This window comes from Suncus etruscus, chromosome 12 (genome assembly GCF_024139225.1).
Source record: "Suncus etruscus isolate mSunEtr1 chromosome 12, mSunEtr1.pri.cur, whole genome shotgun sequence".
Lineage (NCBI taxonomy): Eukaryota > Metazoa > Chordata > Mammalia > Eulipotyphla > Soricidae > Suncus > Suncus etruscus.
The window spans coordinates 95,260,175-95,331,721 of record NC_064859.1 but is presented as its reverse complement, the minus strand read 5'-3'; the positions used below and the strand labels follow the sequence as shown (position 1 = coordinate 95,331,721).

Here is a 71,547-nt window from a genome sequence, read left to right as displayed (position 1 = left end):
TGAGCACTGCCGAGTGTGGCCCAAACACCAAAAAAAAGTAAAGACACAGAGGTGGCAGAAAAAGTGAAGCCAGCACACATCAGCGATGGAGCCCAGGCTGAGCCAAGACAGGACTGTCATTCTGTCCTTCTAACGGATTGAGGACACTTCTCTGGCTCCCACTAGTTTAGGACAGTTCTTTTTCTGTTTGTTTGTTTGTTTGTTTGTTCGTTTTGGAACCACACCCATTGGTGCTCAGGGGTTACTCCTGGCTCTGCACTCAGGAATCACTCCTGGCAATGCTCGGGGGGGGGGGGGGGGGCTAGGGCATGTTGGGGATGGAACCCCAGTTGAATGTGTAACAGGCAAGCGCCCTGTCCTCTGTGCTCTCACTCTGGCCCTCTGGCCCTCTGGCCCCGTTGAGATCAGCTCTGACCCAAGACTGCAGCTCAAGGGCCATCCTGCCACCTGCAGGCACCTGCCCCAGGGAGAGGCTAGGCTGCCCCTTGTCACCTGGCAGGTGGCAGAGATAAGGTTTCCCACCTGCACTCTGCTACCCAGGCCAAGGAAACCTGCGCTCCAACATCCCTGCCTGGCTGGAAAATGTGTCAGTCTATTTATTCCTCCCTCCCACCGGAAAAAGAAAGGGGTGGAGGGGCATGATGTCATTCTTTCCACGAGCTTCTCGCAGCATTGCATTTCACACCGACTTCCAGGCCCGCTCGCCTTGCTTTTCTGCAACAGGCCAGGCCAGAGAGCTCAGTTTCTCTTCCTTTTCCAGCCTTCTGGCCCCCACTTCTACCCCTTTTGAGGTTTTTTACTTCCTAAGGCTTTTGCAGGGTGTTCTGCAAAAGAACCTGGAAGCCAAGAGGTGGGGGAGATTGTTCCAGTTTCTCCTGGAGGTGACCCCAGGCCAGCAAGTGGGGTCTAGTTGCTGGGCAAAGGGGTATGGAAAGGGCAGCCAGGGGAGGCATGGAGCATTCAAGGGGTGCCTGGTAGGGTCTCTGTAGAGGCAAAGATTTTGCTTAAAGACTTCTTTTAAGGTTTTTTTTTTTTTTCCTCTGAGAGACCAGAGGTAACAGGAGGTTTTTAGGTTTTTTCTTTTATATATATCTTGGTAGGGTTGAAGGGGTCACACCTGTAGGCTGTCAGGGGTTACTCCTGGCTCTGCATTCAGAAATTACTCCTGACAGACTCAGATGACCATATGGGATGCCAGAGATCAAACTCGGATCAGTGATGTGCAAGGCAAATGCCCTACCCACTGTGCTATCGCTCCAGTCTCAATATTTAAGGTGTATTTTTGTTTGTTTGTTTGTTTTTTGGGTCACACCCGGAGCGTTCAGGGGTTACTCCTGGCTCTATGTTCGGAAATTGCTCCTGGCAGGCTCCGGGGACCATATGGGATGCCGGGATTTGAACAACCGACCTTCTGCATGCAAGGTAACCGCCTTACGTCCATGCTATCTACCTGGCCCCTAAAGTGTATTTTTTAATAACATATATAAATGTTTAAATTGAATTTTTTATGAGATATACATTTACAAAGTTGTTCTTGATTCGGTTTCATTCATACAATGTCCAAGACCCTTCATCAGGGCCCATAGCCCAATACCAATGTGCCCAGTTTTTCTGTCCTGCCCTTCCTTCTGTCTTCCCTCCTGTCTGTCTCTGGGGCAGGTTTTTCTTTTCTCCCTCAAAATTGAGGTTTTTAACAGCCACAGAAAGTGTCAGCTGCAATTAGGGAGAGAGACGCCTTTTGCCTTCTTTGCAACTCTTGCTTTTGTTTTTAGTTTTGTTTTGAAGCCACATCTGGCAGTGCTCAGGCTTACTCTGGGCTTTGTACTAGGGGTGGTTGTGGGATGTTCACTCCTGCTGTGGTTTAGGGAACTCTATCCAGGGACAGGGATTGAACTGGGTTCATTCAGCTGCATGCCAGGCCAGCACCTGAACCCCTGCACTGGCCTTCCAGCCATGGCAGCTCTCAGAGAAAAGAGATCAGGGTTTGTTCCAGGCTGCGGTTCCCAAGGCTGATGTGAGAGGTTCAAGCAGGGGAGGAACTGGGCTGGGCTGGGAGGTTCCTCTGAGACTTCAAGTCTGTCAATTGTGACAATAATGGACGGAGCTGTGATGATATGTCACAGCCTAAGACTTAGGACTGATTTTGTCCCTTGGTACAACTGGGTTGGTTTTGTTTTGGTTTTGGGGCCACACCCAAGATCACTCAGGGGTCACTCCTGGCTCTGCATTCAGAATTACTCTTGGCAGACTTGGCGGACCATATGGGATGCTGGGGATTGAACCTGGGTTAGCTACATGCAAGGCAAATAAATGCCCTACCCACTGTATCACTCCAGCCTTGGAACAACTGTTTTTAAACATCTGTCATAGTTCAACAGGCAGATCACATGAGAGGTGGGTCCAGGGAGGGCCTGCACCTGCCTCCCACCTCTCTCCATAACCATTCAGGGGGCCATCTGGCTAATAAATATCCCTAATATCTTCTCAAATATCTTCAGCTCCTGGAAGCCTCAGAAATCCATTTTCTGCTCTTCCACCTGTCCCCCCATTGGTGATCTGAATGTATCTCCCTGCTTAGGGAGACTCTAGCCCCCAATTGCTATGTGAGCCCCAACTTTGAAACACTGGTTTAGGAGATCAGAAATCTATATTACATCTATCAGGCAAAATAAAGGCCCAAATCTCATCTCCCACTTCCGAAGTGGATGGGAAACACAGTTCCTTAGAGAGGCCTGGAGGGCAGAAGGCCAGAAATGCAGCCGCTTTGACAGTGGGCTGTCAAAGTTTTAGCAAATATTAGCATATTGCCTTATTTGCTTCAGGCCTTTTTACTTCCAAGAAAGCCAATGTTAGAGGCAGTGCTGAGCTCCCCTTCTGCTCACCCAGTCTCCTCATTTCCTCAGCCAAGTAAGTGCTGCTTGGAATTCAACCTTAAGCTTCCCCTTCCCCTTGCATGTGGTTCTTCTTTCTTACTCTTTGGTTCCATTTTTTTTTTTTTTTTTTTTTTTTGGTTTTTGGGTCACATCCGGTGATTCTCAGGGGTTAGTCCTGGTTCTGCACTCAGAATCACTCCTGGTAGGCTCAGGGGAATCATATGGGATGCCAGGATTTGAACCACTGTCCGTCCTGGATCGGCTGCGTGCAAGACAAACGCCCTACTGCTGTGCTATCTCTCTGGCTCCTGGTTCCATTTTTAAACACCCACAAGCATTTTGTCTTGTTTTGTTTTGGGGCCACACCTAATGGCACTCAGGAATCACTCCTGTCAGGCTTGGGGAGAACCATATGGGATGTCGGAGATTGAACCTGGGTTGGCCACAAGCAAGGCAAATATCCTACCTGTTGTGTTATTGCTGTGGCCTCAACAACTACAGGCATGTTGTTTACTTGTTTGTTTTTGAAGTAACACAGGGCCAAGTTCCAGGTTTACTACTGGTTCTGAATTCAGAAATTACTCCTGATAGGCTCTGGGGGGCCATATGAAATGCCAGGAATTAAAACCAGGTCAGCAGTGTGCAAGGCAAATGCCTTTCCTGCTGTGCTATTGCTCTGGCCCCAACATGCACAAACATTTTAAAGGCCTTCCACGAGAGTCTTTGAAGACTTTCCATGTATCATGCTGCCTTCTGCAGTGCCTTTCTCCCTTAGCATGGCAGCCTTGAGGACCAGATGATGATGATGATGACATTGGCTATACTGTTTTTCTTTCTGGAACCCAAACACAATTCAGTATCTATGCTCTTGCTGGTGGAGACTGTTTCCGCACTGTTGCAAACGCCCAAAGACACTTGAGAACAAACACATGTATAATTTTCTTAAACTTTATTTATTTTATTGACTGATTGATTGGTTTCTGGGCCACACCTGGCAACACTCAAGGGCTACTCCTGGCTCTGCACTCAGAAATAGCCCCCAGCAGGCTGAGACACCATATGGGATGCTGGGAATCAAACTGGGTCCCTCCAAGGTCAGCTGCCTACAAGGCAAACACCCTACCGCTATGCTATCTCTCCGGCCCCACACGCATAGAATTTTTGAATTTTTGGACTGACCTTCCTGCAGCTCTTCTAGCTAATGCCAAATCACTCTTCAAAGAGTTTAGTAATTCTTTGCCAGTCTTGGGATTTAGCCAACATTGTTATTTTGGTTGTATTTCTTTGTGTCATAGGAAAAACAAGTTTTTTTTCTTGGGGGAGGGTGTTTTGGGTAACATTCAGTGATGTTTAAGGGTTATTCCTGGCTCTGTGCTCAGGAATTACTGCTGGCAGTGCTTTGGGTGACCATAGAGGGTGCCAGGGTTTGAACTGAATTGGCTGCATGCAAGGCAAAATGATCTTCCTACTGTGGTACCTCTCTGGTCCCAAGTCTTTTTAAAAATGTTTTTTAATTAGAATTGGGGAATTCTGGGGCTGGAGTGATACCACAGGAGTAGGGGGTTTGCCTTGCACGCAACTGACCTAAGACAGACCTGGGTTCAATTCCCGCCGTCCCATATTGTCCCCAGAGCCTGCCAGGAGTGATTTCTGACTGTCGAGCCAGGAGTGACCCCTGAGCACCACTGGGTGTGGTCCAAAAACCAAAAACAAAAGAAAATAATTGAGGAACACCTCTTCTATAAGCTGATTGGATTTATTGCCTATAGTTAGCCCTCAATGTGTGCTTAGCGATTTTTAATTCATTTCAGGGGCCCCTGATGCATTGCCTGCCATGAAAATACCTTCTCCCTGGCTCTGTCTTGTTTTTCCCTCTGTCTAGAGGCCCGTTTTTGTGTGAAGAAATTAATTTGAACAGTAGTCAAAACAATCCATTTGCACTGGCTTCCAATTCTTAATGTTTTTGTTTCTCTTTTAAAAATTCTTTACATTAAGATTATAATTGTGTTTCATCTTAAACTTAAATTTAAATCTTAAATTTAAAACCTTAAATTGGTGGCTTTGGAGGTTGGAAAGATAGTGTAGTGGGTAGGGTGCTTTTGTTTTTTTTTTCTTTTTTTTCTTTTTTTTTTTGGTTTTTGGGCCACACCCGGCAGTGCTCAGGGGTTACTCCTGGCTGTCTGCTCAGAAATAGCTCCTGGCAGGCACGGGGGACCATATGGGACACCGGGATTCGAACCAACCACCTTTGGTCCTGGATCGGCTGCTTGCAAGGCAAACACCGCTGTGCTATCTCTCCGGGCCCTAGGGTGCTTTTCTTACATGAGGCCGACCTAGATTCAATTCCTGGCGCCCATATGGTCCCCCCAAACCCCCTCCCACCAGGAATAAGCATAAGCCTTGAGCACAATGGAATGTGGCTCAAAAGCCAAAATAAGTAAATCAAGTAGAGGCTTTCATTTTTTATTTATTTAATCCAGCAGGTGTTGGCCCAAGAAATCTAATTGTTTTTTCACAGAAGTCACTTATGTATTCACTAGGTCCCATCATCTATCCTTTCTGCTTTGCCTGGTTTCCAGGTTTTCCCCATCCAGCCCCAGTGGCATATCTGCTTGCTGGCTCCAACTCAGTGCTTTTTATCAGTGCATGGGTTTTGTTTTTTAATTGTTGTTGTTGGTTTGTTTTGGATGTTTTTGGGGAGGGAACCACACCCAGTGGCACTCAGGGGTAACTCCTCACTCTGCAATCAAGAATCACTCCTGGCAACGTTCAGGGATGCAATGGATCAAACCAGAGTCAGTGTGTAGGGAAAGTTCTCCTCACTGTGCTATCACTCTGGCCTTAGTGCTGCATGGGGGACGAGGTGTTTGCACTCAAAGCAGCACTCAGGGTTGCTCTGGCTCTGTGCTCAGAAATTACTGCTGACAGTCTCAGGGGGTCACATAGAGTGCTGGGGATCAAACCCTACAAGGCAAATGCACAACCCACTGTGTTATTGCTCTAATCAGTGCATGTGTTGATAAAAAAATATTGGCATGTGGTAGGGCAAGTTCCTCCACCTCCAGGCTTTTCCAAAACAGTTCCTTAGTCCTTTTTGGCTCTTTCTTTTTTCCAAATCACTTCTGGAGTCAGACCGTCTCGTTGTCAAGCAAACCAAAAACCCAATTAATGATTCTATAGGATCAGCTCAAATCTTAGCCTCTCTCTGGGCCTCTACTACAAACCTTCTTACTTTGACTCAGACATGGGGCCTTCCCTGGACGATTTTTAGCTTCTGCTTTGCTTACTGTATTTAGCCCTTGCAAAAGCCCTTCCCATGCGTGCTGCTCTTTTGCAATTTAAGAAAATGCAACACATACTGACTGTGATGATGGTGACAGGTGGGAGTGTCCTGTCAATTTCTAGAGTGCCTGCAAAGCTCATGTGGAAAAGGAATCAGGAATTGTGTTAAGTGGGGTTTACAAAGAAGCCTGAATGCCCAGAATGAATCCCAGGTTCACCATTTGCCCTTATCTGGGGGGTAAATGTATTTTTCTTTGTTAGTTATATGGAGTGAAAATTCTGAACAACCTCAGAGCATCGTGGTAAGAATCAACTTTGGTTTGTGTACTTTGGAACTGTGTTGGGCAGAGTTCACTGTCCCTGCTGCTGGGACAGGCTTGCCCTGACACCTGGGAATGCGGCCAGTTCCAATGTTGGAACTAGACAATGTCAGAGAAAGTCACGCCTCAGTCAAGGGACTTCCAGTCAGCGTTGGGTCTTCTGAGGAAACAGAAGGGTGCCCGCCCCGAGTTCGTTGCTACTGTCACTCAGTGGTACTGGTTTTTACATTGGTCACATTTATCACCAACTTTACAGAATCGGTGATGAATTCAGGGCTGGATGGTGCCTGACATAAGCCCATAGTCTCTTATCTTCTGCTTGAAATCTCTTAATATGGAGTTATTTGAAAAAGAAAGGCTTTCATGAAAGATCAGAGAGACAAGACTACTGAAAGCATCAGGCCTACTTAAACGTAACAGCAAGGTGTGTGTGCGTTGGGGGAGACAAAAGCCACTAAGAATTTGAGGGTTGCCAAAGGGAGAGAAGCAGAAGTAGGGAAGGGAAGGGGTACAGGTGGGGCAAAACGAAGTTGGATTGAGCTGAGGTCCACATGAGCCTTAGCCGGGGAATTCCCTGTGTCTTTGAAACCTCACAAGATCTTCTCAAACTCTACATTTCTACTTAAGCGGGGTGCTTGAGGAGAGAGGGGGAGCGTTGAAACACATCTCTCCCCATTACATTGTTTTGGGGCCACACCTGGTAGTTCTTAGGGCTTCTTAAGCCTGGTTCTTTACTCAGAAATCACTCTTTGTAGGGCTTAGGGGATCATATAGGATGCCGGGGATCTAACCTGGGTCAGTAGCTTGCAAGGCCAGTGCCTTCCCTGCTGTGCTCTCTCTCATGTGGAGAGGAGGGTAAAGGGTTGGGAGGATGGGGGTTCATCTCAGAGAGCTCTGGTGTAAGGGGGGCAGCAGGCTGGTGCGTGGTCAGTCTCTGGCCGGATACTAGCTCCAGCTCTTAGAAGTGAAGTCTATATCCCAGGCTGTCATTCCGGTGATTGTGGGGGGTCACTACTACCGTCAGGACTCAGGTTCCAGGTTGAGGGCTTCATGGGGACTGGAGTGCTGACCAAGCAAAGGCCCTGAGAGAAGTGGTGCATACACAGAGCACTAGGGTCCCCCTCTGTGACTTCTTACACCTTTGGGTGGTGGGCTTTAATGTGGTCATTACTCCAAGTTCTGTGTGAAAAAGTTGGCGCCATGGGCCAAGAAGGGGCAAACTGGCCTCTTGCAGGGGCTCTGAGGGCCTGAAGGGCAGAGGGAGAGTAGACAGAACAAGGGTAGGGTGCAGGTCAGAGGTCAGGGGTCAGAGGGAGAGCATGAGAAGATGAGGTCAGCAGAGATCTGAGGGTCAGCAGGAAAACAGGAGAGATAAGGGTAGCAAGCCAAAAGTCAAAGGTCAGAGTAAGAATAAGAGTAATGAGAGTGACAAGTCAGATGTCAGAGGCAGTGGGTGTTCAACTCCTCTGGGAGGAAGCAAGAGGGGTGACACAGGGCACAGAGTGCATCTGGCTGTGGCACACCGGACTATGCTTCTTCGGGTGACTCTGTTCTCTGCTGCCGGAGAAGCAAGGCCTTGCCTTCACACTTTGACCTATGACTTCTGAAACTGGAGCCCCCCTCAGGCCACCCCAGAGCCTTCTCCTCTTTATCTGGGCTTGTCTCAACCAGCCCTTCCTGCACAGACTCCATGCAGGGGATGTTGACCTAAACAATGACCACTTTCTGCCCCCTGCTGGTGCCTCAGGGGCCTGGCCTGGCAGTGACCCCCCAAACCAAACCTCTCTGTGGGTTTTTCGGTCCCTGACAGGGTTGACCAGGCCACAGTCCATCATGCCATAAACCCAGGTTAGAAGTCAGAAAGTGGAGCCCGACCCATTTCCCCTGCATGGTATAAGGACAATTGGTCTAGCAAAGATCTTGTTGTACGGAATGAGACCTTCTGTCATTGCCTGACACAATGGCTCAGTCCCTTGGTTGAGCCCAAAGCAAATGCTCTTTGAGCTTCTCCATGAACCACCTGGCCAAAATCCAGCATCAGTGGAACTCCGCCTGGCACCTTGCACAGAGGCAGTTGAATGGTAGCGTGGAGATATATTGACATTCACTCATCAGCCATCCCCAGGGAAGTGCTGCTATGATTGAGCAGTTGCTTGTTCTTGAGAAAAACTTGCTGGGAATGCTATTATCTGACTGCCAAAGTACAATCCCCTTGTTCTCCATACCTCTTCTCCCCAACTCCCAGCCCAGACGCCATCAGGATCTGCAGTAGCACCCATCCAGGACCCTGCTGCTCTGACATCCCCCCAGAATCTGAATCCACATGACACTCGATATTTCATCTTCCTGGGCTCTAAGGCCTTAGGAAATGGAACCCAGATTCTCTGGGCTGTTTCCAGAGGAGGATGGGATCAGCCCCTCTAACCCTGTTGGAAATCTATTCAATACAGCATCAGACAAAGGATGAGGATGCTATTTCTCAGGTGAAACGGAACAAACTGGACTCACTCAGAAGTGACACTCTTTGGTCCAGATAACAAGGAGAAGCCAATTCCAAGAAGTCCATCAGGGTGCTCAGACTAACTTGGGAGAAGGCTCCCTCCAAGACAGGGGCGGGCAGGAGTCACTGAGGGTCCCCTCCAGAACTTCAACTCTGCAGGGATGTGCTGGTCTGATGGTGGAGCACACTTTCACCAGGTCCAGCCACAGACAGAATCCAGACTATTTCATTAGCAGTTCCTCCGCTTTCGAATCATGGGCCTGAAGTGTGGGGCATGGATGTGACACTTCCCATTGTTATGAAAGCCAATATATTCATCGAAAATTCCTTTCTCAGATGGGGCCAGAGAGATGCTGCAAGAGGTGAGGGACCCACTAGCTTTGCATCCTGCTGATCCTGGTTCAAATCCCTGGTCCACCTAGGGGCCACCGAGGCACCCACCAGGGCTCACACATGAGCACAGAGCCAGGAAAAACTCTGAGCACAGCCGGTGTAACCAAATCCTGCCTCCAAAATAAACCAAAAGAACAGATAAGCTACAGTGTATCTTGGCGATAGAATCTAATTCTGTGCAATACGATATGATACATACATGTAAGTTTTTAATTTTGTTGTTATTTTGTTTGTTTGGGGTCACATCAGTGGTATTCAGAGGTTACTCCTTGCTGTGCACTAAGGAATCACTCCTGTCAGGCTCAGGGAACCATATGGGACGCCAGGGATCGAACCTGGTCAGTCACGCACTAGGCAAGCACCTTCCCCACTGTGCTATTGCTCTGGTCCCACTTTAAAAAAACAAACAAACTGATAAACCCACTCTTTGAGCTTAATTTGTTCATTTGTGAAATAGGAAACAATTAAATCAGTCTTGCAGGATTATTATGAATACCAGATACAATACTGACACCATTTCTAACACAGACGTTACTTGACAAATTGTTCTTTTTGAAAAAGAAATTCTAAACTAATATTGCAGAGCAAGTTAAAAAGTGACAAGTTGGGCCCAGAGAGATAGCACAGCGGCGTTTGCCTTGCAAGCCGCTGATCCAGGACCAAAGATGGTTGGTTCGAATCCCGGTGACCCACATGGTCCCCCGTGCCTGCCAGGAGCTATTTCTGAGCAGACAGCCAGGAGTGACCCCTGAGCACCGTCGAGGTGGCCCAAAAACCAAAATAAATAAATAAATAAATAAATAAATAAATAAATAAATAAAAAGTGACAAGTCGAGACTAAAAGATAGCACAGTGGGGAGGTCGCTTGCCTTGACAAGTCTAACCATGGTTAATCCCCCAACATCCCTGAGCATTGCTAGGGGTGATCCCTGAGATCAGAGCCAGGAGTGAACCCAGAGAGCAGAGCCAGGAGGAACCCCTGAGCACTGCCCAGTGTGTTCCCCAAACCAAAACCATATAGTAACAAATACTCAGTTGAAAAAGCGTTTAAATGAAACATCTCTCAGCACAGAGAAGCCACTGCTAGTGGTTCTTTGTCTTTGGAGTCACGTGTGAAGATGAGTGTCGATGGGAGCCTGTTGACTCAACAGTTTGAACTGGAAGGAGTCCATGTTGGGGGCAAAGGAGAGATTGAGTGGCAGCTGTTATATATTTCCCACCTGGGAGAGACAGCATGGAGGTAAGGCATTTGCCTCGCATGCAGAAGGACGGTGTTCGAATCCCAGTATCCCATATGGTTCCCCGAGCCTTCGAAGAGCGATTTCTGAGTGTAGAGTCGGGAGTAACCCTTGAGCGATGCCGGGTATGACCCCACCAAAAAAACCCTAAATAAATAAATAAACACAATAAATCTCCCACCATCATTGTCTGCTTATGGGTGAGCCCTATAGAGGTTGAAAAGCAAGTCTTGCAATTCTGATGCTCTCCAAATACTAGAATCAAATTGCTTCCTAAATGTGAGCAGAACCTGATGATTCACTTCTAACAGGTATGAGGAGAAGAAGTGACACTTCGTGAGAGCAAGTAGCATCAGCCTGGCCCATGTGCTCTTAAGGCCCCTAGTCTGGAAACCAGCCACATCCTCCCTGGAAATTCAGGCCAGCTGCAGAAGTCCAGCAAGGCCTTGAGCAGAAAGTCAGCACCAATGGTCAACAAGGAGTAGAGTGATCCTTTAAGTCTAGACCACAGGATCCAGGAGAGCTTAAACATCAGTATTGTCTGTAGCTGTGAACTGCTGGGCTCATTTGTTACACAGCAATAGGCAGCTGCAATGCCCCGAGTCAGGTCTCCATCGCTCACTCATATGGTGCAGATCCAGGGCAGAGCTACATGACCAAGTGACCCCTTTCCTGACCATTCCTCCTAATATAAGGCAAACCAGAGACACCCCAGCTCATGACTTGAGAGAGTGTTGGTCTGGGAACCTGCTGTCTAAACCCACTGAAATCTGGAATGTCAAGAGCCTGTCCTCAAAGGAGGAGCCACAGCAATTGGGCTCTGACCACACCTACTTGGATGGCCTCATCTCACTTGCCTGCCCTGCGGCTCACTGCATTTTCCTCCTCAAAGCAGTGAGGGCTACACCCCTACTGTCCCCATGGGCCCCCATGCTTTGCTGTTGGGTGGCAGGCAGACAGAAAGCAAATGCCAATCAAGTCATCTTGGGAGCATGGGCTGCACTCCCCAGTCCCTGCTATAAGGCCACAGCTGAGATGGGCCTAGCCATTCCGTTCCCCTAGTTATCTGCACCATCATATGGTCCTTTCAGAATAGCTCAGGGAGAGGCCCACGGAGGGAAGGGCCTCCTGCCAGCTGCCTTTGGGTGGGGCCTGGCCCTGCTCCTTCATGGGCTGTTTCACACCATCTCACTCCCCAGCACAGGGTTCTCAGCCTTCTCCTGCCCAATGGGGTTCAGTCTCTTCTGGGGGACTCCAGAAGTTCCATCTCTAAAGCAGTGACCTGTGTGTGGGTTTAAGCACTTGCTCTAAACCAGCTGACCAGCTCCGGCTACACAAGAGACAGGCAGGCCCACTTCCTCACTCAGTGACTCACCTCTCCATCCTCCCTTGGCACAGACAGTTCTGAACCAGGCTGTGCCCTCTAGGCTGCCCTTGCTGGCTCCAGCTCCTCTCTCTCCCAGGCCCTTTGTTTTTCTAGAGGCCCCAGGAAGCTCATTACTGTGGGGTTTCTTTCCCTATTAGGTAGGCAAGAGGAAGCCATGTTGACACCCAGCTGGGAGTGATGGTTTTAGTTCCACAAGTTACTGGACTGGATCCCTTAGCTTCAAGATTGTTTGCCCCAACCACCTGCCACCCCCAGGGACAATGCACAGGACTCACACAGGACTGCCACATCCAAGCTGGTATAGCAAGGAGAAAAATTCATTATGCTGTGCTGTGACCCGGAAGTGAATGATGTCCTCACCTACTGTGACTCTGGCCTAATCTGTTTAACTAATCCCCGCTGAGGAACACTGAGGTGATTCTTCCTGTTATTAGCTGAGACACTGAACCTTGGAGAGTCTTTAATGTTCTGAGGGAAACTGAGACTCAAGCTCTGCTGAAGCTAACCAGGTCCTAGAGAGCCCTTGATCTGACACTAAGCTGGCACCCAGCATGGGGTGCTGAAAAGGGGAAAGATTGACAACCAGTCCAAGCTCCAGGAAGAGACTTTCAGGTGGAGGAAGTAAAGGCAAAACCTGTGAAACATCTGCAAATGCCAAGTGAACTAAATGTCCCTGTGTTTTTCTCTGATATGATGTCCAAGGCTTCTCTGCCACCCACCATGGCATATCTGCCCAATTGGCTTTGGGTATGAGATCTCCTATGTTTTTGAAGGACTGATAGAGACCAGGAAAGCCAAGACTCTGGGAAAACCCAAACAACATGCTTCCTCAGAGTGAGAGTGTCTTATTCTAGTTCTCTGAAGCAAATGAGAGGGAACCCTTCACGGGCTAATACCAAAACCGAGAGTAGAACCAGGCCTGAAGGGGAGATCATGGAAAGATGGAGGGAGAGTGGTCAGCAAAGCTGACAAGAGAGACACTCTCTTGAGCACTGCTGTGTGTTGATGCTTCCTGTTCCTCACAGCCCTGTCCTATCTGTCCCTCCCTTATAGCTCTGTCCAGTATGTCCTTCCCCTCAGACCACTATCCTGGAGATTCTGCCTTCCCACCCATAGATGAAGGGACTCACATGGAGGAAACTCCCGGAGGTTCTAGGCACTCTCTGACCCAGGAGATCTGTGTAGGGTGACGATATCTAAACTGTCTTCCACAGAGCTGTGTCCAAGTGGCCCCAGGAGGGGCCATCAAGAGTGAACAGGATGTTTTGTAAGGTGTTGGGGAGTGGGGTTACTCAAACTGGAACTAAATGCCCAGCCAGGTTCTGATGGAAGATCAGTGACCAGAACCCCAGGACAGTTTGGTCCCAGAGGATAAAGAAGCCCTGTTTCTGGGCTAGAGGATGTGTGTGTTGAATATTGTATGTGTGTTTGTATGTGTGTGTGTGTGTGTGTTTGTATATGAGTGTTTTTAATGTGCGAGTATAAGTTTGTATGTGTGTGAGTATGTTCGTGTGTGAATATGTATGTGTTGTGAAGAGGTTTCCTTTGATGACTAAGTGACTTTCCTGGGCAGAATTGAGCCTCTAATAAGAAGAGCAAGTCTGTTTTCAGGGTCCCAGAGCATCCAGCTAACTTGCTTTCTTGGAATGACCCTGCAAATAATTGTATGAGCTAAAATAAACCAGGGAGCCAGCCAGGTGCTCAGGGCCCAGCTGACACACATTCAGAGGTGAAAGGCTCAAGTATCCTCTGGATGGGGCCTTTGGTTCAAACTAGGTCCCCTCGATGGAGGCTGGAGACTGAAGGCCAGAGGCCATCTGGGCCCAAGACTGCCATGGAATTTCCCTGAGCTTCACTTGTGATCCTTCCCCTCATTTTTTGTTTGCTTGTTTGCGGGCCACACTTGGCTTCCTCCTGGCTCTGTGCTCAGAGGATCACATAGGATGCCAGGGATGAAGCTCGGGTCAGCTGCATGCAAGGCACGGGTCCTCCCCACTGTGTTATCTCTCTGGCTCCTTTACCCTTGTCTTCATTTGTGTGTGTGTGTGTGTGTGTGTGTGTGTGTGTGGTTTTTGGGTCACACCTGGCAGCCTCAGGGGTTATTCCTGGCTCCAGGCTCAGAAATTGCTCCTGACAGGCACAGGGGACCATATGGGGCACCGGGATTCGAACCGATGACCTCCTGCATGAAAGGCAAACGCCTTACCTCCATGCTATCTCTCCGGCCCCTACCCTTGTCTTCTATTTCTGTTCTTGACCCTTGGGCCTGAGCTGTAGGCTCACCACCCAGGGTATGGCCAGTAGGGTCCAAGCAAGGAGGGAGCAACCCCCACAGTTTCAGAGCTGCAGAGCTGAAACTATCAATGTCGGGAAGGAAGCACCGGGTTTGAGGTGCCAGTGTGTGCAGATGGGAGAGGCCAGCAGGCAGGGGCTTCCTTTTCCTGCCCACCTCATCACTTCTGTTTCCTCGCTCTTGGAAAGTAGAGCATCCCATTGGGATGTGAGGAGGATCCGGGGGCAGGCTGGGAGAAGTTTGCACACACACACACACACACACACACACACACACACACACACACACACACACACACACACACTCCATAGCCTAGCATTGGGGCCTGAAAAGGAGCAGCATACTTTCAGATAGCAAATGATGCCTGCAGCCCCAAAGCAGTCATGTCGGGAGAAGAGAAGACCAGGGGAAAGACCAAATATGGGGCTCCCTACCTGCTGGGCCATGCAAAATAGCAGGAACCCTAAGAACTAACACTCACTGAGTGCTTCTGATGGGTTCCTCAGGCTCTGCTATTTATGCTGTGGCATCATCCGGTCTGTCTCTGATCACCAACCTGCTCTTGGTGAGGGCATTGGGGAAGTAAATTGCTATCAGTCTAACAGCTGTCAAGGGATGAAACTAGGATTCAAGGATGGTTCTTAAAAATTATATATTTTTTTGGTTTTTGGGCCACACAAGGTGATGCTCAGGAATTACTCCTGGCTATGTGCTCAGAAATCACTCCTGACTCTGGGGACCATATGGGACACCAGGGATCAAACCCAGGTTCATCCTGGGTAAGCTGCATGCAAGGCAAACAAATACCACTGTGCTATTGCTCTGGCCCCTTAAAAATTAATTTTTAATTGAAATGTATTTTAGTTCTATCACTGTAGTTTATACAATAGCTAACAGTTGAGTTTCTGGCATGAATCATCCCACACCCTCCATCATTGTCCCCCAGAGTCCCCCTTGAACTCCAGTGTCCCTGCCAGAGTAGGTGTCCTAAAGAGACCAAGTCTCTGTTTTCATTGCCTTTGGACATGCGTTGTTTCCCGACTCTGTTTCCTTATCCCAGAATCCCAGGTTCCTTTGGACTCTTCATGGCAGAGTGAACAACCGTCTTGGTTCCAATAATTATTTCATAAGCAAAGCTGACATCCTTTCCCTGGGGTACTGCTCTCTTCCATCTCCCGTCTTGTAAACATACTGTGGAATTATAGCGAAAATCAATCAAGACAGCTCATTTCTTTTTTTTTTCCCCTCCCCGCCCCCACCCCCCAGACAGCTCATTTCTAACCCACAATGAATATTTTAGCGGCCATCTCAAATCTCAATGTACCAACCAACCGACCGCTTAAACCATTTCTACTTTTGGGCTAACGAGCCCGTCAGAATTTCTCTTCTGCTCCCTCATTAGCTTGTCAGGGTGCTCACAAAAGCAGCGACCCTCCGCAGTCACAATCTAATTAAACTTATTTATGAATACCTTGTCCTTCTATTCCATGCCTATTGTTTTCATTATTAAATAACTACATCTCGGAATGGAATGCAATTTGGCCACAGAGTTAAGTGTTCTCTGTGGCAACGTTTATAATACCATTGAAAATGTGTGTGAAGAGTTAACAGATCAGGTTTAAGACTCCAAAATGGTTCCCATGTGTCTGCTAAAGTCTTTGGTCAGAAAACAAAGACCGGGACTGGAGCAATAGCACAGCGGCAGAGCATTTGCCTTGCAGTCAGATGACCTGGGACAGAACCAGGTTCCATCCCTGACATCCCTTATGGTCCCCCGAGCCTGCTGGGAGTGATTTCTGAGTACAGAGCCAGGAGTAACCCCTGAGCACCGTGGATGTGGCCAACAAACCAAGAAAGAAAAGAAATCAAAGGTCGGGCCCGGAGAGATAGCACAGCAGCGTATGCCTTGCAAGCAGCCAATCCAGGACCAAAGGTGGTTGGTTCGAATCCCAGTGTCCCATATGGTCCCCCGTGCCTGCCAGGAGCTATTTCTGAGCAGACAGCCAGGAGTAACCCCTGAGCACTTCCAGGTGTGACCCAAAAACCAAAAACCAAAAAAAAAAAAAAAAAAAAAAAAGTCAAAAAACTGGGGCCAGAGAGATAGCACAGTGCGTTTGCCTTGCAAGCAGCCAATCCAGGACCTAAGGTGGTTGGTTCAAATCCCGGTGTCCCATATGGTCCCTCGTGCCTGCCAGGAGCTATTTCTGAGCAGACAGCCAGGAGTAACCCCTGAGCACTGCCGGGTGTGGCCCAACCCCCCTCCAAAAAAAAACGAAATCAAAGGTCACATGCAGAAATACTTTGGTTTTGGGTCCACACCCAGTGGTACTTAGGGGTTACTTTTAGTTCTAGGTTCAGACATTACTCCCAGCAGGCTAAGGTGACCATATGGGATGCTGGGGATGGGACCCAGGTCAGCACCATGCAAAGTAAATGTCTTACCTGCTGTGCTATCGCTCTGACTCATTAATGTCATTTTCTTGATGGTCAAGGAGGAACCCCCATGGATTTCAGTGATGGTGCATGGGATAAAAGCTTTCTCAGGGATACAAGGACCTGGATTATCCTTCCTAGGCCCAAGCTGGCCATGGCACTGAGCCATGGATTCTGGCTCCCAAACCTGCAGTTTTCCCACTGTAAGATATTGTGTCAAAAGTAGATTGTGGAATGGGGGGAGTGGATTACTCATGCCCTAACCCGCTGGAACTGCTTTATCCTCTAAAAAAATGGAACCAAAGAGACTCACCAAAGCAATGCTAGGCCCCAGCTGCAGGCTTCTTTGCTCAAAAGCAATGAGAATTTCCAACAGCAGCAGAGCCCTGAGCTGAGAGCTGGGCCCTGCCCAGCACCCCAGTGAGCTTCACAGAGACTGCCACGGGCATGGAGGCCACTCAGGGTCACAGCGGAACTGGGTCCCACTGAGCAGAGCCTCAATGAATGTGCACAGCATCTATTTTGCCTTTTTGCCACCTAATTGTCATTGTGCATGAGAAAGAAATTTGGAAGAAGAAGAAATAGGTTTTTGCTTGTTTGCTTTGGTTTTGGGGATACACCTGGAAGTTTGGGGGACACACCCAGCAGCTCAGGGGTTTCTCTTGGCTCTGTGCTTAGAAATCACTCCAGGAGGGATCAAGGGACTATATGGGATGCCTGGGATCAAACCCTGGTTGACTGATGAATGCAAGGCACATTTCCTATCTGTTGTACTTATTTTGGCCCTAGAGAGAATAGTTTTATAGAGAGAAATGTGATTGTGTGTGTGTTTGTGTGTGTGTGTGTGTGTGTGAGAGAGAGAGAGAGAGAGAGAGAGAGAGACAGAGACAGAGACAGAGACAGAGACAGAGAGACAGAGAGAGAGTTTCCAGAAAGTCATGAATCTGTACACAAGACATGAGTAGAAAATGAATGCACCCTACTTACTTGCTTTACAAAGTCTTTGCTTATTAAGTTTTTATTTCCCCAAACCACCCTTCCCACTCCAGCTGATGCAGCATCTGTTGCTAGGGCACTTGCTGTCCCAGGCAAAAAGCTTTGGATTCTGGATTCTCCATGGTCTTTTCATATTCTCCTCCTGACCTTTAGATTCTCTTGAAGCTTCTCCTTTTCTGAGCAGGGCCGGGGGTGTGTCTGCCCTTCTCTGGGTGGTGCCAGTTTTTGCATCTGGCTGCTGGCTCATTTTTTCCATCTCCAAAGCGCTGAGAATTTGCATCTCAAAGGGATGTGGTCAAGAAGCATTTCTGAAATTTGTCTTGCTCGTGCTGGTGAAGAGCTGCAGGCTGGGATTTGCTGACTTGTAGCATGAAAGGGGTTCACAGACAACCCCCCCCCCCCAGCCAGGCACTGGAGAGCAGACTGGCCCCCTCCAGCTGCTGCTCCCAGCCCCCTCCCGGACTTTAGTGGCCTGTCAATTTGGGGAAGAGAAATTGAGAACGCAGGATTCTATTTCCTAGCGGAGGTCTTGAAACCATAAAGCTAATCTGATTGCGCATGGCACTACATTGAATTAAACTTCTAATTCTAATTTCCCCAAATAGGGTTACGGGAAGAACAGGAAGTGAGGCTTGATAACTGAGTTCCACCGTCCAGAGGGAGTGAAGGGTGAATAGGAAAATCCACTTTCTGACCCCAGAGAGGTGAGCAAGAGATTCTTGATCTGTCTGGAGAGCTGGGAAGAACAAAGGGCCTTCTCAGCAGCAGCCTGGCTCAGACTGAAACTGCAACAGCTCTTGTAAGCTTTTTTTTTTTTTTTTGGGGGGGGGCCCTCTCCAACTTGAGCTGATAGGGCTGTCTTCTTTGGTCCCACCCCAAAGTGACTAGGGGTTGGCACCAAGGAGCCTGGGACAGAGCTCCTTGTCACTCTCATCTACAGAGTTCAGATCAGTCCTTGGTTTCTAAAACTCTGCCAATGCCCCCTTTCTCCTCAAAGTCCAGTTATGGGGTTCTGAGAGATTCCTCATTCATTCTCTTCCCTGGGCCAGAAGGGCTTACCTCATCTTCTGAGGTCGCCCCTCTCCCCCCTGAAATTTTCACTGAATTGCTGCTGTGCTTTTTGTTCCTGGACAATGACACCCCCCTGACCCCCACTGTTATGAAGCCCAATCTGCTATCAGGCCTCCTGAAAGCATGGAGGGCTGAACTATGTTTGAAATGTAGCATCCTCAGGCAGGACCTCTGTTGCATGTTAGCAGAATGCCTGCCCTTCCCAGCACTTAGCCTGGTGCCTTAATGACATCCTATGACATCCTATGACATGCCTATGACATCCTTTCTGTGACATGTCTAGTGTTAGCCTGTCAGGAGGTCTAAAGCCCCTTGAAGCATTTTATTTATAATATTATGCATTGACTGGGACCGAAGTAATAGTACAGCAGGTAGAGTGTTTGCCTTACATAGGACCTGGGACCTACCCAGGTTCAAACCCTGGCACCCCTTATGATCTCTCAGGCCCTGCTAAAAATGACCCCCAATCGCAGAGCTACGAACAAATCAGACGTGCCTCCCCCCCAAAAAAAAAAACCCAGAAAAGCATATATTAAGTATTTGCTCTGTGACATTATGTTTGAAGATGAAAAGAACAGACGTGAATGGCTGTCAGACCTGGACTGTGCTAATCTAAAAGAAATGAGTCTAGAGAAGGAAAGAAATTCAGAGGCGGGCCAGAGCGATAGCACAGCGGTAAGGCGTTTGCCTTGCCCCCAAGCCTGCTAGGAGTGATTTCTGAGTGCAGAGCCAGGAGTAACCCCTGAGCAACGCCGGATGTGGTCCAAAATAAATAAACTAATTAATTAATTAAAAAAAGAAACGGGGTCAGTAGGTTCTATGTCCAGTGGTAGAGGCTGTCATCTCTGTCCATCAGAATCTGGCACTTGCTCAGGTCCAGCATCCCTGCGTTCAAAGATGGAGGAAGAAAAATGTTCAGAAAGGAAAATGATCCGATGGCGCCCCCTGCTGTGAAACATGTAACATTTCAGGGATTTACTGAAGGAAATGCCATTTCCTTGCTTATCACTTGGGAGACCTTTTTCCCTTCTTTTCTTTCCTTAAAATTTTTTTTTTTTTCAGTTTAGGTACTATGGTTATGTATCTGTGACTTTGCATCATTTGTTCCTGTCAGTTCCAGTCCAATCTTCGTCTCCCTCCTAAGCCTCCTCCTACTGCTGATAAGTTTTGTGATCTAAAAACACCAAGACCCTTCCGAGGTTCATTTCTGTCCAGTTAACTGTCAGGATACAGGAAGGAAGTGGCTAACAATAACACCCACTTATCACCTCATCCTGTCTCTATAGAGCTGGGTGGCTGGTCTGGTCAGGTACTTCTGGATCCAGTGAGGCCTCCCACAGAGTTGCTCTTGGGACCAGGCTGCTGTCTCATCTCCTCCAGCTGGCTTGACCCTGAGGCTTCTCTGGCAGGCTGCTCTGGGTGTGCGCAGCTCCCTGGAGAGGAGACCAGGCCTCTTCTGCATGGCAACTGCTGGCCCCATATCCATCAACCTGGAAAGCTGGTGGATGTCCAGGGAACTGCACCATCTGTGACTCTGGTTTTTGGGAGTCATACATGGTCCCTTACTCCAGGTGCTGTTGAGTTCAGGGTAAATTTGCATGTCACAGACCTGGAGTGAGAAGGTAACAACAGGCTCGCAGGTAGGAAAGAAGGGAGAAAGGCTTTCTGGGAGAAAGAGAAAGAGGAGAAAGAAGAATGCATAGGAAGAAGGGAAAAGGCAAGAAAACAAAATGGTGGAGGAAGGAGCGGAGAACAGATCACATGGAAGGTATGACTGGCTCATTTCTCTGAGCTGCCTCCTAAGGAACCCCAAGAAGAATGACCAAAAGAATGATTGCTAGAGAATCAAAAGGCCTCTGGTTCGCTCCTGAGCAAAGTCACCTGGTGGCTGTGTTCACTCTGTTTCTCTAGGTAGTTTGGTCTCCAAGAGCGAACAATTTCATGGACAGGCTGAGGCTGGATACCCATGGGGTCTGCTCACTTCGTTTGAAGTTGTTGGATAGATTTTACTTTCACACCATCTGGAAGAGTGTCAAATGAATCTGATGGGGTCTCAGAAGCAGAAAGACTGGACTTAGTTCCTGAAAATGAGGAACCCGGTTCCTCAGAGATCCAGTGTCCTGAGGTTCAGCCCTCAGCTGGGCTTGGCTGCCTCTCCCGAGAGATGGAGGGTTTCCTAGAGGACAGGCCCTGTGGGAAGAGGGTGGGCAAGACAGAGCACCCCTCTCTAATTAAACATCTCCCGACTGCCACTTGGCTTGTTAAAAATGTGTCTTTTAGGGGCCGCAGTGGTGGCTACGGGAGTAAGGCATCTGCCTTGCATGCACTAGCCTATGACGGACCTTGGTTCGATCCCCCAGCATCCCATATGATCTCCCAAGCCAGGGGCGATTTATGAGCACATAGCCAGGAGTAGCCTGAGTGTCACCGGGTGTGACCTACCCCCCCAAAAGTGTCTTTTAGGTCACGCTTCAATATTTCCGACTTTCCAATCAGCACTCTTTGAATCCCAAGTTCCGAGATAGGGAACTCTTCTCAATTTCTAGGCCTCACAGACATCCAGCCAGCCAGTTGCAGCTCTCTCCAGCCCATCTACCCAACCCTCCATCTACCCAGGCACCTATCTGCATCCAAACTCTTGTCCACTGTTGCCTATCAATCTTGCACTCAGGACTCACCAAGAAGCACTGGAAGAGCGTGGCTGTGCAGTGTTACTTAATGGTGATTCAGTGATCTCAGAATGTCCTGGCTGAGGACCTCAGTGATGGGAAAGTGCAGGGAAGCTGGGATCCATGCATACTTGGGACCAGATATGGATCAGCACCTGGGCTCTCCCTTAGCTTAGTTTAGAAGGAAAACAGGTCAGGAAATAGGTGATCACCTGGCAATGTACACTGTCTCTCTGCTGGCTTTTCTAGACGCTTTTTCTACTCTATGAAATAGGGATTTGGGGCAATGGTGTTTGCACCGGCCACCTTGCTCTGGTCTCTGCCATGACCCTCCTCCTGCATTCCCTTCCCCATTGGACGATGCAGATGTAAGGCTGAGGTCAGGCTTGCCAATTGGCATGACTGAGAGGGAATTTCCCCCCCACATTTTGTTTGTTTGTTTTTTCAGGCCACACCCGTTTGGTGCTCAGGGGTTATTCCTGGCTAAGCACTCAGAAATTGCCCCTGGCTTGGGGGGACCATATGGGACACCGGGGGATCGAACCGTGGTCTTGATCCTTGGCTAGCACTTGCAAGGCAGACACCTTACCTCTAGCGCCACCTTGCTGGCCCCTTGAGAGGGAATTTCAATGCGTGTGTGTACGTGTGTTCATGTGTGTAGACATCTGTCCTCTCTTAGGTAGTATGACCTTGACTGGTAGACAGGCTTCCTCAGCTGAAACTGTGATTACGCTCAGGCAGTCAACTGATTCCTGGCATCTCTCACTCACGCTCACAGCAGGAAGCTGTGAAGTCAGAACTGTTCCTCTCCCCTTTTCAGAGAGGACCGAGCCTAGGCACGGATGGGTGGGGTGATGCAGCCCTGGCAGACAGGGTGAGAGCTCCAGCTGGGATTTGGACCCAGGCCTCCTGGCTAGAGTCTACACTTCAACGTCTCTTATCACTTGCTCAGGATGGCTCAGGAGACTGGAATAAGTGTTATAACTGTTGGCATATTGTGTTGAAAAGCTTCACTCTGAACACTTTTCTCTTGCTGCTTACAGTGAGGACTTGGCTGGCATGTCTTTCCTGCTACTTACTTTCTGGATGTGGGATGAGAGGTCGAGTCAGATGGACTGTCAGCTGGAAAATACAGACACAATTCTTATTCTGTATACCCTGAAAATGCCGATGGGTTGATCTGGAAGACAGATGAAGCTGTTTCAGGAATGTAGGGCTGACCACCCAGTCTCAGAATCCATTGCACTTGGAATGATGATTTCTACGTATCTGGAAGGTTTCTTTTCTATCTTTAAAGCTCTAGCAATTTCTAAAAAACAAGGCAATTTTGTATTTTTCCTTTATAGGATTATGTACGTCCATGTACCTGAGTGTCTTTCACTTTTTGCAGCAGGAATCCATCAGAAACTAATATGGAACCTAGGAGAATTTCTGCTGGGTTTTGCAAACATCCATCATCTGTTAGGTGCAGAGAGAGGTGCCAGTCATGCTGACATATTACCTGACACCCTTAACTGGGACCCAAATTTTGCTGAATGGACCAACATAAGTAAAGTCGGTACAGCCTGTTAGATACTTTAACCTCATCAAGTTGTTTTTCATGTTTTCTTCTTGGCCTTTGGGCCAAACACAGCAATACTCAGGGGTTACTCCTGGCTCTGCACTCAAGGACTACTCCTTGCCATGCTGGGGGACCATATCGGATGCCAGAGATAAAATGGGAGTCATCCCCATATAAGGTAAACTGCTCTACCTGCTGCATTTATTTCTCTGCTTTTTTAATTGGGGGGGGGGGTTAGAGAATACTCTATGGCTTATAAAGCATTTTCACATTTGTTCTCTAGAAGACATTTCCACAAAGTTGAGGTTTTAAGAGGTCAACATCAAAGTTACACTATGAGATTCAATTTATGAAGCTTTATAACCAACATAAAAGCCAGTTTTTTAAAGTTCTTGAAAAAAATTCTCCTAAGCTTAAACACAATAAAAATGGCAGAAAGCCATCATTTCTCGCAGAATCTGGCAGCAGTGCCCTTCAATAACTTCCGCTTCTGTCAGTTGCAACAGAACAGACTGCCTGTTTTGGCTTGTTTTCTAAGACAGGTCAGACTGACAGTTAAAAACTGAATTCCTTGCAGCCATGTCAGTAAAAGTATTTTATGGGGAGCAGAGTTCCAATTGCCTTTATACTAAATGTCTTTTTTCTCATTGTAAACTTCAGTGGGGCCACTCAAATGGTATACTTATTACTCAACTCCTTAAAAATAGCATTCCTCAGGCTTTTGTATTTTTGTGGCTTAGTAAGACCTCTTGCATGTATCAAGTCCTGGGTTTGATCCCCAGCAACCCTTAAAACGAAATAATGCAATCCCTAACTGCTGAAACTTTTTTTTAAAGTTTCTGAGCCTGTCGTTACTCAGGGTGTACCTAGATCTGTGCTCAGTAATCATGCTGGCAGGCTCAGAGGACCATATAGGATGAAGGGGATAGAATCTGGGCCAGCCGCCTGGGAGGCAAATGCCCTACCTGCTTTGCTATCGCTCTGGCTCCCAAAATTCAATTTTCTAAGAAAGGAACCTGTTACCACAACCCCCATTCTTCGAATTACCTCACCTACAAGAAAGACCCTCCCATTCTTGGGAGGGGTCTTGGGGAGGTTTAGCCTGAGGGGCCAAGGGAGGATTTACCTGGATGGAGAAGTAGCAGAAGAGATGGCTGAAAGAAGCTAAGACGCAGGGCAAGCTAAAGATGGCATGTGCTTAAATAGGTTTATAATATAGGCCACACATGATGGCCAGGGCAAATAAAGCTGATATTTCTTGGAACCTGTGTGGATGAATTACTCGCCTCTACCTGACCCTGATGACCCGCCGGCAGGAGGGGTTTTTAGCCACGTGTCCTGGGACGGCAGAGAAAGGTCCCTCCATTCGTCCCATCCACCTCCATCCTAAGGGCCTTATTTATTCTTTTAATCAATAGGAACCTACTCTCCAACAGGGCCTAAAACTTCCTTAGGAAAAGGATCGAAATGCTAGACTTTTTCAGCAGATTGATAAGTTTTACAAATGCTTTTGAGTATCTAGTTGGCCGAGACTCTGAGGAAGGAAGCCAGCACATGGCCAGAGAACACCCACGGCATTCCCATTTTAGTGCAAACCCCCCTTGTTCTCTTCTCTAGTATTCTACAAATAGTGGGTTAGCTGAGAAGGCAGCGTGGCCAGAGGCTGACCTGGTGATCCATGGTGCTCCAACAGTTGACAGGATCTAGAGGAGAGTGGTATTCTGGGAACAGTGACATCATGAGCACTGCTGAAGCCAATCTCCTAACTCTGGGAAACATCCAACTGCAAAGGTCCCTAAACCTGGTTTAATCCTTAAGAACAAAGACAAACCTTTGCGAAGGCCAGACTTAGCTTTGGATGTCTTTTTTATTAGATGAACTTTTTCTTTTTGCATTTGACTTTAAACCAAGAGACAGGTGATGATTTGATTTGGGGCTAGGGGATGTTCTGGGCTACATCCAACTGAGCTCAGGGTTTATACCTGGATCTGCACTCAGGGATCATTCCTCCTGGTGGGGTTTAGACAACATAGGTGGTGCTGGGGTTTAGACATGGGTCAGATGTATGCACCTGCTGGACCATGACTCTGGTACAAAAATTAACAGTAGTGTGAAACTGAAAGAAGAAATTGGGATTAAAATATTAGACAATATGTGTTGTGAAGATTTTTGTTTTGTTTTGTTTTGGGTCACTCCTGGCAGTGCTCAGGGGTTACTCCTGGAGCCAGCTCTGCATTCAGAAATCACTCCTGGAAGGCATGGGGGGACAACTGGGAATGGTGGGAGAACACCTTCGGTCCTAGATCGGTTGCATGCAAGGCAAACACCCTACCACTGTGCTATCTCTCCGGCCCCATGTTGTGAAAATTTTTGAAGGGTGTTTCTAAAATCATACTTCTTTTAAAATTAAAAAAAAAAAGACTAGAGGGCTGGAATGGTAGCACAGCTGTAGGGCATTTGCCTTGCACACAGCTGACCCAGGTTCAATTCCCACCTGGGTTCGATTCCCGCCCTGCATCCCATATGGTCCCTCCCATATGACAAGTCTCTTTGTCAACATTCAGACAATGTACACAAAAGGAATACCAGTTACCTGAAGTACTAGAGGGTGACTGGGATGCTTTTGAAGTTCTCGAGATCTTCCAGATGTTGATATGTAAGACTACACCTTGAAGCAAATTAGGGCATGAAATCTATTTATCAAATGTCACCATTGTGACCATTTGCTGTAAGGAATCTTCACAACGTACTACAATTGACTTTTTCCTTTTAAAACTCATCCTTGGGCCTGGAGTGATTAAAGTAAACAAACAGCTCGTCAGGGATATTTTTCTCTTATAGAGAAGAAAAGCTAAAAGGTTTTTTAATCTAACCTTGGTAAAGTAGAAAAAAAATAGACTGCATAATGTACTGTGTTTTCAGTCAAGAAATTGATTTGTAATCATCTTTCATCATGTAATCATACTTTTAACAGTGCTTTCTAAGTGATGCTGGCATCATTAGAAGCTTCACATACTGGTCACAGATTGCAAGTTTTGGAGGAAAAGAATGTCAAAATTTCTGACACTTGATGAAAATACTGATATAAAATCTTTTTGATTTTTGGACCACACCTGGCAGCGCTCAGGGGTTACTCCTGGTTCTGTACTCAGAAATTGCTCTTGGAAGGTTTGGGGGACCATATGGGATGCCAGAATTTGAACCACTGTCCTTCTGCATGCAAGGCAAATGCTTTACCCTCCATGCTATCTCTCCGGCCCTGACAAAGAAACTTTTATGGTGTATCATCTCGCTAAGTTTTCACAAAAATCACCTAACTAGGCAATGCAAACTTGAAACAACCAAGTTGCAGTGAATTCCCCAAATCATTAGTAAATCTGAGCCAGCATGTCTTTAGGACAACACAAAAGCTTAGTGCTCTATCTCCTCCTTCCCCTTCCTGACTTACTTTTCCCATCCTTAAAATTAGTTTATCTAGTCAATGTATTTAAGCAGGTGGAAAACATATTCATCTTGTTCTTTCTTGTTCTTGAAATATGTGATGCTCTTGTTTTCACCTTGGGGGCATTTCAGCACAGGCAGAGTTCAAGGAGTCCTTTAAGAATAGTGAGTCTTGGGCCCGGAGAGATAGCACAGCAGCGTTTGCCTTGCAAGCAGCCGATCCAGGACCAAAGGTGGTTGGTTCGAATCCCGGTGTCCCATATGGTCCCTCGTGCCTGCCAGGAGCTATTTCTGAGCAGACAGCCAGGAGTAACCCCTGAGCAATGCCGGGTGTGGCCCAAAAACCAAAAAAAAAAAAAAAAAGTGAGTCTTGGGGCCGGAGAGATAGCACAGTGGTAGGGTATTTGCCTTGCATGCAGCTGAAGCAGGACAGACCTGGGTTTGATTCCTGGCATCCCATATGGTCCTCTGAGCTCGCCAGGAGTTTTTTCTGAGCACAGAGCCAGGAGTATACCCTGAGCACCGCTGGGTGTGGCCACCCCCCCCAAAAAAAAGCAAATAATAATAGTGAGTCTTGGGGCCGGAACAGTGGCGCGGAGTGGTAAGGTGTCTGACCCTTGGACGGACCTTGGTTCGATCCCCTGGCATCCCATATGGTCCCAAAACCAGGAGCGATTTCTGAGCACATAGCCAGGAGTAACCCCTGAGTATTACTGGGTGTGGCCCAGAAAAAAAAATGAAATAAAAAAAGAATAGTGTGTCTCTGTAATCTGGTAGTTTAACCGAGGATAGTAACTCCGGAGCTACACTGTTTTTGCTGGGAATTGAACCCGGTTGGGTCCATGCATGATAACTACCATTTCTGGGCCCCTGGGATAGTTTTCAAGAAACTAATCACTGTGATACTTGCTTAGTTCTAGTGAGATGGCATTTATTTCACTGTTTACACACATACAGACTAAAGCTGTCAGTGGTCAGACATCAGAACCACTTCAAAAAAGTTAATCCATCAAATTTAATTTTCTCTCGGTATATAGATTAGAGAGACACCAAGACAAAGATGTCACCAGGGCCAGATTGATAACAGAGGGTTGAATGCTTGCTTTGCACGTGACTGACCTGGGTTCAATTCCTGGCATCCCCTCCTGTGGTCCTCCCAGACTGCCAGGAGTTACCCCTGAGCACTGGCAGGTGCCCCTCCCTCAACAAATCACGTATCACTGAAGTCAACTGAAGAAAGCCAGTGCTACAAAATATATTCACATACAAAAATTAAGACGAGGGGCCGGAGCAATAGCGCAGTGGTAGGGCATTTGCCTTGCATGTTGATGACCCAGGACTAACCTTTTGGTTTCATCCCCCAGCATCCCATATGGTCCCCCAGCCAGGAGTGATTTCTGATCCCAGAGCCAGGAGTAACTCGAGTGTCATCGGTTGTGGCCCAAAAAAACAACAAAAAAAATTAAGACGAGACGATTACTAGCCCAGCATCCGTGCAAAATAAGTAGCAGCACTGCACCAATGCAAGACAAAATAGATTTTTATTGTGACAGCAAACGCAGAGTGCTAGAAATAAGGCATGCTACGGGGAATCTGCATATAGTCAGAGGCTGGTGTGGAAATGGATGGAAACTGATGCTACTTCTCAATGGTGAAAAGAAAGAGAAGAACTTGAGTCCACTTATCTCAAACATTCGTGGTGCCTGCTATTTCAAACACAATATAAAGACATCTACTTGAAGAGACCTCTGCCTCTGACCAGAAGCCCAAAGCCAAACAGACATAATACTGACAATACGAAGAAATCACTTCTAATATTAATGACAGATTTTGCTGAGTGAGCCAAATTTTCTTTCTAAACAGAGGCCTAGAAATTGAGCACTCCAACACCCATTCAGTCAATTAGCCAATTTTATTGTCATTAATTCTATCAGAGCAAATACTAGGAAGGTCTAAAAAACAGGCTAAAGAAACAATCGACATTTTAATACCTCATAATGTGGTCAAGTGGGGGCTAAAATAATACCCTGAGTCAAATACGGTCTCTTTCCACTTGAAGAGACCAGGGACGGTTTCAACTGACAATGAACCTCAGAGGGAAGGGCCGAGAACACAATGCTCCCGAGAAACCCAATCCCTTGAGGAAACTGTCAAACTCTACAGACTTGGCACACAATGCGAAATGGGGGGGTGGTGGGGGTGGAAAGAAACTTTTGCTTCGTAAGACAGTATTTTTAGACAGGTCGCTCCTCTTCCCCCTGCTTTGAAAACAAACGCGGATGAAATGCCTTCTACATGGATGCGTGTCCACGTCACGTCACATTAGCTCCTAAACACTGCACTGTGGGTTTACACAGTATGCTTTCTCAACAAAGAAGTATCTTAGACTGTCAATTTAGCTTAAGCGATGAAGAAAAAAAAAACACAACTATGGAAAAACCACTTATCAAATACTCTGCTCTTAAGAGGTGATTTTTTTTTTTAAAAGCAACACAAGACCAAAAACATCCAACTAGTACTTTATTTATATTACTATGCTTAAGTTACATGGAAAAGACAACCAAGCAGTTTGCCCCACCTCAGGAAAAGCTCCCACTCAACACCAAGTACGTGGCGACAAACACCTAGGAACAAGGACATCTTTGGGTCAAGATGGACAAGGAAGATGGGCTCTGGTGCTGCGGTTCTTCTCCCACAAGGATACGCCACAACGGCCAGCACAAGCCACACTAACACTGAACCTTTAGCGCTGGTCACAATTCGGATCTCGTCTCTGAGACTAGCAAATCCATGAAAGAACTGGGTTTCAAAACGTGTTAAAATCAAGCCCGAGTAAGTTTAAAAACCATGCTCTTGACCCCTCTTCCTTTCCAAATGTACATAAGACACACCTCTTCACACGAAGGGCCCAATTATTTTTCCTCACTGAGCCCACCTTAGAACTGCAAATACACTATTCTGCCTCAAGATGTAAACATGGGGAAGGGGGGAAATTAATGACATCTGCTTAGTATTCTCTCTACACACTGCTGTGGGATGGAAAGTAGAAAATTCTTAGAAAAAAAAGAAAGGGAGGTTCCATCTTAGATTCTCACAACTTCTTGTTCCTCAGTTCATGAATCCGACTCTGATGCTAAGGTGACAGTGTATGTAAGTAGATTTTTGTTTTCAGTGAAGGAGATCTGGGAAAAGATGGAGTTCTCTCTCGTTGGCTTCAAGAGTTATCGGATGGTACATGCTCCTCAAAGCCCTCGCTCTCGCGTACCAGGGCCCGCTCCAGGATCACGCGGCCTTCTTTGTAGCGCTGGCTGTCTTCGGTGGCGAACTCATAGATCCAGCCCAGTTTGCTATTGCAGTTTTTGCAGCTCACGTCTCGAACCATATGGCGGCCAGTGAGCATGACCCGGTCCTGCACTTCACTGTACTGCAGATTAACTACCTAAGAAACATGTGAAAACAAAATTGCAAAGCCATGTAAGTTTTATGCCCCCAAAGTACACAGTACCTTGTTTGGTACAGTAACAGTAACAGAAAAGCAAGCAGCAGGTGTGTAGTCAAATTTACAATCTGCTTCCAAAAGCTATTTCCAGAAGTTGCTGGGATAAGTAAACAACTGAAAATCACTAGTGCTTTCAGGAATGATGGGACCAGTCCAAGCCACACTATCTAGAACTGGTATCCAACTACAGTTTTGATGCATGGAACAGTGGTTGAAAATTCCTCATCTATAAAGTACAGCTGTTTTCGTGTTGCAGAAAAGGTCTCAACTTGCATACGTCAGAGCCCATTCGATCCTTATTCAGATTAATGCCAATAAGACTATCAATGTCAAAGCTATCAAGTGCCACTTTTCCAAAGATTTTTCCAAATACTTCGATCAATAAGCAGTGAGACAACCAAGCCAACTACAGACCATACACATGCAGAGACCACAGACTATAGCCCATATACTAACTACAGTTGTCAAGTGGCTTCAAAGAAACTGAAGGGGCACAAGCAACCAGAGCTGTCTGAAAATTCTCCACACTTTACTTCTGTACCAAAGATCAGATAAGATCACCAAGTAAATACGAAGGAATGTGGCTTGGATCACTAAAATTTACTGACAAACACATGAATCTAATCTATTGCCGAATGCCAGTTCCTCTTCTACCTACATAAAAATATCATTCAATGGGACCAGAGTGATAGTACAGAAGATAGGGGATTTGCCTTGCACACGGCCGACCACGGTTCAATTCCAGCCATTCCATATGGCCCCCTGAGTACCACCAGGAGTGAATCCTGAGCACAGAGCCAGGAATATCCCATGAGTGCTGCCTCACCCCAAATAATCAACAAAAAAATCATTCAAGAGTTGGATAGAGAGGTGTCTATTTGGGAAGGTTAGCTGGCCTTCTAAAAGCAGAATCTTGAATTTAATTCTGCGCCATCATCTAAACAAGTTGGAAATTAAAATTGTCTGATGTACATTAAATTCCAGAATCTTATCAACTTGTTTCAAAGTAAAAAAAAAATGTAATGAGGACTGGAACAATAGCTCAGCAGATAGGCCATTTGCCTTGCACAGGCTGACCCAGGTTTGATCCCCGTATCCCATAGGGTCCCCTGAACCTGCCAGGAGTGATTTCTGAGTAAAGCCAGGAGTAACCCAAGTGCCGCCAGATGTGACCCAAGATCAAGCAAATAAATAATAAAACAGCAGGCAGGCAGGCTGGACATTTATATGTGTAAATCAAATTTTTTTCTTCCTGTTCGTGCATTAAATCACAATCAGAAGAATGGAGAACATGAATCCAAGCAAGAAAGGTCATCAGCTGTTCCTTATGCACTCCCACTGTCAAACTATCTTCTCCCCATAAGGCTAATAAATCAGGGGTAGTAGAATGGTGATTTTCCAGCTTCCACTGTCTATAGTCAAACCTGAATCACTATCCAATTGTGCCATACAGTCAGTACTTTCATTCAGAAGCAAAAGACACACCGTAACAGCCTCTACACTTCCTGAGTTAAAAAAAAGTCACACGCTAGCGATGCTTTGGTGAGTTTCCAACTTAGCAATGCTTGTGAGCAATGAGTCTAGAGATTTCAGCTCTCATGCAGATCCTTGCTGCTGTCAAGTTCTGCTGTCAAATATCACTCCTGAAGGCCCCTGAAGAAAGGAAACTGGTTTCCCCACTGACCTTATTAAAAAGAAAGGCTCGTCCAGTGGCCCCGGTAAACCGAGTGGAGATGAGCTCAGAGCGGTTGGTAAGGATCGTATCGCAGTTTGCACAAGAGAACAGGCGGGTACCACCAATGTGATCCAGGAAAATTCTCCCCATCGTTATAGTAGCTGAAGTTCTGAAAACCTAGAAACAAGTGGGAAAGGAGAAGATATGAATTATGATGGAAAGAAATAAAAACATCCTACATCTGTGCTGGGATCTAGGGACCAGTGGTTGTTTCAGAGAACCTTGACACACACACACACACACACACACACACACACACACACACACACACACGACCTCTGCTTTGGAGTCCACAATTTGTGAAATAGCTGACTCCCAACTAAAGCGCCAAAAGTTCACCACTGAACAAATAAAAAAGCTAATTCTGTGTCTACAGATCATATTAGAAGCAATGAGTGAAGGAAACAAACATGTTTAGGTGAGGCCAGTGATTGTACCGCTTCATTTTTGGTTGGCTTGACAAAGACAGGAAATGGTACTTCAGGGGCCGTGTTTGCCTTGCAAGCAGCCGATCCAGGATGGATGGTGGTTCGAATCCCGGCATCCCATATGGTCCCCCTGTGCCTGCCAGGATTGATTTCTGAGCAAAGAGCCAGGAGTAATCCCTGAGCACCGCAGGGTGTGACCCCCCCCCCCAAAAAAAACCAAAACAAACAAAAAGCAAAAAACCCAAAACAACCAAAAACAACAAAGAAAAAGAAATGGTACTTCAGAAATTTACAATGAAAACACAAGCAGAGAAGAATATGTGAGAAAAACAGGTCAATGCATTAAATATATATTGAATACATATAACTTGAGAAGAAACTTGTGAGTATTCCCAAAACGAAAATCAAAACATAGTAGGAAAAGGGCCAACAGAAACGAGAGTGCTGTCTAATTTGAGAAACATGGGTGAGTGACTGGTGAGTAGTGTACATAGTCGGCCTGAGGTTTCTGAAGTGTAACCCTAGGTGTTGCAGTGATGCACAGCATTATGGTAAGTGCAATGCTGTACCCCCGTTTTGGTAGACTACCCAGTTAAATGCCTGAAGGCTAGAACTTCAAATACAGAGCACTGCTGCCTTTTCAAAGGGCATGACAATGATCTAGACTGGTGAGGAAAAAAATAACAAACACACAGAATGGATTCGGAGCGATGGCGCAGCAGTAGGGCATTTGTTTGCCCTGCACGAGGCTGACCCAGGACAGACCGAGGTTGGATCCCCCAGTGTCCCATATGGTCCCCCAAGCCAGGAGCAATTTCATAGCCAGAGGTAACCCCTAAGCATCACCGGGTGTGGCCCAAAAATAAAAAATAAAATAACCAAAAACTCCAAACACACAGAAGAGAAAGACGAGCTATGATTACCTAACTTATACTTTAAATCTTGTCTCAGTAATTACTGCTGTGCTAAAATACAGGGGAGAAACTCTTTGAATATACTTCTGAAATAATCACTTATTTCAAGTTAGTTGCTACTACAGGGAAACAAACAAACAAATGTAAAATATGTCTGCAATTAAGAATTACTGCATGGGGACAGAGAGGTAGCACAGTGGTAGGGCGTTTGCTTTGCATGTGGCCAACCCGGAGGGACCCAGTTTGATTCCCGGCATCCCATATGGTCCCCCATACTGCTGGGGATGATTTCTGAGTGCAGAGTCAGGAGAAATCCCTGAGAACTGTTGGTGTGTCCCAAAAACCAATCAATAAAGTAAAAAAAAAAAATCATTGCAGGGGGCCAGAGAGATAGTTAAGGCATTTGCCTTGCAGGCAGCTGACTCCTAATTTCATCCCAGGCACTACAAATGGTCCTGAATCCTTAACCCAGGAGTAAGCTCTGTACTGCTAGGTATGGCCCACAAACAAAAAATTACTCATAAATTCGGAGAAATTCCATCAGATATTAAGGAGAAATTCTGCTCTTTTACCTGTGACCTTCAGTGACATTGGAAATACATTCCAGATAAAACTTCATAAAAGCACTGAACTAACCGTTTCTTCATGTCAGTTAAGGAAACCTCCTCAGCAATGAAACCTCCTCAGCAAGGTCTGACTCTCCCCTCTTATGACACAGCACACACGCACAGCCCCTCAGCATCAGCCTAGGCATCTAACACTCATTACTTTGAAGCCAATTTTCCTTCAAACTTTCAAAAAATATATTACTATGGTAACTTATTTCACCCAGTATTCGGGGATAACGTTTTTCAAATTATTTGGCAGATAACATATGGAAAATGTACAAAGTTAAAAATGAGCTCTCTATAGTTTCTGCCTACATCCTTCTATCTTTGGTTCCAGATTACAATGCAGCTGTGACTATACAACTGCAAACAGGCGTGCTCTTTGTTCTTCAAAGGGATAAACAGATTTTCAACATGCTTTGTTGTCCCTGCTTCAAAATTAGTTTGTGTGGGTTTTTTTTTTTTTTTTGCTTTTTTCCCCATGTATTGTTATTGGATACATTAAGATTCATTCCCAAGACCAAAAATGTCTATAATCACTATAGTTGTGGTTGCTGTACTATACAAATATTCATAAAACTGGAAGGATAGAAGGTACCGTATTTGCCAGCATATAAGACGACTGGGCGTATAAGATGACCCTCTAATTTTGCAGTTAAAACATAGGTTTAGGCCTATATTCACTGTATCAGACAGAACGTTCCTGTGCTACAACTGTATGTACCCCAGTGAGCCAATCACAACAAGCAAAGGTTCATAGGTTATACTGTAATAGACTTCCTCTCTGACTCTGGCCAATATGAGCAGGCTTTTGACAGTGTTGATTCGTACAAAACATTGTTTAATTTGCATGCATCAAAAGCATGCTTGGATTAGCTGAGTTAGAAAGGCGGTCTGAGCAGCCTGGCAGTGATTGGTGCAGGATCGAGTTGGAAAATTTGTTTTGTGGCAATATTCAAACAATTTTCGTTTAGCAGCATATTGAAACATTTTTCGGGATATACTCGGCGTATAAGACGACCCCCATTTTCGGTTGGCTTTTTTTTTGTTTCAAAAGTCGTCTTATATACCGGAAAATACGGTAATTCTTCCTTACCGAGAGTTAAGCTAGAATCCAACAAACCTACCAAAGGTCTTCAGGAAGTAGAATCCCCTCTGCAGGGTTACTGAGTTAGACTTTTCTCTTCATAGTTTTCTAGAATAGCATGTGGTTTGAATCATATACACTGTGGCTTTCAGTGTAAAATGTTTTCACTTAGAGATAAGCATTTTTGGCCTTCTCAAGGCTTCCTAGCTCATTTCTTGTTTTGTTTGGGGACCACACCCAGTGCTGCTCAGAAGCTATTCATGGGTCTCTGCTCAGGAGACCCGTGGCAGCACCCCAGGGATCACATCATGCATGGTCCCTGGGATGCAATACAAGAACCTTAAGCCCTGAACTTTTTCCAGCTTCCAGTGCATTTCTTCTTAGCATTGAATATTCCATCATCTGGATGCGCCGGTTTATCCAGTCACCTACTCAAGGCCAGGGTGGCAGCTTCCAAGCTTGGCAACTGATGTCACCATCCACACCCAGGTGTCATGTACATAAAACTTCAACTCCTTTGGGTAAATAGCAAGGAGTGCAATTACTGGAGCATATGGTTTAGAACGTATTTACTTGAATTTTAAATATTTGTAGACTTTGGATAGAAGTCCTACATCAGATACATCTTCTGCAAATATTTTCTTCCAGTCTTGTTTACTCTTGACACTGCTCTGATGTATATTTGCTTTTGCTTTTGTTTTGTTTGGGGATGACACCAGCAGTACTCAGTCAAATGTGGGCCTCTTAGAAGCATGTGCTCTGAGAGGTTACCTCTTTGGTCTGATAAATTTGACTTTAATGAAGCCCAATTTATGAATCATTTCCTTTATGGATCAAGGCTTTGGTGTTCTATTTAAATTCACTGGCTCATTTCTTGTCATCTTTTAGTCTGTGATCCATTTGTCACACACACACACACAGCTTGTTTCAGCACTACTTGTAGAAAAGACCATCTTTACTCCACTTTATTACCTTTGTTCCTTCATCAAAGATTAACTGACTATTACTAACCCATTGATCTATTCTTTCAGCAGAACCATACTGTCTTGCTTAACTTTTGAAGCCACAAAGTGCCAAGTCTTCCCACCCTATTCTTCACTACTGGGTCTTGCATTTTTATAAAAATTTTAGTTGGTATCTACAAGTACCTTTGCTGGGATATTGATGGAATTGTTCTGAATCTACAGAACTGACATCTTGACAATATACAGCCTATCCAAGAATAAGAAATATCTTTCCCACTTATTTTCTTTATCAGGATTATTGTTTTCCTTTATACAGATCTTGAACACACTGGTATTTCATGGGAGTTAGGGATGGTAATATGTTACTGTGCTTTGTATTTGAAATTTCATTTGTTCAATTCTGGTACTGGGCTATGTGATGTGTGACACATTTAGAAATAAAATATGGCATCACAAGTTCATTTGTATGACTTATTGCTAAATGGTTTCCTTGAAAGCATGATCAGCAAACTAAGTCCTATAGGAAAAATACAGTTCATCCGTTTCATATGGCCACCAACTAAGAAAAGTTTTATGTTTTTATAAATCACTTTAGAAGTTTGGGAAAGGGAGCACACAGAAACTGTATGAAATTCTTTTTTTTTGGTTTTTGGGCCACACCCAGCGGTGCTCAGGGGTTACTCCTGGCTGTGTGCTCAGAAATAGCTCCTGGCAGGCACGGGGGACCATATGGGACACTGGGATTCGAACCAACCACCTTTGGTCCTGGATCAGCTGCTTGCAAGGCAAATGCCACTGTGCTATCTCTCCGGGCCCATGAAATTCTGATTTTAGGCCCATAAACAAAGCTTTATTGGGACAGAGATACAGCCACTTGTTTTTACGTGGTAGAGTTTAAAATACTTTTCCTAAAACCTGATTGCTATAACATTCTGATTCTTACTTTGGTGTCACGGGAGTAGTTGATAAAATAATTTCCACTCCCCTTTTCCTCATGAAATTTTTCTAAACTAAATCCTTAGTTTTATGTAATCATTTCAGCATGCTAAAAATTAACTATAGAAAGATTATAAAGATTATATTCAGCTGCTGCTGCTTCTTCTCCCTACCCTCAGGACTTAAAACTATGAAGCCCAGATACTTTAACTCTGGAGTTAGAGACTGGGGCCCTTCAAATCTCAGCTCCACCTCTTAAAAGCTGTGTTCACTTAGGGGAAGATATTCTCTGCTTCTTCACCTACAAAACATCCAGAGGACAAATCATGTTTGAGTTGTGAAAATTCAAAGGAAACAACAAAGGTAAATGCTAAATAAAGGGAAAGCTAGTAAAACCAGATTACCTACTTTGGCCTTCCCCACCCCAACCTTTTTCTACCTATGAGGCAGAATAAGGCAAACAGTTCCAAATGGCTTCATCTCCTGTTAAGTTTCTGAGAAGCTAAGGGACCAAAAGCTAAGGAATAGAAATTACAAAAGGAGGAGAAAAGTCAGAAACCTTATAAAACATCTCAAATTCTTTTTTGTGTTTTTTGGGTCACACCGACAGAGCTCAGGGGTTACTCATGGCTCTACGCTTCAGAAATCGCTCCTGGCAGACTTGGGGGACCATATGGGATGCCAGGATTCGAAACACGATCCTACTGCATGCAAGGCAAACGTCCTACTTCCATGCTATCTCTCCAGACCCCGTACCTCAAATTCTTAGTTCTAGAACTTAAAATAGCTACTTACCCTCTGTAATTAATAATCCGGTACAGATTCAATTCTGGCCAGTGGAATTCACCAAAGGAACTCTCTGCAGTCCTAAAAGAATACCAGGGAGAACAGTGGGTACTGAATTGATTTCTAAAGACTGAGAAGTAAAACAACCCAGTTCACAAAAACTAGACTTTTTTTTAGGGGGGAGGCCCACATCTGGTGGCCCTCAGGGCTTACTTCTGGCAATGCTTAAGAGACCATAAGTGGGGCAGCCACACACACACACACGGCCAATGCCTACTGTTTTATGACCTCTCCACCTCAAAAACGGACCATCCAGGGACCGGAGCGATAACACAGGAGGCATTTACCTAGCACAGGCCCACCCGGGTTCCATCATTCCTGGCATCCCAGATGGTACGAGAGCACCCCCAGGAATGATCTCTGAGCATGGAAAGCCTCCCTTGCCCAAAGGAACTTTTTCATTGTTGGTTAATTTCTGTAACTAAAAGTCAATATAACGATTGTTTCTCTTGATCAAGATCTCCCTACTGATTTGTGACTAAACTTATTGAAACCCTACACAGGGAAATAAGCACAATCTGATGAGTAAACCCAATGTTCCAATTTTTGTAAATATTTACCAAGTCAAAGCTCTAGTGACACAAGAAAACACAGGTTAAGGCTTTACTCGTTAAATATTTTGCCAATCTCAGCCTGTTTGCTTAGGTCAATCAAAAGATGCTTTGGTGTGGAGTACTGCCATCCTATGACAATAGCTTTTGTATTCTCTTTCTTTTTTTTTTTTTTTTTTTGGTTTTTGGGCCACACCCTGTGACGCTCAGGGGTTACTCCTGGCTATGCGCTCAGAAGTTGCTCCTGGCTTCTTGGGGGACCATATGGGATGGCGGGGGATCGAACCTCGGTCCGTCCTAGGCTAGCGCAGGCAAGGCAGGCACCTTACCTCCAGCGCCACCGCCCGGCCTGTATTCTCTTTCTTGCTCCCCTAATAATGTCTCTGTTGTCAAATGTTTACTGAAGTCTCAGAAAACCAAGAGCAAGAAAGGAGAACAAGGTGTGTGTATAAGAGAAAAAGAGAGAGAGAATATGAGATGAAAGAGAAAGAGAGAGAGAGAGAGAGAGAGAGAGAGAGAGAGAGAGAGAGAGAGAGAACAAGCCAAAGATAAAGATGCAGTTCAGTGGTTGAATACATGTTTTATATATTTGAGTGAGGCCCTGGATTCAATCAACAGCACTTAAAAAAAAAAAAGACCCCAAATAAAGTCCCAATCAAGACCCAATACCTAACCTAACTGCAATTTACCTTCTAGGAGTGGGACTATAATCCAATCAGTTTAATGTTTCCTGATAAAAACTGAAAGTAATTTGTTTAAGAACTACCCCTTTTCTATTGTCATCCTCGATTTCTGTCCATAAAAACCTGGTTTTTTTTTTTTGGGGGGGGGGGGACCAGCAGCATTCAGGAGTTACTCCTGGCTCTGCACTCAGAAATCATTCCTGGCAGGCTCTGGAAACCATCTGGGAGGCTGGGGATCAAACCTGAGTTAGCGCGTATAAGGCAAACAATATAAGGCAAATGCTCTCCCTACTGAGCTATCGCTCTGGCCCCATAAAAACCTTTCATCTGTTCAGTAGTCCAGTGTACTCTTCCATTTATTGGTAATCACTTAGCAAAGCCAATAAGGTTTCCACATTGAGAGGGCTGAATTTTATTAACAAGTCATCACTAAAGAATCAGTCTTGTCATGTCACTTAGTGAATCAGCTATGCCACCCCAGTGGGTAATCTCTACCGAACACCTTAGGCAAAGCAAATTGAAGATCTTTGTGGCAACGCTCTCCAGGCATTAAAGAAGCCTCTAACAGGAAGGACTCGGGTATTGTTTACTGTTTGGTTTCCTGACTCAGTGGTCAAGCAGCAGTTCCTGCCACAGCTAAGGTTCGAATACTACACCAGCCTACCAAGTAAAAGGTCACTGATACGAACAGCTGACAACGTTTAATATGACAGTTTGGCACAAAACTCACAGTTTTATCTAATTTGGAATTTAATTTCTAAATCTCTTTAACTGCTTCTCTTGCCATTGAAGTAAAGCCAAAGATAAAGACTTTTTATTAAAAGTCTTGGGAAAAGTTTTCTAAGACCCTTCCAGGTATGATTTAGGGAAGTTAGATGACTTCCCTAACCATCCATTTTTAAAGTGAGCTGGACACTTGCTGTGGGCTCAAGTCCACCTGGATTTGTTTCTCAGCATCACATATGGTTCCCTGAGCACTGCTAAGAGTGACCTGAGAGCACAGAACCAGAAGTCAACTGTGGGCACTGTGGTGGTGGCTCCCTGCCCCCCCCCCCAGCAAATCCAAAGAACAAGTTGCAAAATTCAACTTACTTTGCCTCCCTGTATGGTGTTGAATAATGTACTCGAGCACATTTCATCATATTCCTTTCCTACAACTATTACAGATGAACCTGCGAGTCCACCAGCAAGCCAGTATTGGGCAGTGTGCGGGTAAGGGTCTACCAGACCTTTCCCAGGAGGGCAAATTCTACCTGACATTCCAGCACCTACTGCTTGGAAAGATCCTGGGATAAGTGGAAGATATCCTACGGGTCGGACTGCTGAAAGCTGTCAATGTTCCAGGCCTCTTTTGCCTCCTCGGCTAACAGCGACCCTAACTTTCTTTTCTTGGATCCTCACCATCCATGGCCCCCACTTTAGAATGCTTCCTGCCCCTTTGGTTCTCACTGCCCCATTTTTGAACCCCAAACACTCCTTCCGTTCCTTGCTAGTCTTCCACTTCACCCTATCACGCGTTTCCATTGATTTAGGATGTGCATCTGTGCATCTCAATCATAAGCCTGTGGGAGAAAAGATCCTGTAATTCTTCCCGATTTCCTCCTTATCTAAGCCAGCGCATGTAAGCCAATAACTTGTCAGGCAAAAAGAATCCACCCAAACCTCCTGACATCTGGCACAAAGCTGAACTTGGTACATCTGCAACTACTTCCAGGCTGTGTCTGTGGGGGCGAGGCTGCGACGTAGTTGCTGCTGGGCTGTGCAAAAAAAAAGTTGCTTCATCTCCAGCCTCCCCACCCACCCCCAAGTCACTGCACCACCACCTCCCAAATAATGGGCTGAACCCGCAGCAGTTACTTTCAGGTTTTGCAATCAAGCAAGAACACTCGGTATTTCAAAAAATATAAATAAAATTCAAAAAAACTACAAAATTCTGGGGTCAGAGCCATAGCACAGGGGGGAAGGCATTTGCTTGCCTTGCACACTGCTGACCCGGGTTCAATCCCAGGCATCCCATATTGATCTCCAGAGCCTGCCAGGAGCGATTCTTGAGTGCAGAGCCAGGAGTAAGCCGAGCGCCTCTGGGTGAGGGCCCCAAAGCAAAATAAATATAAAAACAGAAATAAAGAAAAAAAAATAAAATCAATGAGGACATTCCGCCCAGCTGATTCATAGGAGTTCACATACTCACTCTGGCCTCCCCTCCTCGCTAGCAGACGGGCTGGAAGGGTGCAAAGCTGGGGTGTGCAGCCGAGAGCACCCCAAGGCTCCCCCAAGCCAGGGTAGCCAGGGCAGCTGGTCCGTCCTCGAGCAGCCCCGCCCCGGGAGGAGCCGTCCCAGCTGACAGCACCCACGTGACTCCGCGCAGCCAATAGCGTGCGGGCTGGTGGGCGGGGCCTCCTCGGGGAGGAGGGAGAGAAACTAACAAACAAACCGGAAACAGCTGAGCGCGCGCCCCGCCCTCCCTGAACCCCCACCCCCACCCGTCTCCTCAGTACCCGGATGTCCCGCGGGGGGGGTCTCCGGGCCCAAGCCTTTCCGCGCGCGCTAGTGCGCATGCGCGAACGAGCCGCCGCGGGCGCGCCCCTCCCCCGACACTGCGGCGGCCGTGGGGGGCGGGGCAGCGGGCCGAACCGACTCCACCGACTTCCCCAGCGGCGAGCGGCGGGCGCGGAGACCCGAGGCGGGCTGCCCGGGCGTGCCCCCAGCCGCCGCGTCGAGGGCTTCACAAAGAGCAAAAGCCGCCCTGACTGACGCAGCCGCGGGCTCGGCTGCGAGTCGGGTCAGTCAAGGCGGGTCGATTCCCTCGTCCCTCAGGCTCCATCGCACTCACCTCGAGCAGCGTCCACCCTCCCGCAGCAGCCCGAGCGCCAGCTCCCCTCAGACGTCTAGTCTAGTCGGGCCCGGCTTTAACCCCGCCCCTCGCTGTCGGTGATTGGGTGATAGTCGTGTCAATCACCGAGTTAGCCCCCGCCCCTTCGACAATAGGCTATTCTGATTGGCTCTGCAAGAGACTGCGGTCACGCCCCTCCTCTCCCTCCCCTCCGACCGCTTCCGCGGCTTGGACTCCTCCCCCTCCCACTCTGGGCGCTCATCTCAGATGTCTAGTAAGGCAGGCCCGCTTTAGCCCCGCCTCTCCCCGCCGGCGATAGGACGAGTGCCGTGTCTATCACCCAGTGAGCCCCGCCCCTCCGACACTCGGCTCTTCTGATTGGATCCTCACGAGAAGAAAGCCACGCCCCCTCCAGCTTGGACTCGCCCTCCCCCCCAGCACTCCAGGCGTCTCGGCCCCACCCCTCAGCTGGCCCGGCCGGAACCTGCGCCCGGAGCTTCGCCCCGCCCATTGAAGAAAAAAACAACAACTCCGAGTCGTCTCAGCCAATCAGAGAAGCAGACTCTAGAAAGGACCAATGAGGAGAGACCTGGCCTCCGCCCCCTTCTCCCCCAGCTGTGCGTACACAACACAGCAGCCACGTGAGGCGACTTCTTAAAGGGGAAGCAGCCCGGCTGTGCTGTTGCAGCAGGTTCTAATCTAGGCCTTCTGCCTTGTCCAGGTAGTGGTGGCTCAGGCCTGCAGGATGCCAGATGCAAACAGCTGGCTGGCTTAAGCAGATGTCTGGGTCAGTTCAAGTTCACCCAGTGGATTCTGGAGATTGCTTTCTCTTGTCTCCCCTAAAACTGCCCAAACCTCAGGTATGATATCTGAACATGCAGGATCTCAAAAAACAAAACAAAACAAAACAAAACAAAAGGGAATTTCAAGTCTGCTGGATTCTTCTACCACCACCCCAGAGTATGAAACAGAGGAGAAAAATGAGATTTTATTTTCTACAAGACTTCTCTAGAAGACTGAAGTTGTTTTTTGAAGAGGGAAGTTCTCTTTGGCCTCATCAACTGCTGCTGCAATGGGACGGTTTTGAATTTGAAATCAAGAATTGAAGAGTTTCAGTGTTCTGTCACTGCCAGTTTTCTTTTAATTGATTTTTAAAAAACAAGTGAAATGTAATGTAATTTTATCTTTTAAGAATGTTATAAAATTTTTCTCAATTTTACTAAGAATGCATAGACATTTTTTGGTGGGTAGAATAAGGTCTAGGATCTGTTTTTTATTCTGTTCTTCTAACCAGTAAATCATGATCATGAACAGAAAAAGAATTTTCCATGCAATTCCATTCATGATCTTTACCTGACTTCCTAGACTTCAACACAGTGCCTATTTCTGACAGGTGGAAAAAGAAAACGTAACATTTGGGGTTGATCTGCAAGTTTCCAAGTCGTCTTCTTAGAGACTGGGAAGGCAACTCCAAGGGTTGGATCACGTATGGAAAGCTCAGCTGGATTCTGGCTGCACAATCCTCTGAGCACTGGTACCTGGGGCATCCCCAGAAGAGACCCCTTGAGTACAGCGCCTGCAGGGCCCCCCACCAATTATATTTATAAACGTATAGCTGTCTGAAAGGATTAGAGGTATTAAAATCCTCACTGATTCACTTATCAACCCCCAATTCTGAGTGCTTTTTAGTTTTGGGGTCACACTCATTAATGCTGGTTCAAGCTCAGGAATCACTCCTTGGTGGGCTCAGAGTAGCATATATCCCTTATCATACACCCAGGTCAGCAGAGTGCAAGACAAGTACCCTACCCTACCCAGTCTAGTCCCAAGGAGTTTTCATTTAATTTAGATAATTTGATCATCAAAGGTAAAAGTATTAAATATCTGTTGACAGTGCTATTTCCAAGAAAAAGAACATTTGGAACATATAATTTCCCCCCAACTCTGTTTCTCCCCAGCCACCCACACACCGGATAATTTTTCAAAAATAACGTGGGCACATTGTAAGTCATACGGCCACATCTCCTAGCTGAAGGCTTGACTTGTGCTTAGAAATTAATTAGGCTTCCTTTCTTTCTGAAACATCTGTGACCCAAAGCTCATTGTTGCACTTTAGCCTTCAGCTGGATTTTTCACCAAGTATTTTATGAGTCCCCCTTCTGTGTTAAATGTGTCTTTAGAATCTATCATTTCTAGATATTGTCTCTGTGGTTGTGACTTTGTCTTTTTTTTTTTTTTTTTTTTGAGGGGGGGAGGTGGACCACATCTGGTGGTGCACAGGGACTACTGCTGCTTCTGCACTCAGGAATCACTCCTGGTGGTGCTTGGATGATCATATGAGATGTTGGGGGATTGAACCTGGGTCTGCTGTGTGCAAGGCAAATGACCTACCCACTGTACTATGGCTCCAGCCCTTCGACTTATCTTTTATTAAAGATATTTCTTTTTTTTTTTTTCTCCTTCCCCACCTCTATTAAAGATATTTCTAACTGGGCCCGGAGAGATAGCACAGCACAGCGGCGTTTGCCTTGCAAGCAGCTGATCCAGGACCAAAGGTGGTTAGTTCGAATCCCGGTGTCCCATATGGTCCCCCGTGCCTGCCAGGAGCTATTTCTGAGCAGACAGCCAGGAGTAACCCCTGAGCACCGCCGGGTGTGGCCCAAAAACCAAAAAAAAAAAAAATATTTCTAACTATTCATATTTTATTAAAATATTTAATAACCTAATATGTAGATTAGCTCTCATTTGGGGGGGCATTAAAATACTGCTGTCATTGGAGCAGGTAGATTTATGAGGGTGAGGGGCACTGGCAATGACTTCTGGGTATAAAAATGGTTGGTAATAAAACCAAGAAGAGATTTGAAGCTCTAAAGCAGCTGAAAGCTTTGTGGCTGAAAATCACTTTGTGTACATAGGAGCTGATCAGTCTGATAAGGTTAATAGACACTGCTACAGGCCAAGAGAGGGCTGGACCCCTCCAGGGAGAAGATCCAGCAAGAACAAAGGATTGTGATAAGGACTGAGGTAATTAGGATTTAGGTGAACACCTAAAGTTTCACATTCTTCTCTTTGACAATGCTGTAGAAACAGACTCTTATCTAGGTAGAAAGTCCTGCTTGGGGCAACTTGGAAGAAAACATAGAAAACCAGCTCAGCAAAGGCAAGTACAAGTAGGGTGCCTCCCTAGTGTGGGAGTGGGGTAGGCCTCATCACCACCTGAATTGTGGACTCCCAGCTCTCTCCCTCTTTCTTCTTCCTCATTATCTCAGAACAAAAATGTAGTTCCTTCATCATTCATCTCCTGAAATCCTTTTATGTGAGGAAAAGGTGATGAACTTCTGGAAGATTTAGGACTGACTTTCCTGCAAAGAGCAATTTCTCACTCCATGGCTTTCTGGGAAATCACTCAAAAGGCAGGGAAGTTCTCCCCTGCCATGCAGAACAAGTGAGATTCAGTCAACTTGAAGTCAGCCTCATGGGGCTGGTGAGATTTGAGGTCTCCACTATGCAGGGCCTCATCATAGACTTTCATCAGCTCTAGATTTCCCAGGCACCTCCTGGGTGACCCCAGGAAGTAGTAGATTGCCCTCTCTCCCCATTTCACATATGTCACCCACAACTCACGAATGCAAATATGGTCATTGATAATTGACAAGCAATTTCAAACATCATCCTTTGACAGGGGCCTGAGACACAAATTAGTTTTCTTCAAGTGAGCACTTGAAGTACCAGGGAAAAGAATGAGGAAGTTATTTGTTCAAAAAATACATTTAGGGAGGCAGGGAAATAAAAACAAAGACTTTATGCTTACTGTCCTAACTGCTTTAAAAATTATTAACTTGGTTTTCATGACCCTTTAATGCAGGTACTGCTAACACTCTCATTTTACAGATGAGTTAACAGAGCCATGGTGATTAGCTTGTCCAAAGTCTCCTGGTAGAGTTATTGAATGATTTGTAAATTTGGGAGATTATCACAATCATAATTTAGATTAATCTAAATGATGGCGCTGTGCAGAGCTGGAAACCCAATTATGAGGTAAGGAGAGCAGACAGAGGAATTCATGGAAATGATTTAATCGGAACAGATTCCAGGACTAACTGTAAGTGTATGAGAAAAGACCTTTAAAAAAATCAACAGCAACTATTATCCTAGGGATAAGAGTCATAATAATTTCACCCTTACTATGTAGAGGGTGTTTAGAAGGGTGGATTTGATAGATCTTAGATGATGGCAGGTGAGCAGTAAGCAGTTGAAGAAAATACAACATATGGGAAAGGGATGAGAAAAAAAGGGTGAGATATTCAAAAAAGAATCTTGTTGACTTTGGGTTTGAGTTGTGTTAACAATGATGAATGCAATTTGGCATAAATTGACACAAAGATACAGAGATGTTCCCGGTAAGAACATTGGAGGCTTCTCCATTTACTCAAGCATTCTTTTTCATGACTTTCGATGTCTCCTGCCATTGATGTTTTCCTTTAGGTTGCTCCTCCATCTTCTTAAGGTATGATATTGTGGGTTCTGAGACTGTGGGAATATTGTGTTTGGGGGATATTATACACACTGGGAACTAAATTGTATCTGTCAGTCTCTCATTCAAACATTGAAGCCCAAATTCCAGAATCTAAGCACATATGTAGATATGTCCTCTTAAGAGGTTATTTGAGTTAGAGTGAGGGCCTACAACAATCTGATGGGATTTAAAGGGTTGGGGGGGGGAGGACACAAAAATGTGTCAACAGGAATGTGTGAAAAAAAATAAAAAGAAGAAAGCAGTCAGATTGATACCATAGTGGTAGGGCATTTGCCTTGCACGGGGCCAACTGGAACAGACCTGGATTCAATCCCCAGCATACTATATGATCCCCTGAGCCTGCCAGGAGCGATTTCTGAGCTCAGAGCCAGGAGAAATCCCTGAGTACCACTGTGTATACCCCCCAAAAAAAGGAATATATGCACATAGATAAAAGAGTGTGCAAAGTTGGTCACCTGTGAGCCAAGCAGGAATCAAAAGAAACCAAATCAGTTGTCATCAGAATCCTAAACACGCAGTCTTCAAAACTGTGAGACATAAATTTGTGTTGATTTTTCATGGATCTGTACTATTCTATAGGTGGTTCTAGCAAATACAACTTGTATTATATCTGATAAGTCTAGTTATTTGTTCCTCTGCAGCAAAGAGAACGATTTCATAATTTGTTTCTCTGAATTTGTGGAATAGGAATTCTATCAATAAAGGATCACATGTCTCTGCCCCTTGATTTCTCATTCCTTGTGTGTTTATCTTTGTGTTTGTGTATGAATTTTTTGGTCAGATTTCTTCAAGTTAATGATTGTGAAGTTTATTTCTTTAAAACAATAGGTCTGAATGTTTATAGAATACTTTTAGGACATTTACTGATAAATATGCATTATTCCACTTTAGTCTGCATAAGTGATATATTACTGTAAGCTGTTCCCAAAATGGAGCGAGATTTGCCTTTCTTGGATAAAATTTTTTATCATATTGACAAATGCTTACTCTGAGTGCATAAAATCTACAATAATGCATGCTGTTACATCCCCTGCTGCTTTCCCCCTGCTTAAACACCTTGATTACTTTTCAGAAAATATTGGCTTCTTGATAGCTCTATAAAATACTTTTCTCACCCCAAACCCTCTAACCAGGCCCACATTTTCTTTCTAAAGAAACAAAATATCATCTGTGCTCATTCAAATCTAATTTTCCAAAAATATATGATTCAAAATAAAATATTTATCTTTCCTCACACTCCTGAGTAATTTTATACCCTTAGGCAGCACACTTAATGGTATTGAGATGAGCTTGTTATGACTATGTTCTGAGGGAGAAAATAAATTCCAGTTGAGACCTTAGAATATCATTTCCCTATTTCTGCAGGGAAAAGACATGTTAAAACCCTCTTTCCCCTCTGGAGTGACTGAGGTATCCCAAAAATGCACTTCAGTGTAATAACTGGAACCCTGGGTGAGATTTCTCAAATCCTCACCACTGCTGTCTCTGGGCACCTCTCCTGAGCTGTGAATTTAGTTTGCTTTCTTTTTCCCTTTTTTTTTTAAATTTTATTTATTTATTGATTGATTGATTGTTTTTTGGGGCATACCCAGCGGTGCTCAGGGGTTACTCCTAGTTCTATACTCAGAAATCGCCCCAGGCAGGCAGGGGTACCATATGGAATGCCAGGAATCAAACTGGGTCCCTTCCAAGTTGGCCGCTTACACGGCAAATGCTGTGCTATCGCTCTCGCCCTTTGGTTTGCTTTCTTGGCAGGATGTTCATCCCTGAGCTGCTCCTTTACAGGTAAGAGCACTTCTCCCATGGATGCTTCATGCTTTCTCAGCTCTTGGACTGTTCTAAGTGCTTCTCTGTATTCTCCAGCCTAATTTCCACCAGTGTGGACCCTCCTCCTGCTTCCTCCTGCCTGTCTCAACCCCTGAAGACAATCAGGGTATCAATGCCTCATCATTTCATTTTGGGTAGTACTACTCCTGCCTCTGTGCTCAGGGTTCCCTGCCAGCTGTGCTTTGGAGATCAGGTGGTACTGAGGTTCTAACCCTTCCAAGGGAGGCCCATTAAGCCATCTTTCTAATTTTCATACTTTTTTTGTTTGGTTCTGGGCCACATCCAGTAGTACTCAGGGGTTACTCTTGGCTTTGTGATCAAAACTTATTCCTGGAAGACTTGGGGGACTCTATGGGGTGCTGGGCATCAAACCTGGGTTGACCACGTGCAAGGCAAATGCCCTATCCACTGTGCTATCACTCTGGCCCCCAACAGATTTTATAATTTTGAAACTGATTTAAGACAATAAGAAAAGTGCAACCTTGAAATTTCTCGATCTTAATACATCTATCTACATGCTCTATTGGCACTTTTTTTTTGTGTGTTGGATCAAATACAAGAATTCTTCTGTTCCAAAGCCTGATGGACACCTATGCATGATCCAAATCTGCACATCTTCTCAACAGTAGAGTTCCAGATGGTCACTCCTTTCCTGTGTTTGTTAAGGACCATGGTCCCTCCAACTTTTTCAGCTGTTGTGAATGCTCCTCTTTCTCTCACTTGTTTGCCCCTTCAACGTTATAGTGTTATAGTTATACATAACTGCTACTATCACTTTTCGACTTTTCCCTGGCAGCAGGTTGACATTATAAAGACCCTCCCACCATCCCACTAGTTGGGATGTTGATAAAACTGGACCACCCAAGACCAAAATTCAACAGCATATCACTGCCCAGCTTGAGCGGACTCTGTACAGTGAACATTCTAATTTGAGATGGAGAAGCTAAGAACTTCCTTTAGGGAAATCCAGATACAAGACATATGTAATTATAATTCAAAATAGCAGCTTTCACAAAGAAATACTAGTAACTGGTTCTGAATGGCAGCCCTACAATTTTAGTAGAAGCTAAAGTCATCAATTATCTAACTCAATCGAATCATTTTAGACTGCACAGATTTAGTACAATATTTGAAAGTTTTTACCCAAAACTCCTTGGGTAGAAGCCCTTCTTCAAACTTTTTGTGCCCTTGCCCTTGGCAGTATAGTTGCATTTGCTCTGGGTAGAATCCAAATCTCTTCCATCACTACCATTGTCATGAAGGTGTCTGTGTCAATTTCCAGAGCCTGTGAATATGTTACCTTATGGAAAATGGGACTGAACAGGAGAGGTTAAGGGCCTTAAGATAGGAATATAATTCTGCATTATCCAGGTGGGCCCAATGTGCTAGTGGCCTTCGAGGGGTTGTAGACTAGCCAACAAGCCTATGAAACAAAAATAGTCAATATCACTAATCATTAGAGAAAGTGAAATTAAAATCACAGTGAAATTTGACATCACACCCCCCCAGGTTGGTTGCTGTTGAAAATCAACAACAGAAAAAGTTATTGACAAGAATATAGAGAAGGTGGGAATGGAAAATGGTACAGTTTCTAAATAACAAACAAACAAACTAGTATGGTGGTTTCTCATAAACTGGAAAATGGAATAATGTGATCCAGCAATCTAGCTTCTGGGTATATATCTAAAAGAATAACCAGCCTGATATTACAGAGAAATTAGTAGAGTTGTGTTTGGAGGAGCGTTACGCACATCAGCCAAAAGGTAGAGGCAAGCTGATGGTACATCAGTGATGTACAAGTTTGGCTCAGGTATCTTAGAATATTAAATTGAAGAATGTTCTTACAAGCTGAAGAGATAGCATGGAGGTAAGGCGTTTGCCTTGTGTGCAGAAGGACAGTGGTTTGAATCCTGGCATCCCATAAGGTCCCCTGAGCCTGCCAGCAGCGATTTCTGAGCTTAAAGCCAGGAGTAACCCCTGAGTGCCACCGGGTGTGACCTAAAAACCAATAAATAAATAAATAAATAAATAAATAAACAAACAAACAAAAAACCAAAACAAACAAACAAACAAAAAAAACCAGTGTTATGACATGCTCTGACGTGGATGACCCTCCAAGATGGGATGCTAAGTGACATAAGCCAGACATGAAAGTGATCTACTTCCACCCAGTGTCCAGAACAGTCAACTTCCCAGGGCTAGTAGGGAGAATTGTGACTACCAGAGAGAGAGGGTGGGGATGAGGAGGAGTCATTTCATAGTTTCATTTTTTCAAGAAGAAAAATTCTGGGAATTGGTTATACACCAAAGGGAATATACTTAATAATACTGAATTACAGGGGCCGGAGAGATGGCATGGAGGTAGGACGTTTGCCTTACACGCAGAAAGACGGTGGTTCAAATCCCGGCATCCCATATGGTCCCCTGAGCCTGCCAGGAGTGATTTCTGAGCCCAGAGCCAGGAGGAACCCCTGAGCGCTGCCGTGTGTGACCAAAAAAACCCAATAATAATAGTAATATAATATTAATAATATTACTGAGCTACAGCCTTTTTTTCTTTTTTATTGAACTACAGCCTAAACACTGATTAAGTTGGTTGATTTTGCTATGTGTATTTTATTTTATTCTTGTTGATATTTCAATCATGCCTTCAATTCTTTTGTTTGTTTGTTTGTTTGTTTTTGTTTTTGGGTCACAGCCAGCAGCACTCAGGGGTCACTCCTGGCTCTACGCTCAGAAATCGCTCCTGGCAGGCTCAGGGGATCATATGGGATGCCGGGATTTGAACCACCAACCTTCTGCATGCAAGGCAAACACCTTACCACTGTGCTGTCTCTCCGGCCCCATGCCTTCAGTTCTTAATGCCAATTCTTGACTCTGTTCAGATATCTCCTCTCATGGTGTTTGGGGAACCATATGTGGTGCTAAGGGTTGGTACCAGGCTTGTCTATGTACAAGTCAAGCCCTGGTAGGTGTATTTTTTATTTTGGACAGGGGATTTGGGCCACACCCAACATTCAAGAGTTACTCCTGGATCTGCACTCAGAAGTTACTTCTTGAAGTCTTGAGGGACCATATGAGATGCCGGGGATTGATCCCAGGTCAGCCACATGCAAGACAAAAGCCCTCTCCATTGTGCTATCGCTCTGGTCCCTGGTAGGTGTATTTCTAATCACAATTTAAAATAATCTACCCAGGAGTAACCTTTGTGCCCTAGCACTTCTGGGGAAACCCCTGATTATAACAATTCTATTTCCTGACAACCAACCAAATATATGTGAAAAGGGAAGTAGAAGAGGCCCAAGTACAGTTGATATGGAATAAAATGAAGATTGGAATGATGGGGTGACATGCTCAGTTGCTGGTGGCCTTGGAAGGAAGAGAAGGTTAGGACTAGGGTCCTCCTTGAGGACCCTAAACATAGCACAGCTCTTCTGGTACCTTCACACTTGCCTCTTAAGTCCTAGTTAGTCATCCGAGTGACTAAAGATGACTAAAACTATAAAGATATATTAGTTTATACATAAACTAAACATTCAAATGACTAAAGATGACTCAAACTATAAGGAGTACATTTGCATTATTGTCCCCAATTGGTGGTAGTTAAATAGGAAACACATACATCAGGTTCGAGCTGAAGTTCATATTTTATATCAAGTTTTCTTAGGAATTTCTTGGGTCTGTTTATAATTACCTTTATTTTTGCTACCAGACATAACATTATTCTTCCTAATGTAGTTTTCTCCATTAAGTCTGACTCAGCAAATGTTGAGATGAGAAAGCAGAACTAAAACAATCCTTCCATGCATCCAATTTCTTTCATTCTAGAGGTTAATGAGATTTTCCCCCTTGTTTTTTTTTTTTCTCTTTTTTAAAGCAGGAATAACACTGCCACAAACTTTCCCCAAACCAAAAATGTTTACATCTAGAAATCTGCGTCATGGGTCTTGCGGGGTCCTGAAGCCCCCCAGGGGGGCCCGGCCAGCAGGAATTAGCTGGGAAGACTTCTCAGACAACCGCACTCCTATTTTGCTGGGTAGAAGCACAACCACACTGTAAAAAATCTGAGAGAGGTTAATAATAAAGACCCAAGGCAGCGTCTCACTGTTCAAGGGCAACTTTATTTGGCTACAGCTCCTTCTTATATAGAGAAGGAGAAGGGGGCAGTACAAGGGTGATGTCAATCACACTTTTGGCATGAAAATTACTTCATTATTCCAAATAAGGCAAGTGGGCAATACTTCTTGCAGTATCCATGGAAACATCTTGTGACCTTCTAGCTGCATTCCTAATTGCTTGACTATCAGGAGGTGGTGCAAGATGTGCTTGCCTCAGTGATCTTGAACAGACAATGTAGCATATACACAATAATGAATGTCTTGTAAACTCAGGGATATGGTTAAGGGAGTAAGGCCTCTTTTCTGGGAATGGTACTGGGCTGTGTTGCTCTCCTCCGGGCTAAAAGATTAATTATACTTTGCAGCTGCATTTTCCTTTCTCTTTGGCCCAAGAACTTACAGCAAGACTGCATGTAGCCTTTAGGTGAAAGGCTGGATTATGGCAGAAAGAATAGCAAAATGGCCTCAAACAAGTCAGTCCCCAACATCTCCCCCTTTCTCTTCTAATAAAAGAAGGAAAGTCGTGAGCGGGTGGAAGAACCGTGTCTTAGGCTACAAGGTTTGACCAGGTCGGACACGGCCAAAGCTGCATTTAAAAGATGGCTACAGGCGCTGTGGGTGTGCACAGAGATCCGAATTATGTGTTGTAGCCTTTTAGGGCCGTGTCCTAACTGGGACCTTGCTAATCCCGTCGTAGGTATCTCCACAGCCGAGAGCACAAGTACCGGAGCGAGCTCCGTTTGTTAGCTATGCGCTTTATCTCCTGAAAACTTAGTGGCTGGAAGGGCGGCTTGGTGACAATAGCCAAGTTTTCACAGGAGTCACGTTGGGTTAACTGTTGGTAGTGAACTTGAACAGAGGTTTTTGCCGTCTCATTTACTTGGTTTTTAACAAGGGCAGTAAGTTTGCGGAAAGCCCATGGGTCAAAGGAAAGGAGCAGCATGAGGCTAATAAGAGGGCCCAAAACAGTGGACAGTAATGTATGTATCCAAGGAGAAGAGAAAAACCAACCCTGTTACCAACCTTGTTCTTCATCGAAATGTTTTTGAAAATCTTTTATACCATCACCAATATGTTGAACGCTGTCTCTAACTAATCCAGTTTTGTCTTTGAAAATACAACATTGTTCCTTAAGGGCTACACAGACTCCCCCCTCTTACATAAGGGCAAAATATAGAGCACGACGATTTTGAAGAACTATCATAATATGGGTCTGTGAGGGCTAGAGCAGAGGCATTTATAAGATTGAGAATAACCTGAGAGGACGGAGAAGGACCTGAAGGCATAGTGAGTTGTCTGAGAGAAGAAGATGCAGATGGAAGAGGAGGAGGAGGAGAAGGCATGTGTGATGGACCTGAATGAGGATGAAAAAAAGTGTTAGGACCAACGGCGAGGGGGTGAGAATTCGGCAACTGTTTAAGTAAACGGAGGGAAAAAAGAAGTCCAGGGTCGGTACACCTAACGTAAAGTCTGAGTCCCCATTGTACGGGTTGAGTCCAGTGATGCTGACGTCCAGCAGCAGTAAATTCGATGATGAGGGGGTTACACCAACCACGGGTAGCAGAGGATGCATCACAGTTCAGAAAAGGAGGAGTTGGGGGGCGTGAAACGGTGATGAAGTCCCAGGAGGAAGAGGGTTTCCAATAAGCAGTTCCGGTGGTTTCACAGCCCCAGGAGGCGCAAAAGTGTTGGTTATGAGCGCCACACTTATAGTCGCTGGAACGGGGCCGGTGGTGACTAGGGCAGACGTAGAAGGTGGTGAAGGGGTGGCGTAGTACATCACGGCGAATAACAGAGTTGCAGCCACCGCTAGCAGGGGAGTAATAGTCATCGGGGTCAACAGCACGAGGTTGAGGCAGGCGGAAATTGGAGGTGCCCCAGTATAGGCTTGCACCCATGGTTAGGGCACAAAGGTCGACTTGCAAGACCGGCCAAGGGATGGAGGTAGAGAGGATGGAGGTTGTTGGTGGCATCGGTGGGCATCCAAGGCAGCTAGGCAGAGTGTCTAATTCAGCATTGTCAAAGGTGGAGTCAGTTAGAAACAGGTTTGCAGGAATGGCGTCTAGCAGGAGGTTTATAAGAAAACAGCTTGGCAGAAGGCAAAATGGTTACTTCATATAAAAATTAAGAATTTGCAGAAAACATTAGCAATTTACATTACACTAGTTATTTTTGAATACCACGGGAATGTTATTTGACCTCTGTTAGACTTTGGCATAAAAGAAAATTTATAATTAACAATTGCTAATTAAAAAAAATTTTTTTTAACTGAATATAAAGGATTTTTCTTAAACTTTTAGTTATTATGTTAAAGCTGGATGCTATTTTTTAGCCATAAATACATATTCTATAGGCTTGAACTTACACATAACAGGAAAGCCGGTGACTGCAAAGTCCAGAAATTCTCCAGGGAAAAGTTATTCCCGATGGCCATTGAGAAATCTGGGGTTTGCCATCTCCCACACCTTCCGCCATGTTTTTAGAAGGACAAAGCTAGCTTAATACAATTTTTAACACATGATTTTTAGTTGCAAGATGACAGTTTGTGAACTGACCAGACTGAACCAGGTTGAAAAAATTAATTGAAATTTGAAAAATGGATAAGGCTTTAAAAATTGTATTATTATAAAATGTAGAGATAACAAATAAACAGACAAAACAAAACAACACTAAACACAACATTTTACACTGGTGGCCACTTTCATTCATCACAACAGACGCATAAACAGACAAAAGGATTGATTTAAGACTTATTTATAAAAAATTGACAAGCGCTTTTAAATATTTAGCTAGCATGTTTGTGAGAAGAAAAAAAAATTTTTGTAGAAAAACTTTTTTAGTTTTGAGAAGTACTTAATGTAGATGGAGTGGAACTTTGCTGAAAATAAATTTTAAGGTTTAGATTTAACACAAAACATTTTTAAAACAATTTTAATTTGAAGTTTAAAACATTAAGTAAAATGGTTAATGAGCACTGTAGAAGGAGTATTCACTCTGAAGTATGAAATCATTTGCTGTAAATGAATAGGTTTTATTTAAATTGGTTTTGCAGTAGAACAGTAAGACAGCTGCAATAAAGTGTTAAAATTTTTATGATTAAACACAATAGCATGAACTATGATTATTAAAGGTATAAAAACTGATTTTAAAAAACAAACAACTGTTTTTACTATGAAGACTTTAAGTGAATAATTTGTAAAAAATATTATATACTAAATTAACTAAATGCTTAGATTATTATAAAATATAGTTAAAGACATCTGATACATTTACACACTTAGAACTTAAGACTAAAATTATATTTAATACTAGTTAATTTGCTTATAAAGTTTAGTTACTTTTATATATTACTTATAAAATTATATATAATATATTTTTCATTTATATTATTTTTTCACTGCGACACAAATATACAGATTTGTATAATGTGCTGATATTTTGAATGCACTTAAAATAATAGTTCTTTCAATGCAGAAATAAAGAACAACCATTGCTGTAGCACAAAGTTAAAACTAAGGGTACTATAAAGCACACCTAGGTGTTTACTGTGCATTAAATTAACTATATTGTTTAAAAAGGCTAACCACATTATTTTTCACATAATTTTGTAAATACTTTAAAAATTAAAATAAAATTTTTAATAGAAATATAAGACTTAAATTTAACACTTTTGTGTTCGGTTGGATTTTAAAACACAAAGAAGTTTTTCTTTTACCAACATTTTGTTATCTGTAAAGTGACAGAATCATGACCTTGCTCTAAAATTTTCTGAGAGGCATGAAAAAAAAAAGTTTATTGCTCTTATCTTCCTGTTGCTTTTTAATGTTTTAATAATTACTTTACACCACTTAATGCACTAAACCTAATAACACATATTTGACGAAGTGTAGGGCTGACAAGGTGAAGCAGAGTCTTTCACTGATAATTCGGGGAGGGGCTAGCACAGTTAACAGCAGGAAGGCTATAGGCAAATTATTTACAGTCTGCAGGGTGTAATGATATAGAGAAAAAAAAAACAATCTTTTAAGATTAATTACTAATTTATTGGAATTAGAGGGAATGGCAACCGAAGAGGGGAGTCTGGGTTGCAAAAGCACCATGGGGATCATGGTTTTATTAATTGATTTGAGAATATGCAAGAGATGCTACTTTTCAGATTTCTTTTGAATAACAAAGATTGGGTATTTCAAGGTGAATTGGAAGGCTTAAAGTGGGAGTGGCAGGGCCTGAGCTGGCTGTTTCCCAAGGCTGGCAGGAAAGAGGCTGAAGGAGGCTGAGGGCTGGTTTGAGCAAAATGTACTGAAGGTACATTAGGCTCAGAAGTTTTAACAGCAAAGTGTAGATATCGCAAGGTTTTATGGCTTAGCAGATGATACTTTGTAATTATCCTGCTTACTGTGCCCTTAGAATTTTTTGTAGGCACTGCAGCAGTTTCTGTTTTATGGCACTTAGCCTCACTTTCATTAGTTTGTCTCTTTGAGTTCTCAAGAGGGGGGGCTTGGCCGTGGAATTCAGTGGGCAGAGGACAGACAACTATAGATTTAGGAGGGGGGGGAACGCCTGAAGGGCAGAAACCTGTGAATTAAGAGAAGCAGCCTGTTTTTGAAGGCTTAAGATTTGTTTAAGATTTTTAATTTGGCCAAGTAGTTTCATTTCTATAGCTTTAAGAGGGGGAGCGGTGAGAGGAGGGAATCTGCCATGGTTAGGGACTGAGCGTCTTGGGCATTTAGAATTTTTCCCCTGGGGTGCGGGGGATCAGTGGGAGGCGTTTGAGAAGGTAGCTGCGGAGGCTGCTGAGCAGGCGGGGAGGGGGGGTGAAGACTTTTTCCATTAGGGAGAAAGACAGGAAAGGTAGTAGCACTGGTTTTTGAGCTAAGAGCATTATCAAGTTTGTTAGAGAGGTGAGACACCATGGATGTAATTGTGGTGAGTTGGGAGCTTAAGTCAGAAAGGGGGGGGGGAGAAAGCAGCAACAGTTTGTTGCCGCGTGTGGGGGAGCTGCTGGAATGCTGGCTCTGGGGAGCGACTTCCAGGCATAGAGGGCAGCAAGAGCCATGTTGGCAAGCTGGGACCTGGAAAGTGTGTGCTGTACCTTTAAGGTATGAAAAGAGGCGAGGCCAGCTATACGAGCTTAGAGATCAGAATTCCTGCCTGTCTGCAAGGGCTTTGCAGCGGAAAAAAAAAGTTAACTTCCCAAGAGACAAAGAGTTCAGCTTTTAGATTCTAAGCAGGAGAGCGTGTAAGGGGCTTGGGGGCCATAGGAGGTTACGGCTTGAAACGGCTCTTTGAGGCTTTTCCAATTAAAGGCTTTGTATTGTTGCAATTGCTGGCTAAGGAGGGGAGGGTGGTGAGGGGAGTAAAGGTTTTGGTGGAACAGGGACGGAGCTGAGGCTAGGGAAGTGAAGGGCTGTTTAGGATTTTGCACAGAGGGTGCAGCGGCCTCTTCTGTAGGGGTCTGGGTGCATAGAGCAGAAGCATGGACAGAAGTAAGGGAGGGATATAAATGAGAAGCATTAGAGAGATCTTTAAGAGCATTAGTTACTTTGGAGACAAAGGTAGAAGAATCAGTGGTGGAGGGAGGACAAGGGGAAGTATTCTCAGAGGGAGAAGGGAGATGAGAGACAGAATTAGAACGAGAGGGAGTCCTGGAACACTCACGGGAGACTTGTTGTACATGAGATTCAACGGCATGGATGATGTCTTTGGCGGTTCCGGCATTTTTAGTTACAATGATATCTCTTAACAGGCTCCAATATTGGAACATAATTTTTTCCTTCTGTGAATCATCATTATTTACAAAATAATCACTCATTTCATGTCCTACTTTGTCCCAAGTGGATGCAACAATTTCTGGACAGGTAATAATAAACCAATGACATACATTATGAATAAACATAAGAAAATTACAAATATTCTTTTTGGTAACCTCTACATGTCTGGCTTTCAACTCAGACTGAATATCAATAATGAATTTAAGTTCAGTACTCAATGAAACACCCATGGAAGTGAAGCCAACGGGCGAAGCCCCAAGAGCCAATCAGGGGCGGTGATCAGAACGACTGAAAAAACTGCAGTTTAAATTTTTGATTAAGGCTAACTCGTTTCAACGCCTACCCGGATGGGGTATATCCTGCGATTTACGAAACAGCTCCGGACTCGCCGACCCGTAGTCGTTCGGAGTGTGGCGGTGGTCTTCGAGCCCCACGTTGGGCGCCAAAATGCGGTGTCCTGAAGCCCCCCCAGGGGGGACCCGGCCAGCAGGAATTAGCTGGAAAGGCTTCTCAGACAACCGCACTCCTATTTTGCTGAGTAGAAGAGCAACCACACCTGTAAAAAATCTGAAAGAGGTTAATAATAAAGACCCAAGGCAGCGTCTCACTGTTCAAGGGCAACTTTATTTGGCTACAGCTCCTTCTTATATAGAGAAGGAGAAGGGGGCAGTACAAGGGTGATGTCAATCACACTTTTGGCATGAAAATTACTTCATTATTCCAAATAAGGCAAGTGGGCAATACTTCTTGCAGTATCCATGGAAACATCTTGTGACCTTCTAGCTGCATTCCTAATTGCTTGACTATCAGGAGGTGGTGCAAGATGTGCTTGCCTCAGTGATCTTGAACAGACAATGTAGCATATACACAATAATGAATGTCTTGTAAACTCAGGGATATGGTTAAGGGAGTAAGGCCTCTTTTCTGGGAATGGTACTGGGCTGTGTTGCTCTCCTCCGGGCTAAAAGATTAATTATACTTTGCAGCTGCATTTTCCTTTCTCTTTGGCCCAAGAACTTACAGCAAGACTGCATGTAGCCTTTAGGTGAAAGGCTGGATTATGGCAGAAAGAATAGCAAAATGGCCTCAAACAAGTCAGTCCCCAACAGGGTCTGATTAAGTAAAGGTCCTAGGTCAGGGGGATAAGTTGGAAAACAGGATAAAAAGGGATGAGAACATGGACTTCAGAGTCAGTTAGTCGCTGGTAGAACTCCAGCATTGACATTTCCTGCTGAAAGATCACATGTGACAGCCCCAATTTAATCTTTAAAAGCAGTGACAATCTTAGGGTCATTGAGAGCACCCAATATGTCAAGTGTGTATTAGCCAGTGTCCCTGGCATCTGTGAAGGGCTCCATCAAAGCTGCTGTTGTGTTTGGTTCTCTTGACTCTAGACGAGGAAGTTGAGTCCTGAGGGAGCAGTTTGGCTGGTTTCCCTGACCTGTTCATGTTAATGGGATGTTCAAGTCCCAGTGCAACCTGGCAGGCACATGCCTTGACAGCCCTCTTGTGCGGTCCAACCTTGAAGGGGGTAGAGGACTTGACATGCTGCCAATGGTCTTCAGGATTTAGATCACAGAGGTGAAAAGTGAGCCATTCAACATCATTCCTAGCCTGTCTGTACACATGAAAATCAATAGCAAAGGTCTCTGGACTCCAAGTCAGAATTCCATCAATGAAATAACTCATGTGCTAACTAAGCCCCATTAATAATAATGATAGTCACTTAGAAAGATGTACTTTGAACATAAAATAAACATTTAAAAACACCAGCACAAATGCCAAATAGATCCATAGGCATTAATATATCAGGATGTCGAAAATACATTACAGGGAAAATGCAAGCTGTAGTATTATATGCATGGTCTGATTTAATTTTTGTAAAATAATCAGATCATTATATTTATTTATGCACCAAGACTCTGAAATAATCATTTTCTACTGCCCTAGTTTTCACCAGCCTATTTGAAATGCATCTGTTTGACACTAGCCATCTGAAACTGATAAAGATAAATTGTATTGCCATGAGCAGTTTTTAAATTTAGATTATCCTCAAGTTTTATTTAGGATTTATATTTTAGAAAATGATCCTGTGGAAAAATACGCGTCTTCTACAAGATCATTAGTATCAAGCCTTCCTGGTAGCTTGTGAGAAACATAAACTTGGCTTGAAATAGCTGAAGCAGGAAGCGGGGAAGAGTGGTCCAATCTGACCTCTGGGACAGAGGCAGAATTTTTTTTATAAATTATCTTTATTTAAACACCGTGATTACAAATATAATTGTAGTTGTATGATTACAGTCATGTAAAGAACACCCCCCTTCACCAGTGCAGGATTCCCACCACCAATTTCCCAGATCTACCTACTCCCCACCCCACCCACCTGTACTCGAGACAGGCTTTCTTTTCCCCTCATTCATTCACATTGTTATGATAGTTTTCAGTGTAGTTATTTCTCTAACTGCACTTATCACTCTATGTGGTGAGCTTCATGTCATGAGCTGCACCTACATGGGAAGATGGGGGGAAATAAGGGTTGGGACTGAGGCATTAAAATATTAGAAATGAGATTTGTAGGGCAGTATCAAGGTCACAATACAAGATGGGTGTTATGGATATATAAAATATATGCATACAATACTATCAATAGGAAAGCAAGGAGAAAAAATTCCAGTGTCTGTCCCAACATAAAGTGCTAGAACGGCCCACCCTCCTCCCAAAGCGCATTCCCATTAGTGTAGGGAGAGGTAGGGGGAAAGCCTTTTGACCCCTATAGAGTCCACCTAGACCAGCGCCCAGGGAAGGCCTGAAGTCCAAGGGAGAAAAAGGGGGGTGGCTGGGGGCCTGACAAGCCTCCCAGCATTCCCCAGGCTAGGGAGAAGGGCTCTGGTATGGGGCCTCCCCAAACCCCATACCTGGCAAGAGCTGGTCTCCAGAATCAAAGAAGAAACCAGAGACCAGATGTCTGCACGCGCTCCTCCCCATGCACCTCCCCCCTGGAGTACGGAGGGAGCCTGAGGACCACTGAGTCCACCTGAACCCACTTCTGGCCATCTGAGCTGGCACCCAGGAAAGGCCTGGAGTCAGGGGAAAAAGACAAGGATGGCTGGGGGCCTGCCAAGCCTCCCAGCACTCCCCAGGCTAGGGAGAGAAGGGCTCCGGTATGGGGCCTCCTCAAACCCCATACCTGGCAAGAGCTGGTCTCCAGAATCAAGGAGGAAACCGGAAGCCAGATGTCGAGGCAGAATTTTTTTGTCCTCAAAATCCAGTTTAGAGTGTCCTAGACAAATGTCCTTATTAGATCAGGGTCTGGTTACTTGGCCAGGTAAGTGACTTCTTATGACAGTCAGTTCCATAATTTTTCAGTATTTTAAGGCTGGAGTTGAGAATTCTTAATAAATCCAAACTGTAGGGCCTGGAAGGTGGCACAAGTGGTATGGTGTTTGCCTTGCACGGTGCTAATCTAGGATGAATCGCAGTTTGATCCTCTGGCATCCCATATGGTCCCCCAAGCCAGGAGCAATTTCTGAGTGCCTAGCCATTTGTAACCCCTGAGTGTCACTGAGTGTGGCCCAAAAAGCAAAAAGAAAAAAGAAAAGAAAAAAAAAAATCCAAACTATGGATTGCATGACTTACAAAGGGATCATTGCTTTTCACCATTCTGAAAATAGACATCCAAGATCAGGTTGCCACCAGCATAGTCAACTTCTGATATAAGTTTTCTACTGTGTTTAAGATGGATTACCTGATCTCCGGGTATGGTAGATGGGGGACAAGTTCTCTTGTCTTTTTCTAACAGGGCACAAATTCTGTTCATGAGGGCCTCACCCTGATCTAATAATTTTTTAAAGTATTTATATCCAAATGTCAGTGATGATCAGAAGTTCCACACATGAATAGTTGTGGGTGGGACTATTAATTTTTAGGGCACAATAATGCCACTCCCCAAATGAAGGGGTGTTCTTCTGGCCAGGCAGACCCTACCAAACCTTATATTTTGATTTCTGAATACACTGTGGAACACACCGACTTAGAGGTATTTCTTGGTGTTTATCTAATCCTTAAGCAATGGCTCAGAGGCAGGAATGTCAGGATGCTTGGAGAAGACAGCAGGACTGTTTCATACCATAGCCTTTGTAATGGGCAATAGCCTGAGAAAATATTGAAAAGTCAAGTCCAAAGGGCCAGTATAAGATATTTGGCTAAATTAATAAATTAAAAATATTTAATTACAGGTCATTTTGTTTCTAATCCTGAAGCCTTTAAAGCCTTAAGATTCACAAGTCAAGTTTCTCAGTCCCTCTGTGGTTCAGAGCAGAAGCATAACACTCAGAAAGGGACAACTATTGCCAATGTTTTAATTAAATGCCAGTAAAATGTCTGTTCAATCTATATTGGTAATAGGATTGGTAGATTTCTTTTCTTTTTTTTTGGTAGATTTATTTTCATTAATATAACTGCATTTGAATTGTCCAGAAAATAGAATTATTTGGTCAATTGGTATATATAACTGCATATGTAACACACACATACAGACACAATTTTATACACAGTAATACATATACCCTTGATATATATATATATTTATTTATTTATGCAAAGTGCTAAGGGATTGGCTCATGCCATTGTGGAGGCAGAATGGTCTACATCTTTCTGACAGTCAACTGGAGAATCCAACATGGGTAGTTTGAAGACCTGCGAGCCAATGCACTGATGGTATGTACTATAGTTCATCCAACAGTCAGGAATGCTGAGTGTAGAAGTTGAGTGTCTCTGCTCAACCAGGTAGAGAGAGACTTGGCCCAGTCTCCTGTTTTTTACACTTAGTTCAGGACTTCCATGAATCTAATGACACTGTCCCCTTCATCTGGAGATTCCAATTCTAATTGCTCTCAAAATGCTCTCACATACACCCATGTCCAATTTAACTAGATGTTTGGTGTCAAAAAAACATCCAGACATGAGACCCAAAATTAACTAACATGACACCTTTCTATGAGGACCGTAATTATGACTTTTAATTGGGATCAGCTGACCGAATCCGGGTTTGAAAGGACTTTTCTCTTGGAGTTCACAGAAGCTCTTCATGTTGACCATGGCTGTAATTAGATCAGTAATCTGATGTGTGACTCATGGCTGCACATTTTGGGTCCATAGCTGTGTACTCTGGTTTCAAAATAGACTTTGGAGAATGAGCAAATAGATTGCATTTGGTGGGGGGGGGTGATGAAAGAAAGAAAGAGGGAAGGAGATGATACAGAATCTCAAAGATACACAAGTGATGTCCACGTAGTAGATCAATGGTAGTTTAACCCATACTCAATATCTTCTCCTTCCATCACTACAGCTACTACTACACTACATTACAACTCATGTTCCTGGGAAATCTGACTGCATTGATTGAGTATCAGAGTAAACCGCTGCTTCTTGAGTGCAGCTTTCCCAGTGAGAATTCTGCAGACTCCATGCTGGGCTGACCTGGGCCTTTCAAGAATGTGCCACTGGAATTTCATGATAAGCAAAACATTGATGAACTTAACCCAGGTCTTTCCATGCTGGCACTGGCAGTACCAAACCAAAGATCAGTGTGGTAAATATCTTAATCCTTGTACAATCTCTCCTGCCTGTGCCTTAATATAAAAAAATTAAAAATCTCAGAGCCAGAGCAATGTAATAGCAGTTAGGAAGCTTGCCTTGCAAAGTGGATGACCTGGGTTCAATCCCTAACATGCCATCAGATCTCCTGAGCACCATCAGAAAGTAATATCTGAGCACAGAGCCAGAGAGTAACCCCTGAACATCACTGAGTGTGGCCTAAAAACAAAACAAAAGAGAAAGAAAGAGAGAAGAAAAAAATAAAGGAAGAAAGAGAGAGAAAGAAAAGGAAGGAAATGGTGAGAAAGAGAGAAAAAGAGAGAGAAAGAGAGAGGAGAGTTATATAATATGTCCAGGTGTGAGGACTATTTTGTAACCTTCACTCCCCACATATCATCAGGTGTGACCCCCACTTCCTGAAGGGGTGGTTCTCCCATAAAAGAGCAATAGAACTAATGCTGGAGCTCACATGGTACTTACCACTTCCTACTCCATGGTTCACCATATCTGCTGGTCTACCACCCATCGCTGTGGGGCGGATGCTATGATTAGCCCCATTTTGCACAAACTGAGCCTGAGAAGGATTAAAGCCCACAGGGCACTCAGGGACCATGGGGGCCTGCCTTGGCATCAGTCAGTGTGACTCTGCAGGGATGGAGGGAAGAAGGTAGGGAGAGAGGGAGGAAGAGATGGAGGGAGGGAAGAAGGAAGGAAGGAAAGGAGGGAGGGAAGGAGAGAGGGAGAAAGGAAGGAAGAGAGGAAGTAAGAGGGGGGAAGAAAGGGAGGGAGAAAGGGAGGAATGAAGGGAAGAAGAGAGGGAGGAAGGGAAGGAGAAAGGGAGGGAGGAAGTAAGGAAGGGAGGAACAAAGGGAGGAGAGAGGAAGGAAGGAAGGAAGGAAGGAAGGAAGGAAGGAAGGAAGGAAGGAAGGAAGGAAGGAAGGAAGGAAGGAAGGAAAGAAGGAGGGAAGGCAGGAAGGAGACAAAGAAGGTAGGAAGGGATGGAAGAAAGGAGAGAAGTAAAGGAGGGAAAGAAGGAGTAATAAGGAAAGGAAGGCTGAAAATGGAGCAGATCTTGGGCTAAAAGCATTGCATCCAACACAGTTGGAACCATCCTATTCTGCAAGCACTATAAATCTTAATCTTCTCAATCGCTCCTCCTGCTGTGGATGGATGGAGGTGAGTCCAGGTACTAAGGAGTCCTCCCTGGGCTGCTCTCAACACAGGAGAAACAGTAGCACAGGGACAGGCTTGAGAATAGCAGGAATGGGACTGACTGCTGGGTGGGGCTGGACTGTGAGGAAAAGAGGAAGTCATGGAGGCCTGTTGACAGAACTGGGCCAATAGAACTGAGCTGATGTTTGTTTTGGTGTGTGTGTGTGTGTGTGTGTGTGTGTGTGTGTGTGTGTGTGTGTGTGTGTGTGTGTGTGTATGAATTGTGCATTGCTCTCCTAGCAGAAACCCAGGACACTCTCTCCTCCCTGTCCCCCAGGGTTGACTGTCCTGCCTTCCTTATCTTTGGTCTCTCTCTTTCCTACTTGGGATGAACTCTTGGGTTCACCAGAAAGATCCATCTATGCATTTAACTTATTAATTGATAGCACAAACCATCTTTCTCATTAATAATAAAGCCTGCAAGCTCAAGATGAAAATTGTCCCACGTTCTGTTTGTGTCACTGTAGTGGGGAAGGGACTCTGAAGCTTGTCTCTTTCATAAGGAGGAAACCAAGGTATTGCCATGGGAATGGGGTGAGGGTGAAGGGTTTCTCCAGTACTGGCCTCAACTTATACCAGCACCCACAGGCTCTTGTTATCACCTGAGCACTGTGGTGGGCTGCTCTTCCCCAGGGAGAACCATGGACTTACTGATCCTCTGACAGGGATTATTATTTTTTATTTTCTTTTAAATTTTGGGGGGGGGGCACACCCGGCAGTGCTCAGAGGTTACTCTTGGCTATGCGCTCAGAAATTGCTTCTGGCAGGCTTGGGAGACCATATGGGATGCTGGGAATCGAATCCGGGTTCGTCTTGAGTTGGCCACCTATAAGGCAAATGCCCTACCACTGTGTTATCATTTTGGCCCCATCTGACAGGGATTTTTGAGGTAGGGGCCACTGTCCGTACTTAATGCCACTGCTGGATGCATTGGCTGGATCCCAGGATATAACTAGTAGCAAATCTCAGGCCTTGACTGTCTCCCACCCTGGCTTCCTGGTCCTCTGCAGGCCCTGATAGTTCTTAGGAGGGGCCAAAGATGCAGGTCACAGAACTGCAATTAGAAAGAACCAGAACTGGGCTGCCGGGCTGCCCTCATGGCCTGGCTTTCCAGGTTCTGATGTTTTCTGTCAGCCTGGAGAAATGGGTATATTCTCATGTTCCCCAGCCCTGTTGTCCTATTTTCTCAAGCCACAAGGCATGAATCGTGGGGATTTCCTAGGAAAGAGGCACCAGACATCCCCCAGCTCTGACACTAGCAGGGAAGGGAAAAAGCAGGCAGGAAGCTTGGATGGAAGTTTTCTCGCACAGGAAGGCAGCTTGTGAGGGAAATCCCACTGCCTGTGTGGTGAGGCAGGGGCTGGGTTGGCAGGGATGAGAGGCCCTGGCTGCTTTTGGTGAATCCAAAGTCAGAGGCTCTGGATGCTGAGCCCCTAACTTGTCCACAGAATCCTCTGTTGTAGATTTTTTTTTTTTGAGGAAGGGGAAAGCTTTGAATATGGATTGAGACACAGAGCCTAGACTCAGAGGAGAAAATTGGAAAGTGGAGTCTGCCTCATGATTTCAATTGAAACCTTCTCCTCACAGCTGCCATCTTGAAGAGCTTCTTGGTTACTAATCTGACCTGAATTTACTGAACATCACTGAAGTTCTGTCACTGTACCTATGTTATTCTTTTTTGTTTGTTTGTTTGTTTGTTTGTTTTTTGGGGGGCCACACCTGGCGATGCTCAGGGGTTACTCCTGGCTGTCTGCTCAGAAATAGCTCCTGGCAGGCACGGGGGACCATATGGGACACCGGGATTCGAACCAACCACCTTTGGTCCTGGATTGGCTGCTTGTAAGGCAAACGCCGCTGTGCTAACTCTCTGGGCCCATGCTATTCTTAATTATTTTTTAAATTTCCTCTCACTGGTGAGAATCATTCTTCCATCTCCAGATAGAGAGACGGAGGCTGAGAGACAGCCATAGATTTTGCTCAGGTCTGCAGGCCACAAAGAAGCAGCATCACCATGAAATCTCTGGGCCCCCCCGAATCTCTTTGTGCCCCTCACCAGGCAGCAGTGGGCAGAGCCTTCCTTATCACACTCCTGCTCTGTGCTGGGTGCTGAATTGGCCTACAAAAAAGAACTCAGAAGGAAACATGGCAAAATATTTACCTGAGTTCTCTGAGAGTGTTAGGGTTACAGGTGATGGTGTTTGCTTCTCTACTTTTCAGTGTTTTAAAAACATTTCGCAAGTACATGCACTGCGTGTATAAATAGGAATGTGCCTTTTTTGTTTTGAAAAAGAAAACAAACAGAGGAAGAAAAAAAAGATTGTTCGCAAGCGAAGCCAGCTGTCAGTGGGCAAAGTGTGAGAGAAAAAACAATAGGGTCCAGGAATAGGCACGATCCATGGCTTCTGCCTGGGCGGCTGACAGGAGTTCAAGTGGGTTCTAGATGGGGTTGCAGATATGCAACATCGAAATTGGGGTCTTCTAAGTTGAAGCTTGTTTTGAATGGAAAAGGGCATGTCCTTCTAGAAATGAATAGTGTAGTAACTCACAGGTCACCATTTATCTCCCAAAAGCATCCTGAGTATCTGGATTTTCAGGACATGGAAACCCACCCCCCCACCCCCCAATTTGAAAAGCCAACCCTCTGAGGAAGTCCTTTGCTGGCTCCATGTTTCTTTTGTTTCAATTCTCGCAAGGATTTGGCAGATCCCAGCCTTTGACTGTTGGAAACCAATGTGTAGGTCTTTGTCTCTCAGGCTTTCTGAGCCAGGCAGAGGTAGAGAGTGTGAGAGTGAGAGAGTGAGAGAGACCCACAGATCACATCAAGTTGTGGGTTCAGTAGCATGGCAGGACAGGGCAGGTTGATTCCATCCTAATATTGTCACTTTGGCTTGGGGGTCCATATTTGGCTTGGGAGCTCAGCCAAGCAAACTTAGGGGCTTAACTCTCCTTATCCAGCTAGAAGAATCTAAAAAGGCCTGTGACTGGATCCTGCTGGCACCGAATTGACTGCCAAGGAATAGAAGGAGCTAGCCGTTGTTGGCCAGGAGAGAGAGCACTGTTTTTGGTTCTAGTTCTGTGGACCAGCTCTGTGGCCCTTGGCTTCAGGGCACCCAAACTTCTGTTCTCATCTCCCCAAGGGGTTGTGGGTCACCGCTCTGCTCCTCTCCTTAGTTTCTTTTTTGTCTTCATTATCTCTGATTTCATGAGGAATCCTTGTCCCATCCCCCAGCACATATTCATGCTGTTGTTTTTCTCCTGTTATTTGTCTGGTGATATTTTCATTCTTTTTTTTCTTTGTTTGTTTTTATTCAGGGTTACTCAGGGTTACTCAGGGGTTACTCCTGGCTATGTGCTCAGAAATCACTCTGGCTTGGGGACTATATGAAACACTGGAATTCAAACCACCTTCCATCCTGGATCAGCTGCATGTGCGGCAAACGCCCTACCACTGTATTATCACTCCAGCCCCATGATGTTTTCGTTCTTAGGTGGGTAGAAGAGCCTGGGAGAGCAGATGTGTTCTGCAGCCCACAGAGACAATGAAGGTGACCAGCATGGGGCAGGTGAGGATCCCTGGGGTCTGGTCTCCCTGGGAGTAACTTCTGAGGGCCCCTAGAGGGTGGTACTTAGGCTATTGCAGGAAACAGGAGACAGAAGTGATGGGGCTTTATGCACTCTGAAATGAGGGAACCAGGGCAGACTGGAGGACAGACCTTGGTGTGATTTGTCTGCATGGGTGAAGGATGGATGCAGTGGGGTGGTCTGGGGCAGAGACTAGAATTTGCCAGAATTCAGTCGGGTCCTCCCACAGGCTTGTGCACAGGTCAAGGCATGGCAGAGCCAACTCCTGTCCCGGGGCACAGTACCAGCCTTGACTTTCCACCCATGCAGGGGTGGCACTGGGGGGTCTCTGTTCCTCCTGCTGCCCTTTCTTCCCCTTCCTCCCTGGGACTGCCAAGGTCTCTGCCTTAGCTGCTGCCTCTACCCCCTCCCAAAGCATTGAGGACATTTGTGACACCAGAGAGAGCAGATGCACTGGCCAGACATTGGGGGGGGGGCAGTGAGTAGGATGTGATGGCCAAGGGAAGGTCCAACGATCAGCCAGGAGAGGAGCCAGTACGGGTCCCCTCGTAGCCCCACTCCCTCACCCCTCCTGTCTCACTTCCTCTCCTTCTCCCTCCTCCCTCACTTCCTCTCCACACACTCGATCCTTTATCCCCTTCCCTTACCTTCTTTTTTCACCCTTTTCTCTCATCTCTCCCTCACCTCACCTCCTCTTCTTCACCTTAAGGGGAGATTCCTATTTCTTTTTTTTTTTTTTTTTTTTTTTTTTTGGTTTTTGGGCCACACCCGGCGGTGCTCAGGGGTTACTTCTGGCTGTCTGCTCAGAAATAGCTCCTGGCAGGAACGGGGGACCATATGGGACACTGGGATTCGAACCAACCACCTTTGGTCCTGGATCGGCTGCTTGCAAGGCAAACACCGCTGTGTTATCTCTCCGGGCCCAGATTCCTATTTCTTTTTTTTTTTTTTTTTTTTTTTGGTTTTTGGGCCACACCCGGTAATGCTCAGGGGTTACTTCTGGCTATGAGCTCAGAAGTTGCTCCTGGCTTGGGGGACCATATGGGACGCCGGGGGATCGAACTGTGGTCCGTCCAAGGCTAGCGAAGGCAAGGCAGGCACCTTACCTCTTGCGCCACCGCCCAGCCCCCAGATTCCTATTTCTTAAGGAAAGATCAATCATCACCCCTTAAGCACCCCCTATCCCTGAACACCCCCTCACTGGGAAAGGAAAAGTGGAGATGCTCATGGTCTGGAGCAGGTCATGACCTTGTCCAGTGTGACCCTTGGGACCATCATCTCGGATACCAACCGGTCAACTCACTCCCAGACATCTGGCCCTGTGCCCTGGGGAAGGATGTTGAAGACTAGAAAGTTCCTTTCAGACACCTCTGAGACCCAGGCTGGCCCTGCCTACCTGCACTGACTCTGGTTTGGCTAGTGTGGCTATGTTTGCTCCACCTCAGCCGCACCCCTTAACCCCGCCACAATGGAGGTGTGACTCATACCTGTGTCTTGCTCTTGGTTCTGGGGCTGACAAGCAGCCAATGGGGTACTGGCCTGGAGGACAGAGCTGGAGGACACAGCTGTGTCCTTGGCATGCAGGGCTGGTCTCCTTTTCTGCTAAGGACACAAAGTCCATTCTCAGGACCCATTGTGAGCCATTGTGACCATTTAACCTCTCAAAGCCCCACCTTGGCATGGGTGACTATTGGATGTTTGGGTTTCAATATGGAAATCATGGGGCACACAGATATTCAGGCCAGCACTACCTACTGCTGTCATTTGCCCACTGGGGGACTTGCCACAGCACCTGGTTCTGGGGAACACTCTTGAGCATGGGGCCATGTTTCCTTGGGGCATGGAGGCTGTTTGAAGGATCTGTACCTGCAACTGAGGGCCTCTCAGTCTTGGGGTCCCAGAAACACCCTTACCCCAAGCCTGGTCTCTTGATCTCAGATATTTCTGTTTTGTTTTGAGGTCATACCTGACAGTGCTCAGGGGTTACCCCTGCCTGTGTGCTCAGAAATTACTCTTGGCAGACTCCAGGGACCATATGGGATGCTAAAGATCCAACCTGGGTTGGCTACATGCAAGGCAAATTCCCTACCCACTGTGCTACCACTCTGGCCCCAATCCCAGATATATTTGAAGAGGACACAGAGAAAGTTTGCTGCTCTGTGATGCAGCCACTTCTCTCTGAACTCTACAAGCTGCAGTCTCTTCTAGAAGAACGAAAGTTTTCCTGCTCAGGCCAGATGCCAGCGGACTCTCCTTAGTTCCTCCTTCTTTGTTTTTGTTTTTGTTTTTGGGTCACACCTGGCAGCGCTCAGGGGTTACTCCTGGCTCTGCGCTCAGAAATCGCTCCCGGCAGGCTCAGGGGACCATATGGGATGTTGGGATTTGAACCACCGTCTTTCTGCATGCAAAGCAAACTCACTACCTCCATGCTATCTCTCCAGCCCCTCCTCCTTTTTAATAGTTTTTGTTCCCAGAGACTTTTGGTTTCTGAGTGAACCACCAATGTATTCATTAATGCCCATTATTGTTCCTGGCTTTAGATTTTGAAGTCTCTCTGTCAGATCCCAAGTAAAGATATCGTAGGATTTTTTTTTTTTAATCGATGCACCATTTCTTTAGTGCTTCAAGTGTTCAGCCAGATTGTATGGTAAACTTTGCCTCAAATACCCAGACACTAACTGGGTTTCAATGAGCATTTCAGGCCTGCATTTCCTCTTCGGGACACTAGGTGGTGGCCTCTTCCCTCTTGTTGAAAGGAAATTGTTTCTGGAAGAAAAACTATATTTAAACATCGAATTAAAGAAAGTTGCTATCACTCATCTGTCTTTTGGCAGTGAGAAGCCCTCACGCTCCCCTGGGCTAAAGGCTCAAGAAAGGTGGAGAGGTGGGAACTAGATATGTTTATTGGGCAGATGGGAATGAACAGATGGAAGGGCAAGTGGTTAAGACAAAAAAGCAAAAATTAAAGAAATTAAAGAAATTAAAAAAGACTAGACTGGTCTTCAGATGCATTATGTGTTGGGAATTCATGGTGGGTTAAAAAAAAAGATACAAGTTCACTGTCAAACCTGTTTACTTCCGGGACTGGATCATCCCACTGGACTGTCCAAGGTGAAGAGTGGAGGAGGAAGAGCTAAGTGGAGTTGGAGAGGAAGAATCTGGCTCTTCTTCCTCCACCTTCTCTTCCTCCTCCTCCTCCTCTTTCTCCTTTCCACCTCCTCCTCTTCCTCCTCCATCTCTTCTCTTCCTCCTCCACCACCTCCTCTTCTTCCTCCTCCTCATCCTTGTCCTCCTCCTCCTCTTATTCCTCCTCTTCTTTTCTCCACCTTCCTCTGGAGCTAAATTTACTTAGAAGCAAGAATG

At 45.3% G+C, this 71,547-nt stretch overlaps 1 protein-coding gene and 1 non-coding gene across 3 annotated transcripts; both read right to left on the bottom strand.

The window, feature by feature from the left end:
- Positions 1-27,979: 27,979 nt before the first annotated feature.
- YPEL5 (yippee like 5) lies at positions 27,980-41,592 on the bottom strand. Of its 2 annotated transcripts, none has more exons than XM_049784224.1 (4): positions 41,543-41,592; positions 37,425-37,496; positions 31,641-31,808; positions 27,980-29,896 (listed from the first exon to the last, which is right to left on the bottom strand). In XM_049784224.1, the coding sequence occupies exons 3-4, from the start codon at positions 31,779-31,781 to the stop codon at positions 29,672-29,674; spliced, it is 366 nt and encodes a 121-aa protein (XP_049640181.1). In that variant the 5' UTR covers positions 31,782-31,808; positions 37,425-37,496; positions 41,543-41,592; the 3' UTR covers positions 27,980-29,671. The 2 variants fall into 2 exon arrangements, with proteins under 2 accessions (XP_049640181.1, XP_049640180.1); XM_049784223.1 differs by lacking the exon at positions 41,543-41,592 and adding an exon at positions 40,901-40,952.
- Positions 41,593-55,447: 13,855 nt separating this feature from the next.
- LOC126025412 (small nucleolar RNA SNORA22) lies at positions 55,448-55,577 on the bottom strand. Its single transcript, XR_007501418.1, has one exon. It is a non-coding gene; the product is annotated as a small nucleolar RNA SNORA22 (small nucleolar RNA).
- Positions 55,578-71,547: the final 15,970 nt, after the last annotated feature.

What these genes read in the sequence shown, in the direction of transcription:
- YPEL5 (XM_049784224.1), bottom strand. Translation starts at nt 31,781, where the DNA reads ATGGGGAGAATTTTCCTGGATCACATTGGTGGTACCCGCCTGTTCTCT. An exon ending in GAGCCTTTCTTTTTAATAAG is followed by an intron (nt 29,897 to 31,640) that starts GTCAGTGGGGAA and finishes CATGTTTCTTAG; the next exon opens with GTAGTTAATCTGCAGTACAG.